The sequence below is a fragment of the Alligator mississippiensis genome, chromosome 3 (assembly GCF_030867095.1).
Source record: "Alligator mississippiensis isolate rAllMis1 chromosome 3, rAllMis1, whole genome shotgun sequence".
In the NCBI taxonomy this organism is placed as follows: Eukaryota; Metazoa; Chordata; order Crocodylia; family Alligatoridae; genus Alligator; species Alligator mississippiensis.
In genome coordinates, this window is record NC_081826.1 from 174244968 (window position 1) to 174317056 (window position 72089).

The 72089-nt window shown below is 45.2% G+C and overlaps 2 long non-coding RNA genes across 2 annotated transcripts; one reads left to right on the forward strand and one right to left on the reverse strand.

The window, feature by feature from the left end:
* The first annotated feature begins 22847 nt into the window (after positions 1 to 22847).
* On the forward strand, positions 22848 to 41468 carry LOC109281573 (uncharacterized). Its single transcript, XR_009460944.1, has 3 exons — positions 22848 to 23056; positions 23968 to 24048; positions 40321 to 41468. It is a non-coding gene; the product is annotated as an uncharacterized LOC109281573 (long non-coding RNA).
* On the reverse strand, positions 37581 to 51255 carry LOC132249466 (uncharacterized). The gene is made up of 3 exons (XR_009460943.1): positions 51149 to 51255; positions 50248 to 50351; positions 37581 to 39519 (listed from the first exon to the last, which is right to left on the reverse strand). It is a non-coding gene; the product is annotated as an uncharacterized LOC132249466 (long non-coding RNA).
* Positions 51256 to 72089: the final 20834 nt, after the last annotated feature.

Genomic DNA, 72089 nt, shown 5'->3' on the forward strand with positions numbered 1-72089 from the left:
CGGAGTTATGGAAGACCCGGCGGGGATTCCCTTGGTGACTCCACCTCCTGAGGTGACGTCATTCCCTGCAACCACGCCTCTTTACCACAGGGAGGGGGCAATGGGAGGAGGGATGTACCCAATGCTCCCAGACGCAGAATTTAACCCTCTCTCTGCCGCAGCTTACCCGATAGCTGTGACGAAGCATGTTGAGGATGAAGATGGTGCTACACGTACCACCACTATCTCTCGTACACGCACCAGACCAGAGATTCAAGAGCTTTGCAAAGACTCTAAAATCAGGCCGGAAGAAACCTTGGCCATATGGTTAGGAAGAGCGATAGTGGAATTTGGATCCGACACTCTGGATAAAGAAGAAGCGAGTGCCCTGACGCGACAAGCAGCGTGGAGCGGAGGACGCGCTACTGATTTGAATGTGGTCACGGACAGTGCCCACTGGCCCATCCCGCTCCCGGCGCTTGTGGTAGGACAGGTAACCCACAAATTTCACACCTGGCATGAGGGTTGCCCGAAGAAGGCTACAGCAGAACAACTTCTCCTGGCTATAGTTGGAGTGTCGTATCTCTCATGGAGCCAAAGAACAAATCCAATGGGACTAACAGCAGTCCAGTGTAAAGAGAGATGGGCTCATTGTCACCTATCGGACCCCGGGGCAATTCCAATGCCCTTGGAAGCTATAGATGCCTGCGTGGAGGTGTACGGAGGAGCGAATGCTGTTACACTCCGACTCTTCTTGAACCCGATAGCAGGACAACCAGTGGGAAGTCTTTTAGGCCATCTGCCACAATTACAGGCACTTATGAAGCAAGGTGAGGAAGCTTCTAATGACATAAGGGATTGACCTTCATACTTGGCTGCAACATTGAGGCCTAGGCGTCCAGGATATACCCCTCAGCGAGAGCCATGGGGATCACCTCCAAGGACCCCAAAAGAAAGAACCTCAAAGGAAAGAACTCTGAAGGAAAGGACTTTGTTTGGATTTCTTCTTGCTCACTCCGGACTAACAAAGGCTCAATTGAGACTTTTGGGAGACAAGGCCCAGGCTAGTATGGCTGAAGCAATGGGATTTAATATTGAGGATCCGTCAAAAAACGAGTAATGGCCGTCAGCTCCACCGGCGGCCTTCCTCAACTCAGACCTGATCCTACTGATTCTCGACCATATTCTGAACTCACTGTTTACAACCCTACCGATCCGGATGACAAACAACAGGTATCCTTTCTTCTTGACACTGGAGCTCAGACCAATGTGATTACCTCGATGATACCTCATCAAAAGACCACCAAGACGATCAAGGTACAAGGGCTTAACGCTGTCACTGTCACAACGAAGGTCAAGTTTTGGGTTCAGGATCACCGATATCCCCTAGAAGCTGTTCTAGGGGGCATCAGTATTTTAGGAATCCCGGGGATAAAGACGCTTGACCTCAGGGAACAAGTGCTACAGGCATTACCTGTAATTATCCCAGAGCAGGACTGGCATTGACCAACGCTTCGTGACATTTCCACCTGGTGATATCGGCCAATCCCAACTAAGGATTCTCTGAAACAGTCCCTTACTAACCTTCTGCAGCGACTTGAGCGACGAGGCTGTATTAAGACCGTAACAGCCAGCACCTACCTATCATCAGGATGGGGAGTGGCGAAACCTGGGAAGCCTAATGAAGCTCAGTTGGTCGTGGACTATCGAGAAGTCAATAAAAGGTGCCAAGTACTGCAACAACCTAATCCGTCTACTCTGCCACAGTGTATGTTTGAGATGGCACAGTTCCAGCAAAGTCCGTGGGTCGGAGTTACATTAGATCTGAAAAATATGTTCTTTTCTATCCCAATAACTGACCCAGAAGGAATACTGAATATGTGTATTGATGGCATCATGTACAGGCGGACAGTTTGTCCGCAAGGATATCGCAACGCTCCATCATTAGCCACTGGTGCCATGAATAACACCCTGAAGAATTTTCGAGCCTTGCATTCTCTTCCCCCAGAAAAAGAATTAAAAATTTGGAGTTATGTGGATGATATTGCCATCATGAGTCGCGATAGCTCTGTAGTTGCTGGTGTAGTAAATCAACTGGTTGCTCACCTTCAAAGTGAGGGATGGACCATCAATGTGGAAAAGTCAAGCCTACATCCTGTAGATGACATTACGTTCCTTGGCACTCGATACACTGGTTCCATCCACCACGGAGTTTCGCATGAGGGTCCTAACATCGATCCGCTAAAAACATTCCACCCTGTCACTAAGAGGCATTTTCAACAGCTTTTGGGTCATTTAAATTGGTATCGACATTATATTGGACCTAGTGATCTGGCACTCCTCACTAAATTACAGCAACAGATTCGCGACAAGTCCCGAAAGTCCACGCCTTGGACGGAAAAGGATCAGCAGAATCTGCTTCGCCTGTTAACCACGGTTAAAGGTACACAACTCCATGCCATCGATCTGGGTGAGTCACTGACTGTAACCCTTGGATTCACCACCAATCACGTGTGGGCTGTCGTGCATAACTCCCGCGATGAGTTAGTATATACGGCCCACAAGACGCTTCAAGCAGTGCAACATCGATATGAAGCTATGGGAAAGATTCTCCTAGCTGAACAACTGGTGGAGCCGTTAGCAAGGAGGCATGGGACGTTACGCGCTCCTGGTGCCACATTGTTACCCTTGCTGGACGCGGGAAGAATCGACCCACACTTTCAAGGGGAGTCTAAGACCTGGAATACGCTAGTACTAACCCACCATTATAATTGGCATTGTTGGAGGTTGGAAGACACGGTACCTGATCCAAGCCCAGAAGATGAGGAAAAGGTTCCTACGCTGTATGGAACTTCTGCCCCAGCGTGGATGGCCTCGGACGGAACCTCCCGACATGAAGGAGCCTATGGATATTACTGTAAAGCTTGTCATGATAAGGGAATTTTTCAAGCCGACCCAGGTGATAATTCGTCCCAAAAATGTGAATTATTAGGATTCCTGAAGGTACTGGAACATTGTTTGATGTATCATAACAATACACTCCCAGTTCCGATCATCGTGATTGATTCGCAGTATATCTACAAAATTCTTACGTGCACAGCTTTTCCCACCGAAAACCTGGATGATTGGCGAGACATCTGGAGGACGTTAACTAGATTTGTACGCCTTCCATTGATTAGGCACACTAAGTCCCATCGTTCAGATAATGATCCAGCGCATGAGGTAATTGACAAGCTCTTGGAGGATCCACTCCAGACCGACATAGCTTTGCCTGTCACATCTACCACTGATCCTGAAGCAAATCCATTCTTTGCGTGGCTTCACGAAAATTGGGGTCACCCGGGACCACGGGCTTGTCATCAACGTTGGTGCCGAACCATTACAGAGCCGGCCTCATATGGAGCCAGGCGGGATTGGGAAAAGGTAGCTCAGGCCTGTGAAACGTGTGCTAAAGAAAAGTGTCATAAAACCAAGTATCAGATCAGAGCTTTCGATCCTTCTCAGTTTCAGGCAGGAAAAGTTTGGCAGGTAGATTTACTGGGGCCCCTCCCAGGGTCTAAACTGCCAAATAAAGGACTAGTTGTGGTTGATTTGGGGACCAGACAGTTGCAGGTTATTCCCTTATGAAAAAGCAATGCCACTGCTGTTATTACTGCCTTAACTGCTCTGTTTGCCACCTGGCAGCCTCCTCATGAAATTCAGTCTGATGGAGGACCTCCGTTCAACTCTAATGCTTTGGATAAGTTTGCTCGTCTTCACAATGTGGCATGGCATCTTCATCTGCCATACCATCCGCAGTCCAACGGCGTTGTGGAGAGACACATAGGTCTATACGAGGAGCTTTGCCTTAGAGGAGGAGGGACGTTTAAAAATTGGACTAAATTTAATCACGATGTCCTTATTTCACTAAACACTACTAAGCCGTTATGGGACAAAGCTAATGTCCAGAAACCCTCACCTTGGGAGCCCAAGTTCCAACCTGACGAGTTGGTGTGGATTTCAATACCTCACCCTCATCAGTCTCACCCACAAGTTCACAAAGGGACAGTTCAAAGGCCGGGACAATATCCCAATACCTATTCTGTCCAACTGGAAGAGAAGCCTGATTGTCCCCCTATTATTGTTCATCACAACTGGATGACTCGCCGTTCCGATGTTCACCCAGTATCCTTACAGTGAAACCAATTATGATTCTTTCTCTTTGTGTTTTGTCTTGTTATTCTGTTTTCTTCACAGGTTTGAGCCCAGCAAAAACGGTAATCCACAACCACCTGATTGTGAGACCAAACTGCAATCCATTCGAAGCTAGAAAGTGATAATTGTGAGGGAGGCACTGAGACGACAAAAAACCCATCTGCCCAGGACTTGTTGTGTTGACTGACATTGTCTGTTTTAGGAGAAGATGGACCGAAGCGGAATGTTCTCCAATCAGACGATGATCAGCAGTTGTTGTTATGTGTTCAAAGTTATTTGTTTATGTATTTATATATATATATATTGGTTGTGAAGGCTTTGCCAAGTCAGTGAATCCGTATAATGTGCTCGTGTGTCGAAAGTTCCAGTTGTGCCGTCGGCAAGGGGGCATGTCATAACCCAGTGAGTTTGGTGCCTCGGCACTATGGAATTTTCTTGACACACGAGAGCCTCTTGCACAGCGAGGGTTTTTGTTGCATAAAGAACCCGCGTGCAGGAGAGTGTTCCCGCCACTTTTTCAGCTGCTTTTGCAGGATGCATTGTCTCTTTGCAGCACAGAGGTGCACGGTGTGAAGAGTTCCCGCCATTCAGATGTAAATTCGTGCCCCACAATTGGCTAGTGCTAAATTATTCATACGTGGCAGCCGGTAATTGGCTTGCTGGCCGTTTAAAAACTAGCGCGACTTCCGCCCAAGTCGAAGAACCTTGAGCACGCTGCAGAGTGCCTCTTAGAGATCTGACTTGCGGCTAGCTGATCCATAGACTGATCACCTATCGATCCTTCTTCCCGTCGCCGAACGCAGTCCCAGACGTACCCTTTTCCCGCTGGCTTGAATTACGGACGAGTTTACTGGCATTGGCCTCGCCAGCTGGAGCAACTCACATTGTTGTCCAGACGACCGAACCGTTTCCGTCGCAGCCACCCGCGACGTAAGTAAAGTTTTTTACAACCATTAAGCTTGTCAGCCTCTCTATTCACCAGCCCGCCCTGATGAATGGATAAATTCTGAATCACCTCGAGTCGGTTCAGCCCGGCCGAGACAAGAACCCTTTAATCTCTCCAAATTGAAATGGAACCCTCCGAGTTGATTCGGAGAGATTGGGAAATATTCGACGATTTAGACATAGAGACAGCTTTAAATGTTTTTTCTACATACCTCTAGGTAGCAGGTGGCTTGTGAATGCTGCGAGGCTGGGGCAGATGGAGCGCCCCACAAAACTGTGGTGGGCTCCCCACTACACTTGGCAGCAGACCCAGAAGTGGACCAGAAGCACTTATGGTCCACTTCCAGGTCTACTGGGGAGCACATGAGGGGCCTTCCCCGGACCCCTCTGGATCAGCGACTGGTGCCTCCTGGGCCTGGGGGGGCACCTGGGGTCCTCCTGTGGCCTTTTGCGGAGCCAGGCGGGAATGGCGGGGGGCCCTCTGCATGCTCCCCAGCGGACCCAGAAGTGGACCACAAGTATTTCCGGTCTACTTCCAGGTTCTCTGCCGAGCACATGGATGGTCGCCCTGCATTCCTGTGGGATGCTCCATCCACCCCAGCATTGCAGCATTCATGAGCCACGCTGGTACTTCCAGGTATGTAGAAAAAAACATTTAAAGCTGTGTCTGTGTCCGAATCAGCATCAAATCTTCAGATTTTTATGGCATGGGCATGTCAACTAAGACAGTGATATAGCTGCCCATGGAAAATGTAAAATTGTTGGCTCACGTTCATTTATACTGATCCCAACACTTAGGCTTTGGTGGAGTTGTCCTGGTATAACTGGAAGAAGAATTTGGCCCAATTTAGTGAGAATTATGGCAGACTAGGACGGTAGTAAAGACATGAAGAAACATTGCACCATCTCTGTAAATGTTTTTCCTTTTGTTAGGAACAGCATGCGTTTCACAATCATTGTAATGCCTGAGTCCTTATCTTTCTGTCTTACGACACAATAAAGCCATTTTCATATTTTCAGACATTTCACATTTTTTTCCATGCAAACAAATCTCTAGTGGTCAGACAGAAGCCACGTTTCACAATGGTAATCTGTCTCAGTAAGGAGAGAAGATGCTAGTTGAATTAAAATACAGTGGAGGTGTTTGCATTTATACAGCATTTTGGTTGAACTGTTTGAGACAAACATGCATAAGCATTTGTGGCTTAAAAACCCAATCCAAAAGGGATGGCAGTTTACAATATATTGCATTTTATTATTGGTCATATCTCATATGCAACGTAAACATAATGCTGTAATTTGCTACATTCAGGGTTCTGTTATTAGTGTTTGTTTATATAATCGGAACTAAATGATATTACATGAAGTTTCTCTTGCCCTCCTGAGGAATCATCTAGATTCAACACTTTCAGTGCTGCTCAGTGCTGGAGACAGAAGAAAGTGTAACCATAGTGATGGAATGGAAATGATTTCCTTTGTTCCGAGGCTTCAATATCCAACAGACATTACCGTTTTCAAGGTCAAAAATATATTAGGAAGAGATAAAAATTAAAGAAAGATGTGCTGGCTTAGCTGCAAAAGCTAATTTAGTTTATGCATTATAAATTATGTTAAAAATGACTAAAATGAGATTTCTCAGCAAGAACTAAATGTGTGGTTTCACAAAACTAATTTCCAGAGATGAACACGATTACAGAATTTAGCTTTAAAAGCTTTTCAGGCCATCAGAGAAAACAGTAAAGCTATCAATTATCAGACTTTAGTGGTGCCTCTGTCAGAAACATAATGGTAATTTTAGCATTCTCCTCAGCATTTACTAAATTAAGAATGTCTGCAAACAAATCAATTAATTGGAACATTATTTAATTAAATAAAACATGTGATCTGTCAGGGAACCTTAACCAGGCTATAAAATAAAACATGCCAGTACCTTTCTCTGTTTGACAGATAAGAACCCAGGCATGATGGGGTAACAGCTGTATTTTCAAGGATTTAGAATATTGAACACTGATTGCAAACAACAATTGAACTGCTGAACAATGTTGGCTACACCAGGGGGTTGTTTTCAAACCCTTCCTAATGAAACAGCAAATGGTCACTCTGCCACCTAATTAGTCATTCCTGTTGCAGTTCTTCATTGTGTTTGGCATTTGCTTTTCCCATGACAATAGATGTGTGGCAGGCGACACTAAGGAATTTTTATGATTCCGGATCTTCAGGTTCTGGGCTTGCAGAGGCCAGAGTAGACAAACCACCTCTTCTCTCTCTCAGGAAAGCAGTGGAGTTACAAAGCTGATCCAGCATCAATGTATTTTGTAGCTCTACAGTAAGCTCAGCAGCAGGCAAGACTGCACTTCATGCAGATGGCATAATTTAGCAGTGCCTGTTGGCAAGTTTTCCAACCGGGGAATTGGAGGGGTTAAAATCAAATAATCTCTTTGAAGCTGAAGGCTAAAAGCATCCAGCTACATGATTCACATGATTTGACCAAAATGAGTCATAACAAAAACCCCATATTTCCCCCCACACACACTTAATAGTTGAGACCACTATAGAACAGATGTGTGGCTAGAGCTGCTGCTGTGATGGGTCAACAGAAAATCAGGTGAGGGAAGTGAAGTGCTCAAGAGTAGAGAAGCATGGGGGTTTTTGGAATGAAGAATCAAATAAACAGTTGGTGGTTCTATGAGCCACTTGTCACGATCCTCTCTCACCCACACCTCTTCTGCTGTAATCACAGTCTTCTGGTGATGAGCATCTGTCTGTATATGTTGGGGTGGAATTATATAGGCAAATCTAGTCAAAATAACCCAGCTCCTGGACAAAAATGATCTAAATACACTATGATACATGGCCAAATTGCTGGGCTCTATGACCTTTATTTTCAGTGAAGTGGACACTGCCTTATGCACTCATCTGAAAGAAAAATTCCTTCTAGCAAAGGAGCTGAAAATGAATTGAAAATGAAAATGAAGCTAAACCCAGATCATTTGCAGCTGGGTGATTCCTAGGCTTCATACAGACATTCAACTCCTCAAGTGTCCCAGGAGAAACGGTGAATATACAGATGTTCAGGCTTTTTCTCCCAGAGTAAAAATGGCTGCTCCAGGAGAAAATTAACCTGTGAACTTACTGGTTTGCATCATTCCTAGGAGAATTTCTCCTGAGAAAGTGAATGTCTGTATATGCGGTGGCTTTTCTCAGAAGAAAACAAAGCCCTCTAGCATTCCCTGTCCCCCCCCCCTCCCCCACCCCCATTTTCAACCTCCAGGGAAACAATATATCACTGGCTGGATTTCTCTGCTCCAGTAGGGAGCAGAACATTTCCCCTTCACAATCTGCATGTTGTACTGCAGGGAAACAGGCTGACCATGGGAAGTCTGGGTCAGCTAAACAGGGCTGCCTTGTGTACTGCTGCCATCTATCACCAAGCTGACTAAGGGAACCTGCAGAGTATGCTGAGATGTGTGCCAAGCCCTCCGCACTTCTGCCTCTCCCTCCTCACTGCAGTATCAGCATGCAAACTCTCCACTCTTCAGGGTCTCAGCAGTCAGTACACAAAGCTCTGCATATGTTTGGGGTTTTTTGTACCAGGAGAATGAACCTAAGAGAATTATCTCAGGTTATTTGAATGTTTGTGCAAAGCCTTAGTTTACAGCTCTTTGCTACAGCTTTTGGTTTAAAGGATGGGGCTTTCCTGATCCACTGCAGATCATCAATGTTCCCATGCAACTAATCCAAGAATTGGTAGACTTTCAAATAAAGGCTACAGCAAACAGGTGGAGGTCCTCAGTGGTCACACACACATGGCTATTTGCTGTGGCTGTTCCCTAGCTCCAAAGTCCCTGGCTAGTTTGCAAAACTTCACCTTCAGAGTGGAATAAGGAACTTAACTCTGCAAAGCATATGGATTCTATTGTATCTCATAGTAATGATCTTCATCTACTATGGCAGATGTTAATAGTATGGTCATTGCTTGTGACCCCTTCAATTTCACTGAACTATCATGGCCACCACATCTCTCTTGAGATCAAACTACAGTACAGAAAAAATGTTCATTTTCTTCCATGCTATTGTATTTCCCTCCATTATAATTGGTTTATTTACCCGAGTATTTTAACAGCTTACCTCTCTTTTACGTTTGTATTGACATAACATCTTTTTGTGCGTGCACATTTTTTTCTCTATTTGCTGTTGGTTTCACATGTCACATAAGTAGGATCAGAATGGTATGGGGGTGCATATTAAAATATATTTTATTTGTATGCAAGCTGATTCCTCCATGTTTGTTTGAGTAACAAGATTATATCTTAAGGTGAAATTCCAAATGATCATAGTTCTCAAAGCAGAGAGTAAAAGTGGCACTTATAAGATCGGAGGGGAGGTGGTATATCTTAGAAAGCAGTGACTCAAAAGGCCTTTGGGGTTAGGGCAGATAACCTGCTGAACATAAGGTCTCAGGGGGATGCTGGAACTCAGGGAGAACATTACTCTTGGCTATACCAGCAGATAAATACTAAGTAGTAGTAGAGTAGTGGTATTAACTGTACGTGTGATATTACTGAAATCATCACTGGAATACTGTCTACAGGTCTGGTGCCCATGCTTGGACAGCAACCACAACAACATTTAGAGAAAAATGGGCCTTTGACAGAGTTGCCATAGTTAGTTTATTCAAGAAAAAGAGTTAAGTGACTTAATTGATTTCTGCAAGTACTTAAACCGGGAGAAAACATTTCTGACGGGAAATGGCATTAGCCCTTTTTCTGCTAGATTCATTAGATGCAATGGTTGGAACCTGAAGTTACATATATTGAAACAAGGGGCAATTTTTTAACTGATGATATTAGCCATCAGAGTGTTTGGTGATATCTCTGTTACTTGAAATCTTTGTATTGAGAGAGAACACCTTTTTTAAAGGAATGGCTTAAATGGAAGTTATGGACTTAATGCAGAAATAAATGGCCTGTGTCATACAGGAGGTTAGACTAGAAAGTCACAATAATCTTCACTGGCCTTAAAATCTATGAACAATTAATATGAGCTCCAAAGTCCCTTCAGAGTTTTGAAAATTCCATCCATATTTTTTCTAAACGCTTCCTGTCAAAGGAGAACAAAATGACTCAAATTTTTTTTTCAGCAATTTTGAAGCTTGGTCTCCAAGAATCACTGACTATTCTGAAATCAGAATGATCAATACCAGTATATCATTTAAATCCCACTACAGTTGTTGAGAGCCTTCTTTAAAAGTGTCTATTTCCCATGTCATGGCTTTCAAAGAGGTTTGGAATTTCAGTAGCTGACACCAGCGTTTTCCTGTATCTGAGAGAGACCCTGTCAAAGCTGGTAGGCCTAAAATTAGATGTACTATAATAATAGTGTGGTTCATGGTCGTAAGTATGATACCAGCCTGCACATGTTGCTTACACTATTGTTCTTCAAATCAAGACATGAGGCTAACATCTATAAGTGACTAGCTCTGGAAGAATGATGGCTTCCATGGCTGACCAGAGAAATCCAGGGCAGCCTAAGGGCCAAAAGGGGAGCACATAAAAAGTGGAAACAGGGTGAGATCACTAAAGATGAATATACCTCCTCTGCTTGTGCTTGTAGGGAGGCAGTTAGGCAGGCCAAAGCTACCATGGAGCTGAGGATGGCAACCCAAGTAAAAGACAACAAGAAATTGTTTTTTAGATATATTGGGAGTAAAAGGAAGGCCCAGGGAGGAATAGGACCCCTGCTAAATGGGCAGAAACAATTGGTGACAGACAGGGGGGACAAGGCTGAACTCCTCAACGAGTTCTTTGCCTCAGTGTTCCTAAGTGAGGGGCACGACAAGTCTCTCACTGGGGTTGTAGAGAGGCAGCAGCAAGGCACCAGACTTCCATACGTAGTTCCTGAGGTGGTGCAGAGTCACTTGGAAGAACTGGATGCCTTTAAGTCGGCAGGCCCGGATGAGCTCCATCCGAGGGTGCTGAAGGCACTGGCCAACATCATTGAAGAGCCACTGACGGGAATATTCGAACGCTCGTGGCGCACGGGCCAAGTCCCGGAGGACTGGAAAAGGGCCAATGTGGTCCCCATTTTCAAAAAGGGGAGGAAGGAGGACCCGGGCAACTATAGGCCAGTCAGTCTCACCTCCATCCTTGGCAAAGTCTTTGAAAAAATTATCAAGGCTCACATTTGTGAGAGCCCAGCAGGGCAAATTATGCTGAGGGGAAACCAGCATGGGTTTGTGGCGGGCAGATTGTGCCTGACCAATCTAGTCTCTTTCTATGACCAGGTTACGAAACGCCTGGACACAGGAGGAGGGGTGGATGTCGTATACTTAGACTTCAGGAAGGCCTTCGATACGGTAACCCACCCCATACTGGTGAACAAGTTAAGAGGCTGTGATGTGGATGACTACACAGTCCAGTGGGTGGCAAATTGGCTAGAGGGTCGCACCCAAAGAGTCGTGGTGGATGGGTCGGTCTCGACCTGGAAGGGTGTGGGCAGTGGGGTCCCGCAGGGCTCAGTCCTTGGACTGATACTCTTTAATGTGTTCATCAGTGACTTGGATGAGGGAGTGAAATGTACTCTGTCCAAGTTTGCAGATGACACAAAGCTATGGGGAGAAGTGGACACGCCGGAGGGCAGGGAACAGCTGCAGGTGGACCTGGATAGGTTGGACAAGTGGGCAGAAAACAACAGGATGCAGTTCAACAAGGAGAAATGCAAAGTGCTGCACCTAGGGAGGAAAAATGTCCAGCACACCTACAGCCTAGGGAATGACCTGCTGGGTGGCACAGAGGTGGAAAGGGATCTTGGAGTCCTAGTGGACTCCAAGATGAACATGAGCCGGCAGTGTGACGAAGCCATCAGAAAAGCCAATGGCACTTTATCGTGCATCAGCAGATGCATGACGAATAGGTCCAAGGAGGTGATACTTCCTCTCTACAGGGCGCTGGTCAGACCGAAGTTGGAGTACTGCGTGCAATTCTGGGTGCCACACTTCAAGAAGGATGCGGATAACCTGGAGAGGGTCCAGAGAAGGGCAACTCGTATGGTCAAGGGCCTGCAGACCAAGCCCTACGAGGAGAGACTAGAGAAACTGGACCTTTTCAGCCTCCGCAAGAGAAGGTTGAGAGGTGACCTTGTGGCTGCCTATAAGTTCATCACGGGGGCACAGAAGGGAATTGGTGAGTATTTATTCACCAAGGCGCCCCCGGGGGTTACAAGAAACAATGGCCACAAGCTAGCAGACAGCAGATTTAGATTGGACATTAGGAAGAACTTCTTCACAGTTCGAGTGGCCAAGGTCTGGAACGGGCTCCCAAGGGAGGTGGTGCTCTCCCCTACCCTGGGGGTCTTCAAGAAGAGGTTAGATGAGCATCTAGCTGGGGTCATCTAGACCCAGCACTCTTTCCTGCTTATGCAGGGGGTCGGACTCGATGATCTATTGAGGTCCCTTCCGACCCTAACATCTATGAATCTATGATGTCTTGATTGATTTCATCTGCAGCTATTCTATTCCATATCATACTATCTCACCATCATACCTGGAAATCAGAAAAAAATTAAGTTTAATATAAATTGTAAATCAGTCAGCCTTGAGAGTGGACTATTTAAATGAAAGCTGCTTAGAATCTGTCATCTATTCAGGACTAGCAGCAGGTGACTTTCAGAAGGTTCAAAGGATCTAATATAAACAAAGTCACCTAAATTTTGTGTAGAATTCTTAGAACCTGCAATAGATTGAGAATCCTGTACTGAGAAGCCTGTTTATAACACTTCTAATGCTCCTTTTTCCACTCAGGTCAACATTATCATCAGACAAGGGTTTCTTAGCTCATTAGCTTGGCACTTTAACTTCTGGTTTCAGAAAACCCAAGATTTCAACATTGGGGTAGCAACTGTGTTGCTGGGCACTGCCTGAGGAGAGGGTCCTAAGAACCAGGCAGAAGTCCACAGGTGCAGGTTCCTATGGCAACAGGCCAATGAGTAAATTAGCCTGCACCTGCACCCAGTCAGCTCACCAGGAGAGGCAGGGCCCTGGGCAAATATAAACCCCAGGGCTGGGAGTAGGAGGGGAGTTCTCTGTCAGCAGCTGGGGGGAAGGAGCTCTTGGGGGGGAAAAAGCTCACGAGAGAGGCTTGGCTGCTTGTTCTACTCCGGGTAGAATTAAGGGGCTCCAGGAGCTCACCCGAGACTCTGGCTTACAAAGCACATAGTGCTGGGAGAAGGTGGATGTTTTAAAGGGACAGAGCAGACCCAGAACCTCTTATATTATGTTATATTATATTATAGCCCAGGGGCTCAGTTGCTGTTTGACCGGTGGATTGGGCTGAGGCTATTGGGGAAGGAGGAGGCCTTATTGGGGGCCCACGACAGTGTGGGGACCCCAGCACCAGAGAAGGGCATGGTGATCAGAGGGTGAGAAGACCCCAGCGCCAGAGAAGGGTGCAGAGACAGGGCTGCAGAGAAGCCAGCACCAGTGTGGGCACAGAGATAGGGCTGCGGAGATCCCAGTGAGGACAAGGGGCCGAGTTATAGCAAGGCCCAGGAGAGACAACATCAATATCATCTGTGAGGCTTGGGGCATGATAAAGGGGCAGTTTGGAGCCACGCATCTAGCCCATAAGGCTGTGAATCATCCGTTTTTGAAACGGGACGCAAAGGGGTCTAAGAACCCACAGGGTTCAGAGGGGTCCAGTAAGACCATGTCCAGACAGTAAGATCAAGGGCAGCCTCCCTATATTAAAAGTAACAGCAAGACATGGGGGGCGAGAAAGAGGGTGCCTGTTGGGCAAGATTGGCACGGTCAAGGAGCCCTAGGGGTATCACGGCCATCCCTGGGCGCCCCATCCTGTGACAACCTGAAACAAAGAAAAAAAAGTTAGATGAAGTTTGTTTATTTGCCATTGCAGACAAGTTAAGAGGTTCAGTCAAAGTTTTGGGTTGTTCATTTTGTATAGTTGCAGTAACTCATCTCTCATGATGCAGGCACTAATTCATATCTTATTTGATTTTGCAGTACCTTTCGTTGAATCAGAGGACACTAAAACACAGCAGTGAGATTCAAAGAGCTGTGAGTGTCATGCATTGTTGGGTATCTGAATTTTTCTGCTAATTATCTAAGACACTTTTTACTACAAACAAATATCTGACACTCCTCTCCCATCAAGTATGGACATTAGCTGTTTCTAAGTATGTGATACAGGTGGTGAGACAGCAAAACCTAAAACTGTGGGGAAGAAGACATGAGGGGAAAAAAGATTTTGGTGAACCAAGTGAGCTCTTCCTATAGTGCCCATGAGTAAATTAACTGTGCATTATAGCCAAAGTTAGTTTTACTTGCTAGACACAGTAATGACTCCATAGCTGCCTGAACTACTTCAGTGATTGTTAGCAGGAATAGAAACATCCTTATCTGCACCCAAAATATAAACTTCGTCTCCTTGGAGTAAAAGAGAAGTTCCCTTTTATGGAGCAGCATCTCGTGTATTTTGTTCTGTTTGGTCAACCAGCTCTTTGAGTGCATCACCGTGTTCTCAATGCACTGGTAACACAGGCACTATATTCTATGTTGTATCAGGAGATGTAGTACATGCAAAAAACAGTTTTTACATTATTTATTTATGCTCCAACCTATGGTCCAAGCCCTGTCTATAGCTTTAAAATCTACCCTTCATTTTTTATATTCCTAAAAGTTAAGCACTTGAGTAGGGGAGAATAGAAAAACTTTAATCTCTATATGTAATCTGTATATTATCCTTTTATAAACCAGTTTTTTCTTTAAAGCTCCTTTAGTAAATCCCCAGTTGCAAGACCATAAACATTACATCTCTCTCATAACAAAAAATTGTTGAATCCATTGTATAATCAGGAAAAACTCTCATATGGTTCAACAAAATTCCTGAACCCTCCTAATGGCTGATAGTTGTACTGGCAATAGAAGTAATACCCTAGGGGAGAGTGCAAGAGGTGGGGAGGGGGAGAAAGTTTTCTTTTTTTTTTCCTATTGACTGTACATTGAAGTAAATCAAGAGCCTTGTTCTGCCCAAATTATTCAGGTGAGCTTGCTTCTGTGTAAAGTGCATAGGAACAGTATCTAAAGCTTTAATTTATTGTCCTGAAAATAATCTACACTGTAAATTGGCTAACAAAGAAATACAAGAGTAGGTTCAAAAGCAAACTGTGAACCACCAGGGTAAAAGACTTTTCTAGGCCTAAAGAAAAGCTTCATTTGTTTTTTAGTACTAAAACTGCTGCCTGATTCTTTACAGTATTGATTTCCTAAATCAAAGTGATCCTTCTTCTCCTTTGTGTATTTAAGTGCTGTGATTCACTTAAATTATTTTGTTTGTACAGTATTTTGGAAGTACAAAAGATAGATATGTTTATTTTTATAATTGGCAGTGGAAGAATTTTGAAGCCGTTAGTCTTGCTTTTTCCTCATTCTATTTAAACCAAGCTATTGAAGAGAGTAAGGCTTTATTAAACAATGAAGTACATTGACCTGGGGAACTGAATGGCTCTGGAGTTTGGTGATGGGATATGGAATGTACACTTGTACATCAAATGTACACAATTATCGACTGATCAGCAATGGTTACTAACTTATGTCTGATTGTTCTGAAACAAGGGTGTGGTCTTATCTATGCTAGGCAGCTGGACTTCTGAACAACAACTAATAATTTTGGATGCTTTGAGGGGTTAGCTGTCCAATTTAAGTCATCCTAAAATGACCTGCTTTACTAAGCTTGAGAGTTCAACATTTTTAAAAACAGGCCGCATTAAGGAATGTCAAATAAGGGTGCTCTAATTTTGTTATCCATGTCAAAATCTGCCACAGTACTAGCAATCACCAAAATTATCAACATGTTTAAAAAACTGATTATCTGTGTTTTTACAGTTCACTTACTAAAATGTGCTGTGTGAGGTCCAAGTTTGTTTTCATGTGTAATCAGACATTGAAGTGTATGTACTATGTGACTTCCGTTATTGGGTCCTTATTGAGATAAATGCACCTATGCTCATTTCAAGGTGCTGAGTTACAAATGCACACATGCTTACATGGGTACCTTGGTGTTAATTGGCCATTATTTTTCTAGATAAGATGTTGGATAATATAGGGCTTTTAGCGTACTCTAAACATGGCTCATTTGGATGCTAAAACCTCAGTTCTTTTTCTCAGTAAGAGAGCTTGAAAATGTAAGTACATAATCCTTTCGCAATTTAATTAGAGTAACTCTCCTTCATTCAAATCATTTACCACCATTAAAATCAATTAATCCTTGGATGAATACAGAAACAGACAGTAGAAAAAAGAAAGAAAATGAAAACAATTAGATGAACTCCCTCTATGCCTCCTGCACTGGCTTCTTCGTTCTCCATCCCTCTTTTCTTCTTCTTATTTTCCTTGTATTATTTAAGGCTGCTCCTAGGGAACCCAGTCACATACTATTATCCCACGGTGCTAGCTGCTGTACAAAAACTCAACCAAAAGACTGTTTCTGCCCAAAGAGCTTGCAATCTATAGGACAGTAGGTGCCTACAAGACAGCCAGACTGGTACAGTAAAAGGAAATAATAAAACAAAAAGGATCAGAACAAAAAGAAGCACTTGTGGTATGATAGTTGCTGTTCAGATTTCTATAGGCATTGTGGCAAAAGAAAGTTTTAAGGGAGGATTGAAGGAGACCAATTAGTTTATTTTCTCCTTCTCTTTCTGCATTTAGCCATGTGTCATGTGACAGCTCAGAACTGTGAGCTTGCATGGTTATTTGGTAGATTTCTAAACATGCAAGGGGACATTGAGAGAGGTGTAGCAAGCCATTGCTATGTCTTGAGCAGCAGTAGCAGCTGTCACCAATCTTGTACCCCATTCAGGCTAGCGCCAAGGGCTGGGACCAACTCACCCACCCTAAGCTATGCTACTGATATAAGACAAAATGCAGCATACAAAGGTTAGGAGGACAGGGACAACATGTTACAATTGTTTTTAGTTTAACTAGTAATAGCTACTCCCAAGTGAACCTATTTTAGACATTGTCAGCTGGCAGTTTTCTGTAGGCATTGGATTGGATTTGGGTTTGGAGGAGGCATTTGAGAGAGGACAGAGGCAATGTCTTTATGGACAAATGTGGAATGGCAGTTTAGGTATGAGGGTCAGTGATGAAGAAAGTGCGAAGATGGGAGCAATTATTCCAGGGGAGAGGAAATGTGAACAGAAATAAGAAGAGAAGTAGGAAGACAGAGTTGCAAAGAACCTTGAAGCTGAGGACAAAGAGGTTTGAATTTGACAATATGGAAATGGGAAGCCAGTGGTGGATTTCAGAGGTACAGGGCAGGCATAGATGCTAAGATTTATGTGGAAGGCTGAGGGATGAGGTGGGTTGGAAGGCCAAGAAGCAGGAGATGATAGTAATTGAGGGATGACAAATCCCTGGACAGAAGTTTAGTTGTGTCGACAGAAAAATAAAGAGGTTAATTTAATGTTCAGAAGTCTCCTTAAGGAAGATGTGATGGAGTTGGACATATTCATCAATGGTAGTTGCAGCAGATATTTTTCCTGGATGGATCATTGGCAGAGGGGGGCTGAACATGTAACATCTGCAGCTTAAAGCCTCAGCCTGCATTGCCACAGCTCACAGACTTTGGTCTGTTAACAATTCTGCTGTCATGTCAATTCAACCTCCATATTTTGCTCAGCTATCACTAGATGGGGACAGAGCACTACACTCAGTGGGTGTGGGTTACATGTGACAAGGGATATGGTAAAGTTGGATGACCCTAATGTTTAGGGGACAGCTGTAGTGCTACTGTAAGCAGAGACAAGCAGGAGTAAGGGGGACAGGGGGCAGTTCAGTTTTGTCTTCAGCAAGTTCAGCTGATGACAAGACTTAGAAGAGGAGTGGTCAAGGAAAAAGGATGAGTTACAGGAGAGGTATAGATGAAGATAATGAAGGGCAGTCTTTCCTATCCTCTGACATTTATTGTCTGTTCAGCCACAACGGCAGGCAACTATAAATGATTTCAGTATTTTTGTAGCTCATGTTCTCTGAAAGTTGCATAAAGAATGACATTTAACTTGAAATTTGTTAAAAGCATCCAACAGAACATTTCAAATCCGTGTCTCCAAAAGAGTGTGTGATAAAGTGCTGCAAGCCTGGCTTCTTTCTCAAGAGGGAAGGGGTAAATGGAAAACTTAGAAGCAGAAACAAAAAAAGAAATGGAACTCAGGAATCAGAACAAGTTCCCATGCTTGCCATTGGCATGAGTTGCAATGGAGATGCAATGGCTCTTCAGAGCCCCATTGTGCTCTGTGGAGCACTTTGTCAGTGCTTCAGGCTAACTGGCCGACATGATGAAAGTGGCAAGACTTTATTGCAAGACTGGAGCCTAACTGATGGGGAAATGGAGGGAAATATGATTTAGTAACTTTAAAAAGATCTCTTGTTTCAAGGAAACAGTGTGGTCTTGTTTTCATGAAATTTTGTCCAAGCTAATACACAATTCTTTGGTTATATCTACACAGCAAAATGTAGTGCTGTGCAGAAATATTCTGAACAAGTTAAGCCAGGCATCAGAAGCAGTGTAACCAAGTTAGGGCAGCACTTTACCTGGGCTAATAAACCCTGCTAAAAAGTATTATGTATTAGCTTGGACAAAATTTCATGGAAACATGACCATACTGTTTCCACTAACCAAGCTATCTCGGTTACAGATAGCTTGGGTATCTCTACATAGCACTCACATTGTGCTGTGTACCCTTTGTCCCTTCACAGGAGAAATTGGACTTTTTTACAGATATCCTTTGGACCTTGCCTTTACAGGAAAAAAGGTTCTTCCCAAAAATCTGATTAATTGCATATTCTTCACAGATTTAATAGTGTGGAGACATTGCTTTTGTCACACTTCAATATACCATTAAAAAATAAATGGAAAAGCCACAGGACTACAGGAGACTTTCAAACATGTTTCAGGACTTTTTTATTTATAAACAAAATTCTTCAAGTACACTGGGGACCTGTCCCCGTTGTATTGAATTGGATGGCTAAGTTAGCCATTTACTTGGATTCAAAATCCATGTCAAAATGTGAAATGCACTTGTTTCTTCTTTCTAGTTCTAGACCGTTCATACTTGAGTCTTTTTTTTGTCCTGTTTATTTTTTAGTTTTCTGTCTATAGAGAAGGCTAGTGGTTTCATTGCCTAAAAAACTTATTTTGCTTGAGGATACACTTGATTGCTGGGGTATAGAATGTTTGTTCAGGCACTGCAGCAGGACTCAGGAGACCTGTGTTCATTTCTTGGCTCTGCTGAAAACTGACTGTGTGCAAGGTATTTAATCTCCATGTGCCTTTGTTCTCAGTTTTGCTTTAGATTGTGTCCTTTTTTTGCCCATGCTTTTGTCTTCCAAATTTATATTTCAAGAGCCTTGGGTCGGGGACTGTCTCCAGGTGTGTGTGTGTGTGCGCGTGTGCACGTTGTTTAAAACCCACTGCTTCAATTTAGGGCCCCCATTTCATCTACATATGCCTAATGGATACTAGATTTTTGATGTGGTCTTGCACAGAACCCTTGTAGTCCATTATTTTAATTGGTATGGATTTTTTTCCCCCCAAAGATATATGGGTTGGGTTTTGGTGACTGAATGTGTGAACCAGTTTCATTAAGAGGGAAGGAGGTTAGGATTTCTGAGACAACAGGAAGCATAGACCTTTAACAGATTCCAGAAATCTGTGGGTGAGATTACACCTTACAGTTAGCAAGTGCTAATTCTAAGGAATGTTAGTCTGTGTTAAGGTTAACTATGGCTAGTGAATGGTCACATGTTCTGGGGTAAAAATGTTTTGGGCTCCACAATTCAAAAAGGATGTGGAGAAGCTTGAGAGAGTCCAGAGAAGAGCCACGCGCATGATCAGAGGTCAGGGAAGCAGACCCTACGATGACAGGCTGAGCGCCCTGGGGCTCTTTAGCCTGGAAAAGCGCAGGCTCAGGGGTGATCTGATGGCCACCTATAACTTTATCAGGGGTGACCACCAGTATCTGGGGGAACATTTGTTCACCAGAGCGCCCCAAGGGATGACGACTAGGTCGAACGGTCATAAACTACTGCAAGACCGTTTCAGGCTGGACATAAGGAAGAATTTATTTACTGTCCGAGCCCCCAAGGTCTGGAACAGCCTGCCACCGGAGGTGGTTCAAGCGCCTACATTGAACACCTTCAAGAGCAAACTGGATGCTTATCTTGCTGGGATCCTATGACCCCAGCTGACTTCCTGCCCTTTGGGCAGGGGGCTAGACTCAATGATCTTCCGAGGTCCCTTCCAGCCCTAATGTCTATGAAATCTATGAAAAACCCTCTTTAATGCGCACTACTAAGACCTGCCACTAGGGGGATGATGAGCAAGGATATGGCTAGGGGCTGCCACTTTGCTCCATGCCTAGTGTTTGCTAGTTCTCTAGCCACAGTACAGGTCAGGGAGGAGAGGGGGTGGGGGAAAAGGGCTGACCCCCATGCCATTTGGATCTCTCCCCTACATTGGTCCTTCTACCTCCTTGTCACCCCAATCAGCCTGAAAGCAGCAGCAGTGGTGGCAGCAGGTATTCCCTCTCCCTGCCTGCTCCCAGGCTCCTTGAAGCTAGTGTCACCTCTGCACACCCAGATCCATCCTTTCCTGAGCCCCTCAGATGCCTGGCAGCTCTTTGCCTGCTCCTTCCTCCCTGCCTCTTCTGCAGTTGCAAAGCCTTGTGGGGGTTGGATCTGGATGTGCAGGGGCAGCAGGGAGGGGACCCCCCCCCTACCACTGGCACTTCTGTCACTCTCAGGCTGATTGGGGTGGCAAGGTAGTGATCTGGCAGTGGAGGGGGTGATTTAGGGGTCAGGGGGGAAATTTAAAGGGCAGATGAGGCTGCAGCCCAGCAACTCCTGACCCAGCCACTCCCCCTGGCTCCTCTACCTTTCTTCATCCCATTTCCTTCCCTTTTTACTCATTCCATCCCTACCCCCATATTTCCTGGTTGTTCCCAGTTGTCAGTCCATGGCTGTAGAGTCCTGGATGTTAGCTAGTCCACCTGGGAGCAGTGCCTCCTGGGATACTGGAGGACTGCAAATTGGTGGTGTTAACTTAGGTGAATACCCCAAATTTAACCTCAAGTTAGGTAGCACAGCTCTAAGATAATCCTGGCACAAAATGGCATAACTTTAAGACGTTTAAAGGGCACTTGGCATGAGTTAACAAGACTTAATGTGCGATCATTCAAGTTATAAGTTTGTTTTTTTTTAATATGATCTAATTATAATGGCTAATCTCACCCTGTGAGTACTGGGAGTTGAATCTTTGCCCATTCCATGTAAAATAAGGGGAGTAAAGTCTGACCACCTATTGAAAACTTTTGGGCTCCTTTACACATCCAGGGAGCCAGCTCCAACACGCTGGAAATCCAGTGCATCAGCGTAGACTCGATTAATCTACTGGAGCACAGAAATAAATGCGCTCCAGCAGATTCTGCCATTACATGTATTAGTGTCCCTGTGCTGAAAAATGGTGGCGGGGTGCTTCAAACTAAAGCTCGTTCAATGATCTTTAGTTCAAAGTGTCCCACCACCATTTTTCAGCACAGGGGACACTGATACACATGATACTTGGGTACTTTTAATCAAAAGCGCTCACTAATTAAAGCTCCCCCTCCCCCCACACTTCCTGGGGTACATGTAAAAATGCCCTTTCAGATTCCCACCTTGCTGGATCTTCTGTTGGGTTGCTCCAAAGGCAGAGAGTAGTCTTATCCAGTATCTTAACTGATCCATAGATCTGAAGACTGTATTACACAAAGAAAATAGAATTCCCATTGGTTTTACTGGTGAGTAAAGGAAAACTGGTTATTTTTAAAATAAATAGAAGGGATTTGAGCACCACTGAAGGAGTTCACCTTTCCCCTGTTCCTCAAAGTACAAATCCCTACATGATTAACCAGAAGAAAACAGAGCAGGCTTACTACTGTATTCACCTGAATTTAAGATGACCCCCATCAATAATTAGATTGTAGACATGGAGAATTTATAAATTTGTCTATAATTGCCATGTCTAGAATGTAATTTTTAGAAGGTCATCTTAAATTTGTCTCTCACCAGTGCAGCTGCAGCAGGGCAGTTAGTGGGAGGGGGGAGGGGCAGGCAATGGGGAGTTAAATAGCCTGCCCCTGCCCCTTGCCACCTGTCCCCTCAACTATTCGCCCCCATGCCTGTATGCCCAGTGTTTGCCCTACTCCTTATGGTGCCTGCACCCCACCCCATCCCTGCAACCCCTGACATCTGCCCCTCCCCATGGTACCTGCATCCCTTGGCACTTGACCCCCACCTACTCCCCCCCCCCCCCCCCGATCCCTGTGATCTACCCATTTTCACCCCACCACCTCTATTTATGTTCCCTTCGCAGCTCTGGCCTGGGGCAGGGAACAGATGCCCAGTCTCGCCCAGCCTCACAGAGTTGCAGTGATGGTAACTTTAGCACTGGCCCTCGAGCTGAAGCTGGAGCCAGAGTTGCTGTTGCCAACAGGGCCACAGGCAACATATGCTCCATGGTCCCTGCCCCAGGCTATGGCAGGGCCTCCTAAACCATGCTACTTAAGAGAGAGGAATCTAGTATTGCAGGGCTGCAATTTTGTATGTAGCTGAGCAGGGGGCAAACTGAAAAGTAATATGCAGCCGGGGAAACCCACAAGGGGTTAAAAGAGCCACAGGAAAGGAGGCAGTGACTGCAGCTCAGGCCTTAACTGCAACACCTGATAGCAGGCTGAGTGCTGAGCCATGTAACCTGGAAGGGCAAAGCCCAGCCTACTGAAAGCCTAGCTCCTGTGCTAAAAGAAGAGGCAGTATGGTCCTGACTCGCACTGTGGACAGAACTCCTTTTGGTCTGGATGGCAACAGAGAGGAACTGGGACAGCACTGGTACCTGGGGAAGCTGCAAGAGGTTGCAGCTACAAGATAGGAGTGGCTGGAACCCTGGGGAACCTCAGGGGGGATTTAACAGGGTGTTGTAGCAGGTGCAGAGTAACACCACAGGATTGGATGTGACTGAAAGGGTTGGATAGGAGGACATGAGCACCCATTTAGAGGCTTGAGATAGTAACCCCTGCAGAATCAGTGATGCTGGGAGCTGAGCCCAGTTAAAGGGCCAGGGGCTGGCATACAAAGAAAGCAGCTTTGCCCTGAGCACAGGCTGCCAGGAGAGGTGGGGCTGGGCTGAACTGAGAGCAGCCTTGCCTGGGCCAGGATTGCCAAGGGGGTTTGGGCAGATTGTGAGTATTCTTGCATGGGCCCAGGGATCCCAGGGGGTTAGGACAAAATGTGAGACGGGGATAAGGGGCTGATATTGAGAAAGCAGAGCCAAGGCAAGTGGGCCAGAGCTGAAGGCCTGCAGCCAAAATAAAGGTGGGCCAAAGCCAAGAGAACTGAGGCCCCTACAGAGGCAAAGAACATTGGCAAAATAACATCCATAAGGCATGGGCATTGCTGTAAGTGAGGACAGAGGCCACAAATTTAGCCCTTGAAGCAATTAGGACTAGCAGGGTCAGAGTCCCAAGGCAGAGAGCCTGTAGGTGGTGAGGTTAGAACCCAAATTAGGCAGGCCAAGGTGAGCCCAAGAGAAACACCGAGTCTAGACAGAGAGCACCCAAAGCTCGCTAGCCTCTAAGAGCAGCCACTTCCCTTCCCTTCACCCCTCTCCCCTGCAGCTCATTCTTGAATCTAAGATGAGGGGATTTTGTCCCATGTTGAATGAAGGGAAGGGGGCAGGAATCCTTGCCTTGGATTTGAGTAAATATTGTATTTTGTTTTTGTTTTTTCTTTTGTTTTTTAAGGAATAATTTGGTGAGTAGATGACCTTGAAGCCAGAGGTCCTTCCTATAAACCCTCCTTCATCCCTTCCAGGAACTGTAAGGGTAAGAACAGGAGTGAGGATGCTGTGGGAAATGTTTGCTGATTCTGATTCTTCTTGCAGTATAACATGTAGCAATCATTTTTTCCCTCCTTTTGGTCATATGTCTTGACACTTGTTCTTGTTGTAAGTGTTTCTCATGGGGGAATAATGCTTTAAGTAAATCTGGCACTCTTTCCCTTGAAATTTTGCAACATGGACCCTCATTTTTCTGCTGATAAGAGATCACTGCCTCAGAGAAGTGGCACACTTCACAACTCACAGTCATACACCACTGGGATAATGTGAGGCACTGTAAGTGCCATTGGAGGAGAACAATGATGTTTTTAAAATTAAATTTAGAGACAGACTGCAGGTGCATTAGACTCTGATCCTACAATGCAATCTCTTAGTGCAGCCACCTGGGTCTATGCGAAGCCCTAGAGAAGTCAAAGGCATGCCTCATGCATGCAGGTGCCCCCATTAGCATGTTGCGTTGCAGAACAGGAGCTTCAACCTTTAACCTGAAGCTCTGCTACTCTGTTTTCAATGCTTTTGTAGTGCCAGAATCTGCTATTGAATGACATGGACTAAGTTGATGCTCAGCATGATTAAGAGTGCTGCGGTCTGGCCTTAAGCAAGTCATATTCAGGAGCAGCTTTTAAACAGTGAAAAGTGAAAGCTATTTTTCTCAGCTGATGTCTTAGACCTGGTCATGTTCCACCTGCTGGGCTCTCACCAGGCTGCTAGATTCAGATGTTTCTGAAGAAAACAGGGGAGAATTCCACTTAGCACGGAGTTCCACAGTTCCAAGGCATGTGGAAACCCTGGAACTGTAATTTCCTGCTAAGTGGAACGTCCAGATCCTGCCTCATTTTATTTTGACGTGGAACAGCCATCCCTCTTCCCCCTACAAAAAAATCAAAATGTCCAATTAATTCCTAACACTTTATTTTGGATGGATGAATGCGGGTCATATTGCTGAAACAACACATTCTATTTCAGTTTCAACCTCTTAAGACTTTTAAATGTGCTTCTAGTTCAAAACACAGCACATTTCATTTTGAAAAGGGGTTTTTGAAATGATAAAAAATCCAAACACATGTCAAAATATGGATGTGGCTCTTGCATGCTCCCCCTGGGTGTAGACTTCCTTTCAGGTTCCACCCCCCTCCCTTTCCTTAATCACCAAGACAGTACTGAACCACCCTCCCAAATTTGCCTCATAGCTTACACAACAACTTGCTCCTTGTGGCCATTCTGGTTTTTGTTTCATCCTGCCAATTGAAGCCAAGAGGATCTGCAAATTAATATTTTAAACCTGCACATGGAATATTAATGGAAACATCATAGAGACTTACAGGCCAGTGAAGAGAAAAACTGCTAAATCTGTACACACACTTACTCTTCCTCCAGTGGCCTCACCTCAGAGAACCTTTCTGGAATTTTCATCAGTTCTTCCAGGAGACTTTTCTCCTTTCCTTGACACTTCTCTGTTATACTGAGTCCTTTCTTCCTTGTCAAGGCGCATGTATAGACATTACACTTAGACCAATCTAAGTGAATGGAAATCAATCTAAACCTGTAACTGTACATAAGTTTGGTGCACATAGCCTGGTCTAGAAATGGCACTAGCAGCGTAAGATAGACTTGGTGTGAGGTATGCTCAATTCGAATAGATTTAGGTTAGACCACTACATCGAACTTCTGTATTGTTTCACTATTGATTCAACTTGGATCTCTGTCCTCCAGCATCCCAACCTCCTTCGCAGCCCCTGCTACCCCTCTCTCACAGGGAGGCATCCTAGCACTCAGCACCTACTTGGCTGCTCTGGCCAAGCACCCAGCAGACCCTGCCCCTGGGCTCTCCTAGCATTAAGCAAGCACAGCCCCTCTTCCCAGTTCCACCTCCTGCCTTCAGCTATGAGTCAGCCATGGGCAGGATCCAAGGGGAAGGGAGACATCTGTGTCCTGTGCCTGAACCCCAGGAGCTGGGATACCTGAGTGTCCAGGCTGTGCCCCACGCACCCCCAACACCCTCTCGTGAACCACCCCACAGCATACTTGCAGACCCCAACACTGAGCCCAGAATTCCCATGCTTGGCATTCCCCACAGACCCCAACCCTGGTACTCACACATCCAGCCAGGGACTCCCATGCCTCTATACTTGGGAACAGCCCCTCAGGCCCCAACCATGGCACCTGCACACTGCACTATTAGCCAGGCACCCTGATAGCTGGATCCCACCTCCCAAGCAGGAGCTGGTATTGGGTGGCTTGCCTCTGATGGGTTGGGGAGGTGGAGAGGCAGAACATTTGGACTGGGCCTGCATGAAGTTGGTCCTGTGACTTCTACAGCTTATCCACTGTCTGCAGGTATCTGGGTCATGTGCACCTGGGATACTGTAAGGTTTCAACTGCATGGCCTAACAGATGCAAGTGCAGGGCCACAACAGGGACTGGATGCAATACAAGGCCAAGACAAATGCATGAAGATCCAGAACAAGCATATGGATGATGTGAACAAAAAATCTGGGGCCAGGAGAAAGGGCACGTTCTTCTACAAAGAGCTATCCTGCTTCCTCACTGTGGACAGGGCTGTCACCATCCTGCACACTTATGGAACCAAGGGGGGGCCAAGTAGAGTCACTGGCAGGGACTCCACTAGAGGAGGAGGTGCAGGAAAGCCACAGGTTTATGGGACAACCCAGGAGAATATCCTTGGGGGCCACAGGACATAAAGTCTGTTGATGACTTCTGAAGTGTTTGACCCATGGATACTGGTCTATGGATCATCACAGGATCTGGGAGTGGAATTGCAGCTGCAGCTGGACCTGACCTCCCTTGACATCTTCTTGGGCATTGTTGAGAGCACGGAGCATGGTGCACAGGAGTAGGGGGAAAGCTCTGATGCTATGGAAGTTGAGACGCAGGACCTGGAACCTGAGCCTGTGCCCTTGTGAAAACCCTCTCACAGTCCTCGACCCCATGGACACTAGACAAACTTGCAGTGCTTGGGACACTGTTCCCAACACAGCTTCCATGGATGTTCTGATTCCATTCCTCCAACAGCTCCTCACTGCCCCACTTCCAGATGCTCAGACTGCCTTCCAGCCTCCCATCTACCACCACAGCAACTGCTGCTGCACCACAACCCACAGGACCCATGGACAACCCTCTCTCCACTTCTGGTGAAGACATGGGCACCAAACAAGGATGCCATGCTGCTCATGATGGTATGTTTCTACCCTCCTCCACATGGATATAATGGGGACCCTGTCACTGGGGGAAACACGAAGCCTCTGGGAGGAATAGCAGAGGGAAAGGGAGCAGGTGGGTCATGCTCACAGCCAGTGGGGTGGGCAGATAGTGGCATAATGATTCCCTGCCAGTCCAAAGCCCTCTTTGCAAGCCTGTCTCCAGGAGGTGGTCACCGGACCTAACCTACTGGCCTCTGCCCCACCCATGGCATTCTCCCCAACTCTTGGGGGACCCACAACTACTACAGGCCATCCATGTGGTCATAGCCCTCTCTCAGGCCATCAGGACCAAGAAGCCAAGGGGAGGGAGGGAGGGTGGTACATGGATGGAGGGGCATGGGAGGACAGTAAATCATTGCCCTGACCACTCAAAGTGCAGAGTCCCAGGTTGCTAATTGCCTAAAAAGTTTATGCCACTCAGCACGGGACAGATCAATCATCCCCTCTCCCCTTCCCTTCCTCCCTTCCTGGACTGCAGTTGAGGCACCAAGGAGCACCCTCCCCTGGCCTTGGAAAGTTAGCAGCCCATCTCCCATTCTGTGGGAATATAAATCTGCCTCATTTACATCTCCCTGACCTCTCTCTCAGGGCCATGTCTAGAGCACTGGCACTAAACAGCCCCTCTCCCTTCTCCTTTCACTCATATAAAGGCGCTAAAAGAGTTTATTGCGCTCTGTGAGCAAAGTGTGAAAAACAGATACTAGTGCTTGGTTCCCCACCCCAATTGGTAGTGCCATGAAGCTGGGTGGCAGAGAGGACACTGACATCAGGGATGGGAGATAACACACAGCTGTCTATGAGAACCATGGGAGTTTCAGTACAGCAGGAATGACAGAAATTGCCCCTGGCCAAACAACCGCTCTTCCTCCCTCCCTCCCTCCCTCCCAGTTCAAAAAAAGAACAGATGTGATGGCTGGAGTCCTGCATGAGAACCACTGTCTCAGATAATCTAGTCCTACTGCCAGGGTGACTCCTGAACTGTACATCTGGAGAAGGGTTTTTGTTAAAGCAACAGCTTACTTTTATGTTTGAGTTAAATGGCAGACTGGAAGTGGCTATAAGGGATGAATGAGGAGACCACAGTGGGGTTAGAACCCTGTTGGGGAAGAACGTAAGGCAGAAATGACCTAGGATATGAGGGCCAGGGGCCATAGCACAAAAGGGCTGAACCCAGGGCCAAGGGTCCAGCACCTGAGTGGGGCTGGAGCTCAAAACCGAGGACCCAGTGCTGTGGGGTAAAGGAGCCTAGGCTAAAGGATCCAAACTAGAAAAAGGGGTTGGAAGCTGGGAAGGCCAAAACCCCAACAAGGGCTGAGGAGGCCAGACAGCATACTGAGGAAGAGTGTCTCATGAGAGTGATAACTGGTAACATCTGCAAGGCATGGACATAACTATGGTGGTGGCTGGAGGTCATGATTATTACCCCTAAGGCACAACTGTGGTTGTCTTAAAAAAGGAAGCACACAGAGGAGAAGCCTAGAGGATAGCACACCAAGAAAAGGTGGAAAGGCACCTGAGAAGAGGCTACCCTGACCTCTGGAGACAGCCTTCCCAGTTAAAAGACATAAACAATCTAGTCATGGCAGGTGAAAGAAGGTAAAGGGGACTGGGGAGTTTGGACAGGCTTGTTTGACCACCAGGGAGTGTCAGATGCTGGGCAGATAGCCTGAGCCTATTACAAACCCCTCCCCTCTCTCCTGCAATTGCAGCCCTGTCCTGGTCCTGGATAGTGCCCTCCACTTCCCCACCCCTACCCCCCTGCTGGTGTATTCAAAGCAGAATGGTGCTGGAAAGCCAAGGACAGCATAACACAGGACTCTTAGGAAGCTAGGATGTGGAGAACCTCTCCCTGAGTCAGGTCACAGATTTAGCATCATGTCAATAGTTGTGATGATCATGGACTCATTTGTGGGTGTCAGCTTATTATAGTGGAGCTGCAGGTAGCATGCAAGCCTGACTCTTAGATTGAATGGCAACCTGGGTTTCCCCTGTGAGCCTTCAAATCAGATGGCCACTTTCCAGCTGTCACACACCTCCCAGGGCAGCAGCAGAAGGAAGTTTTAAATGGTGTTCTCCCAGGCTTAGTGGTAAAGCTCATCCTTCTGGGCCTGCCCAACTTTAACCAGGGATATGTCAGGAATAAAGTACCACTCCTGCATGGACACAGTGCTGAAATGCCTCTTCTATAAGGGAAGGGGAGGGGGTGGTATAAAAGCTCCACCTGCATTCCCTAGAGTGGTTAGTCCCTGCCCACTCTGGGGATGGTCCAAGTCCCTATGGGACCCTGGGTCCCTGGATGTTCTAAGGGAGGGAGTTAGGTGCCCACTGTAGTTCCTGGAGAGAGACACAGCTCCTCCATCCCCGGCATCCTATCCCAATGCAACTGCTGGGCTTGCTGCCCACCCACAGGACAGCCATGACCCTCTTCTCTGCTGTATTAGGTGCAGAGCAGTGGCATAGCTCCCAGCCCTAGGGGCAGGAGAAGGGCTCAGACAAAGAACTTACCATAGCTACCTTGCCGTCTCTGTGTGAGCACCCAGGCAAGTGCTGGGAGGGTCTCAGACACTTGCCTTTATACTTTATTTTATTAGTAAAGGTTGTAACTTCGCACAAAGGCTCTGCGTCTCCCCTGTCAAATGGCAGAAACACCACCTGTATGAGGGAGGACAGCATGTGGAGAATGTGATGCTGACTCAAGGAAAAGGAGCGGCAGAGATGCATAGCGTGTGAGGGTTGCTTTTTGGTGGTGTCGAAGAAGTAAAGAGACATTGCAGGCCTTGGTCACTGCCTCTGAGTGCTGGGCATGCACAGTTGACTCCTGGCCCCAAGGACTGTGGGACTGGCATGAGAAGAGATTCCAGATGTGGAGGGGGGACATCCTCAGGCTGGGGGATATCTATACTTGGGCCGCCAAGTTGCAGGAATGGGTGCTCAAGTTGGCCACCAGCTGTTTTGAGGAGGCAACCATAGGGCTGTGCGAAGCTTTGGTCCCTGGTTCAATTTGGCAGAGATTTGGCCCGATTCGGTGGCCGAATCTCTGAATCAGAATAAAATCAGAGGATCCTTTAATCTCTCCAAATAGAATCAGAACCCTCCGAATTGATTCGGAAAGATTCAGCGATTAGGACATAGACACAGCTTTAAATATTTTTTCTATGTACCTCTAGGTACCAGCACATCTCGTGAATGTTGCAATGCTGGGGTGGATAGAGTATCCCACAGGAGTGGGGGGGACCCGAGGTCCCCCCTTGGCCGATCGCCAAGCCGGGGGAGGTGTGGGGGGCCCCCATGCACTCCCCAGCGCACCCAGATACTTCCAGTCCACTTCCAGGTTCACCGCCAAGCACATGGAGAGCATGTGGAACACTCCATCTGCCCCAGCATCACAGCGTTCACAAGCCACATTGGTACGTCAAGAAAACTTTTAAAGCTGTGTCTATGTCCAAATCGCTGATTCTTCGAATCATCGAATCTTCAGATTCAGGTTCAGCCAAATCGAATTGGGGACAGTGATCTGAATCAACTAATCAAGTCACTGTTCCTGATTCGGGCCAAATCCAAATTGAATAGGGCCCGCTTCGCACACCCCTAGCAACCCATGCCTTTGTAGAGCTGGCAGAGTCCCAACACCAGGGGAGGGAGTTAATAGATAGGGTCCTGGACCACTTTGCAGACATGTATGATACCCCTGGCTGGTGCCAGTACTGCCTCCCTCAGAACCCATAGCCCTTGAGCTCACCATGGCAGGTGAGGCTACTGTCGAGCTCCTGACAGCAGGCCACGCACCCTTCAGGGGCTCTTCCCAGGGGCAACAAGAATGGGGATCCCTTGGGAAGGACCCCTAAATGCTGGCCAGGGAAGGTCCCCACAATGGAGGTTGCTTCCAACAGCTGTTAGAAAACCATTACTCTGGAGGCTTTTGTTCCAGTAGACAAGATGGACAGATGTTACTCACCATAAAGGAATGGTCCCCACAGTGCTCTGACTGGGAACGACTGTAGTGGGAGGTGGATCCTGGGACAGGAGCGGCATGAGGGAGCTAGTGATCTGTGGTACGGGGAGGCGGTAAGGCCTCTGGCAGGGTCCACTCCTGTAGGCAGCAGTGTGCAAAGGGGAGCGGGATTGGGGTGCTTGGGCTCCAATGTCAGGGCGGTCCGTGATACTGGCCCCTTCCCTGAGCCAATCTGTGTGCCCCAGCCCTGGCAGTCTCCCCATTTATGCACCCCCTCCCTGATCCCCTTTAAACCCCTTCCAGATCTCACCTACTCGCACAGAACCTGGCTGCTGCCCTGATCCCTGCTCCTATCCCCTCACAGCCCCTGCCTGCCCCCCAACCCTCCCCATTGACCCTGCTTGCACCCCCTGATCTCCCCTTTGGACCCTGCCTTCCCACCTGATTTTCTCAAGGCCCTTCCCACTAGCCCCCTCATCCCAATTTACCTTAGGTTGGGTGGCCAACCCCAAATCTCTCTGAATCTCTGTACATACTCACAGTTGCCATACAGTGCTGCTTCTTAATCTTCTAGGTCTTCTGGAAATCTACTGCAATAGAGAGCAACATTATACTCAAAGTGCTGAGGTGGTTTTTCTCCTACAAATCCATACTTTCAGTTGTTTAACTCAGGAATAAAGATTTCTCTTGCACTTGAATTTGAAAAATCAGGCCTTATCCTGTGGGCAAATTTGGAATAAGCTGGTGTGTTTGTGTGGCAATAAAAATACTTATGAGGGTTTCCAGCTATTTTGCGCGCGCACGCACACACACGCGCATGCGCACAATCAGTGGGCAGAGCAGGGGAAGATTGATTGGTTTCAGTGGCATAAAAAGTTGCTTCCAACAGCTGTTAGAAAACCACTACTCTGGAGGCTTTCGTTCCAGTAGACAAGATGGACAGATGTTGCTCAGACTGCTTGCTGTGAAGGAGAGAATGCTCCACCAAAATAAAGTCATGATGGCATGGCAGAGGGTGCAACAGGCATTGAGGAGCAATGATCCTACCAGCAGATACCACAATGTCCCCCCACTGCTGAAAGCAGAAAGGTGAGAATGAAACAGAATGTAAAAACATAAAAATCCGTTTTTTCCAGGCTGAAATCATTTACCACTAAGCAGGAGCAAGGACAGAGCCCTATTTAAGCAGCCTTTTATAGAAGACTGAGTGGATGCAGCTGTGCTCTATCGAATAAAATTGAGGATTATTTACAAGGAGAATATACATATTTACCAAGGCAACAAGTTTTGCCTCTCACCTGCTGGAAAACAAATTCAAGCTGACAAGGAATTAGATTGGCTTTACTCATTTGACTAGGCCAGTAACAGTAACTCATCATGAGCACTGGTGGGCAGCAGCAGGTATTTCAGAGCTCCTCAATCTTGCTTTTTGTTTCATCTCTGGATCCAAAATAATCCCCAAATTGCTTAACGGTGATGGATCCTAAGTAGAACATTCATGTTTACCAGGAAATCAACCTGTGCTTGTATCCCTTTTTTCACTGAACTTGGAGACTGGGTAAACTAACCCAAATGTGATGTTTTGGTACCCGATTGTATTTGGAGAAGCAGATTAGGTTTGCTGGATAAACATGTACTCCGACTTTTTCTTTTCTTCTTGCACTTGCAGTGTTCTTTCCTTTCATCTGCTTTGGTGCATACCATTAAATCACACCATGTGTCTCCACCTCATCTAGCTAATCTGTCAAAATGTAATCTGTCATCTCATGCATTTATAATGCATTCATCATCAGGGTATGCAAGAAATACATACACAATTTTAAAGACAGAGACCACCAAAGCAGCTATGTTTTCTAGTCTCCCATTCATTTTGATGCTTTTTAAAATCAAGGGGTTTTTTTTCTTATTTGTTTCCTAGAGAAAGAATTACCGATGTTTCTGGAGTTGCTTATATACAAGTGAATCTCCTTTTCATTTTCAAGGAGGTAGCCCACATTCTGCTTATTTTGATCTCTGTTGGCAGAGACCCATAAATTAGACACTGAAATATTTACCCTTAGTTCTGTCAGCCTCCATGTTCCTCTCAGCCACACCTGTCTTGTAGACATGGGTATTTTGTGAGAGAGCTTGACTCTGGGCCAGCACAGGTGGCCAGACAGCATAGTGGCAACAAAAAAGTGCCGGGGCTGCCCTGCTCACTTCTGTACAAGCCCAGACTCTGAAGGTGGCCCCCAATGACCATCATGAGGTCTGTGTGCTACTTTTTTTGTTGCCACCTGTGCTGTCTGGCCACCTGCGCTGGCCCAGAGCCAAGCTCTCTCACTGACATCAGTGTGGCTGCCTGTGGGCAGTCCCCATTTGCCACCACCACATTGCAGCTGCTGTCTGCAGCTGGTTGACGTACCCCCCCCCCCCCCCCCCAAGGCATGCATCACCTATGGCTAGTACTGAGCAAGGGGAGGGATGGGAGGGGTTGGACTAGATAATCTCCTGAGGTCCCTTCCAACCCTAATTTTCTATGGTTCTATAAGGTTCCCCTATCCTATCTGTATTCCATTTAATGTGCTTGTTGCTTGCTAGAAGAACTGAAAGTGAGTATGTCTTCAACTGCAGGAGCTGCACATTGCTGTACCTCAGGCTGGAAGTGGGGGTTGTTGTTCTGTTGTCTATAAATGAAAGAAATGTGCTTAATCTCCTAGCCTGACAAAAATAGAATTTCTGGCAGCAGCTGCTGCTGCTGCTCTTTGACAGTTTAGGAACAATGGTAAACCCAGAAAGACCCCAAGACTGCAGAATTGCAGAGCAAAACAACTTCAGTGGAAGCAGAAGTCAGAGCTTCACCATGTCCTTAAACTACTTTCCACCTTTTTCCTAGTATTATTTCTATTAAATATGTATTATAACTGGAGCAAGCATGTATTAACACCTATAGTTAACCATCTTTATAAAGATCTTTTTTCCAAAGTGTTTTAACTTTGTAAATCTTCTGACCTTAAACTGGTTCAGATTAGTTTTTTTCTGTAGAAAGCTAATTTGTGCAGGTGTGTATTCATGCATAAAAACTAAAAAAAATGGGTTTAGCCATCTTGGAAAATGGATGGGAAGGAGAAACTGAGGGAGGAAAAATACTTTCCCATTAATTTGAAAAAAAGGCATTGCAAGAGTTTCTTATAACTGCTTTGACAAGGTTCCTTGTGTGAATCTGATATCTTGGTCTAATAAAAGATATCAGATTCACCCAAGGAACTTTGTCTGCCTGTGTCCTTAGACCAACACAGCTACAACCTACACCCTTATAACTGCTATTTTATTTATGTAGCTTTTGGCAAAAAGTTGAGAAGCAGCTTTGAATCTGATAATGTGCTTTTCAATGTTGTGTAGAAATTGTTGTTGATTTGGCTTAATTAAAGCAGCTGTAACTCATACATGGAGTGTAATTCTTGCATAAAATGGCACTTTTATAGTAATGATCAGTGTTTTTAAGAAAAGTGATTGCACTGCACAATCATCTGTATGGGATTTTGGTTTGTAATGAAAATGTGTTGGTCCTTTCCCTGAGTTCTGCCCATTCAATGAATGCCTTAAAAACCATTGGCCTAATTGGAGCTCAGTGAGTGAAGCATTTTGTTTTACACAGACTGAGGTGTGCGTGTGTGTGTGTTGGGGGAAGGGAGGCGGGGGGCAGGGTTCTCATTGTAAGATGCATAATTTTTGTTCAGAAACAATGAATTCCTATTTTCTCTCATTGGAATCCGGGCTGGTGACTTTTGCTTCTGAATTATCTTTATCATCCCAAAGCAAAATCTGAATTTGAATAGAATATTTCAACAAGTTTTATTTTCTTTTTCATATTGGAAAAAAAGGAAAAAAAGCAAACGAAGTCTGATTTTTCTGCGAACCACAAATGAATGTAGAGGTTCACATGAACAAGGGGATATGCTGTCGAAGCACTATAACCTTGCTATCAAAATGCCTTAGCCCCTTAACTGCTGTTCTCCAGTTGCTAGGGTTTTTTTGCTAGCATTTTAAATGTGTTAAATGATGTTTTAATTTGCTTCACTGTAATATTGGAACATGCCAGGTACATTTGACAATGCAGGATGTGTGCAGCTCCCAGGTGTCTTGCACACTTGCAAGAAGGGAAATGATTAATTAATTTCATATTTATGTTTCTATTTGACTCATAAGCTTGATTGGCTTACTCTGGTGACTGATTTACATAAATGTTCTTGGGATTGCATTACTGAATAATTAATCTGTATAGCCAAATGGCTGGCTTCCATATGGATGTTTCTAAGATTTTTCTGGTGCAATCTATGTTTTCTGTTTCAGTTGAGGTGCATGCAGTAGGATGGTATGGATTTTTCCACCTTCTTCCTGAACACGTAAACTTGAAGGATGCATTCATCAGTTTCCCTCTGAAGTGTAATGTCTATGGGAGTGTCTATATGTGCAGTTTATTGCTTTGAGTTAACATTGGTGCATATTGCTCCAGAATGTATTGCTCCCAGGCACACTGTGTCAACATGTTCCCAGGACTGCAGCACATTGAGTTAGGTTGGAGTAGCCCTGGCTGGCAGGGGACCTGGTGGGGGGAGGGAGAGGGGAAGGCAGATCAGCCTGCCATCCTGTAGCTGCTCTGACTCAGCTCAGTATGCTGCAGAGGGGCTGGCTGGGGCATGAGGGTGCTTCAGTGTGGGGCTAGCTGGCAGGCAGCCTCCACACTGAAGCACCCTCGTGCCCTAGCCAGCCCTGTTAGCATCTACACATGTGCTGCTACACTCAAAACCCCCCAACAACTCTGCACCAGGATAGAACTTATATTTGTAAGTGCTAACCTGCTGCAGGGTTTATTAGTCTTCTGCAGCCTAATAGGACTGTATGTGTAGATGCTGAGATGTTTACTGTGGAGCTAATTAGGCAACTTTACAGTAAACATTTCATGCCCGCAGGGTTACTTTTCCTGAGTAAACACAAGTCCTGTTTAGCTGAAACAGTTGGTGTCAAATGGGAACAAGGAAAACTTTCTCATGCAAAAACCTCAGTTGGCTACTTTGGTTCTGCAAAGAATAATCTCTCCTGGCGTGCAGTCTTTCTTTTTTAGCACACTTGTTTTATTTCCTGCTTCTGGGCTTGGGCTGTTCACATAGAAATATCTAGAAAATTATCCACCTCTGACCATGCAGTTTCAAAAAATGCCTGGCTGAGTATTAACTACTTGTCTTCAGAGTTGCCGTGTAATGCACAATAAGCTCAAAGTTTGTTTGCCAGCCACAAGAAAATGTTTTAACCTACTTAAGGTTAAAGATGCCCAGGTGCATCTTACTACATCAGGTAACTATAACTCTTTCTACGTAGGGTTTTGTCCTGGAAGTACATCCATGAAGACAGGGAAGATATGTACCACTTACACCAGGCAATTATTTGGGCTGGAAGGCCTCTTAAGGAGTTTTGGTGAGCAGTTGCAGGATGTGGGGAGGGCAAATGGAATTGATCTTATCTGGCCCGGGCCCATCCACCCTGCATCCACTGCTGGGGGCACTAGATGGGTGGGTGGGTGGGTAGGCAGGGTGTCCATGGAGTCTGGTCTGGGATCCGCACAAGCAAGGAGTGTTCAGCCTGGTGGATAGGATGGGGCTGGGGCAGGGAAGGGGGGGGGGGGGCAGGGACCAGCATCCAGGAGTGGGATGGGATGGGGCTGGGATGGTACCGGTTCCCTGGGCAAGGATGTGCAGGGAGTAGATTGTGGCTTTGTCCTCTGGGTCCTAGCCCCAGCGCCTCCTGTCCATCCTGCTCCCAGATGCCACACCCCACCCACCCACAACCCTATCCCATCCACGTGGCCACGCACAGCCTGCCCAAGGGGGTCCCCAGGCCAGTCCCTATGGAGACCCCGCCCACCTGCTCATTCACTCTGTCTAGTGCCCCTGGTGGCTGGTGTAGGGCAGATGGGCCAAGCTTCCCAGGCAGTGGGGCTGGAGTTGTGGTGGAGATATAGGCAGCAACAGCCGGGAGAAGCGAGCCACTGTCATGGGGGATGCTGGGAAGCTGAGCCTGCCTGTTGTGCTACCCCTGCCCTGCCTCACACCCAAAGCTGCACATGCCATGACCCAGGCAGCCCCCCATGCCTGGGTTGGGTGGGGCCAAGGGACCTACCGCAGACTGGATAGAATCTCTTGGCAGGCTGAATCCAGTCTGCGGCCTGTATTTTGCTCACCCCTGATATAGACTAACTAAGATGTATATAAAAATGAGCTTTCATGAACTTAAGTTCACTTCATCAAACATTCACAACATTAGAGTTGGTGACAATCAGATGTACAGAATGTATCAATGAATGTCTTTATTACATCTGGGATCATAAGTTTATAAAATCCTTTTACAATATATACTCCTCACCTTGTAGAAAACAAACTTCTTACAGAATAGCAGTATAGTATCCTTCATCACAGGTTCAATAAAATGATTTTTTTTTTTTTTTTTAGTAAAATTCATGAATAAGAGCAGATAGGTGGAAGATGCTGAAAATGTATGCAACCTTTACTGCATACATGTCTAGTCTGCTTGAAAATGTTACTACTACTTTGTTACTGCTACCTTGACTTCTTTCCTTCCACTCCTACATGATATTTTTCCCCTTCACCTGTTACATCTTATCAACAATCTAGATAGTCACTTTTTCGGGGGAAGGGATTCTCTCTCTCTCTACCTCTCTCTTTCTCTCTCACAGAAAAAGAAACATGAAATAGCTTGAATTTGATTAGCTTCAGGGAAAGTTGAAAGGCTCTTTTTCTTTCCCTGTCATTTGAAAGAGGTAGTTGTGGCTGAGAATTGTTCTTAATTGTAGGGGTGGAGAACTGTTACGAGGGAAAGGATTTGTGGCAGGATATCTTAAATTGCTGCACTTAAGATATATTTTAAGTTATATCAAAGCATCTCAAGTATGGCTACCCTTTTTAGTAGAGCAGGTACAAATTATTTAAATTTCAATTTTAGTGGAAAGATCTCATTTTGATATTAAAAAAAAAAAATCCCTTCTGAGGTTTGCTGCAATGAAACAATAGGCTGATCTGGATTTGCATAATCAGTGCTTGGTAATCAGAGCGGATTACAGTTTTTTCTGAATTTTGGATTTATGGTAGAATAATTCTTTGTAATTGTACACAAGTAACCTTAATGATGGACAACTTTTGAAGACTTCTTTAAGATAATATTTTCATGTAGTTATAGATATTGCTGTATTTTTAAATGTTAAAAATTGTGACTTTTGTAAAACTCCAAATTCTGATGAAGAGCAGCAACAACTGTAATATTTCCCTTGCATTTTCTGTCCAGTTCTATTTGTCACGTTTCCCTCATGCAGCATTAAGCCAGACTTAATGTGGGGCTGAGAATCTATGCCTTTGCCTTCTCAATCAGGTCCCAGTCAAATTTGGAGCTGCTTGTGTTCTGCTGAGAACAAAGACAAGTTTAGGGTTAATTCAAAAGCAGTGCTAACCCTCTAGAAAAGGGCCTGGAGCAGGGTAGGGTCCATTGCCCTACTCTCTGTGCCAGTCACAGAACTGTCCTGCAGCATAGAGAAGAGGTTGTCAATACCATTTTCCAGCCTTTTGGGTAGAAAGTACCTTATTTCATCTGAGGCACAGAATGGGTGCGCAAGGAAGCTAAGTAAAGGCTGCATGAATAATTGTGAAGCTGGTATTTCCTAGCCATATTCTGTCATTTTTGCATATAGCAGTGGTTTTCAATCAGGGATATGCGTGCCCCTGGGGGTACTTTGGAAGACCCTAGGGGGTACATGGTAGCAATGCAGAGAAGCCAGTGGCATTCCCCCCCCACCCCCAACTCATTGACCAGTTGCCAGGGGACTTGCCCCTGCTTGTCAATCAGCCACTGGGGATCTCCTTGCTTCTCAACTGGTTGCCGGAGGTACCCCAACCAAAAAAGGTTGAAACCCCCTGGCATATAGTATCTATATTATGATTTATATGGACATACACAATTACTTAAAATGACCAAAAATTATAGCCCCACTAATTGCCTGGGGTTAGAATGAAACTTCCCTTGTGCACAAGTTATCTCATAACAATCATTTTCAGGGTTTCTTGCACTTCCTTCTAGAACATCTGCTAGTGGTAGTTCTACTATTGGAGATGGGTACTGGACTAGATGAGTCACTGGTCCAGTACAATATGGCAGTTCCTGTGTGTAACCGTTAAAAAATATCATCAAAGAAAGCTGTCACCTGGCACTTTAGTTCGTATGAGTTGTCAGCTCTAGGACCCTAATAAAACAAAATGGCATATTTAAAATGTATTTTTAGTTACCAGCTAAACCAGTGAAATAAAAACTGTACTGAAAAATGAAATGCAACATAGCATGCCTAAGGCAACATGAACCTGATGGATAAGGTGTCATATAAATCTTCTCCTCATTTCCATTCTCTACTCTGTGATGTCATCGCTATAATCACTGTCAATGTGATGGTGACTACGTGGAGGTTTTTCATATTTTTTTCTGATTCTTATCTAATTCCAACCCCCGACCCCATCACCCTGCTGCATACTTAACTTCTAATTATGAGAATCAAGACCAAGTGACCTAGCATGCTAGGCCTATGGCTTAACATGCTTACACTATGACTTTCAGCTTTCCCACTGTCATGATATATGAGAACAATTTGCCTTTTGCCAAGAAAAAGTCAAAATGATATGTGGCAAGCATATTTGTTGTTGAGCTGTCTCAAAAAATGCAATAGTCAACTCTGGCCATTTCCCCTTGTGGTTATTTTTTGGCACAGAAAAAGCAAGTGCTACCTTAACTGATATTTTAAGTTGAGGTCCTTTCTGATTATAGGGGCTGGCTGTCACTTGGGAGATTAAAGATCTGACTTTCAAGGGTTATCAATGCATCTTCTTATGGTACATACCCCAATTTATGCATCTACACACTACATATTTGTGATGGAATTCAGATCCATATAGACTTGTGCTGGTGGGTTTTACACTCATAAGCTTTTTCCATACTTGTACAGTTTTTGGGTGCTTCCAAAGTGCATATGCTGAATTTTTTTCTTGTTTTTCAGGCCTGAAGCGTCCCAGAGCACATTTGGAAAAGTGTACAGAATGACTGCGGTGCCTTGGTCGATATTCTGCACTGGGGGAAAAGCCTTCCACAAGTCCAAGGACATTTAACAACTACCCCAGGATTAATGCAATGTGATCCTTGATTATGACATTTTCCTTATGTTTGTCAATCTGCCAGGAATCAAATGACAAAATTTTCAGACATGTACAGCATATCTGACTTTGAAATGTTCCAGTGCAGAGGACCTGAGCAAAGGCCAATGGAACTGTGCATTGTCTAGAAACCTGCAGTGATAGATATTCAAAGTGAAATCCTGGCCCCATGAAGTCAATGAAACAGGTTTTAGTGGTGCTATGAATTTCATCCATTATGTTTTTTGGAAAAGATCCAGATGTGATCAAGGAATTGCAGCAGTTGCATCATTTAAATGGGGTCATTTCCTGAATCTCATATTTGAGCCAATTTTGTCTCATAATACAATAGTGCAAATACAATCCACAAACTGAAAGGGACCTGCCTGTTGTATAAAGCAGTCTTTATACACTCCCTAAAATGCATAGCAATGACCTCCTTCATTAATTCCTACATTCAAGCTAAGTTAGGAAATTTCCAGCTTCCATTAAATAGGGATAATTATCACTAATTCCATGCACAATAACTTATCTGTTCGATGGGAGTGGGAAGCACTGTCAGAGAAGCAGAAAATTCAAATTAATTTTACCATAATGTTCTTCCATAATTGCTCAGAGTTTCTTGGACAATCAAAAGCCATACTACATTGAAAAGGAAAGGAGTGTATTTTCTTTCTTCTTTTGTTTTGTCTTTTGCATTTTCTATCCTTCACAAACCTTGCAATTGGGATTTTACTTTTTAGCTTAATGAAAAGCCAAGTGATTTCTGTACAGTTGGATATGTGGGTGATAATTTAACTAGTTGGATTATTTAAAAACATAGCCTTCTTTTCTAGACACAACTTCAACAAATCCTATTGAAAAGACTGATGCAGCACATAAATATTTATGATGCCCTAAAAAACTGTAACTAGAAAGTGATATTATAATGGACCAAGGATCAATGCTCAAAGGTTTTTTATTAATTAAGGGACTAATGAAAAGTTAAATAAATACATGAAAATTTGTTGTTTAAGGCAAAGTTTACTGTGTATATTGCATTGTTGCTGAGTGGAGTGCCCAATTATAAGAATGAAGCATTCCATTACACACTGCCATTTGTTGGGTGTTTTTATGGCAGATTTCAGAGCTGTCTCTATGCTTCACATCAATTTGACCTAGAAAGGAAAGAAAGCCGAGTCAGCCCAGGTCATCATCAGAGCTGTAACCCTCACTGAGATCTCCTGTTTCCCTGAGGTTGTCCTAAATATAAATTCCACTTTCTTGAGCAAAGTGCATCAGGCTTTATTTTCTTCTTCTTTTGTCAAAACCTATTATTGTAAACTTTGTCCACAGCTGCACCACAAAGTTCATAATGATGGGCCAACAAGAAGTGGGTCCTAGGATCAGTTGGGTTGAAGGTTGATCCTATGTAGTGTTGGAAAATTGTATCATTTTGATTAGCGATTGCTGGAGAAGGCTGTGAGCGGGTGGGTGATCCTAGCTGCATCTCCCTCCTATACTCGCCTGCCATGACTTAGATCAAAAGGAAAAGAAGATCAGTGGTCCTTTATGGCTAAGGATCGAATAAAACTGCCCAGATGATACATACTCTATGCAGGTTTATTTCCCAAAGAAAAATGGCACAGAAACAGTAGTCTTGCCAATTACCTCTTTAGCGAGACATGTCTGAGTTGCCGAGCAGATCTTACAACACCGGATGATTCTCCAGTTACAATGTAGTGCTGAATGTTCTAAGTGCTCCTTGTCTTATTAGCAAGGTGCATTCCCTACACCTCTAGCTTCTATTGAGTGCCGGGAGCAGTCTCAGTTATCCTTCTGCTCCCTGCACCGCCGCACGTGGCAAAGCTGTGGATCTGGGTTTGGGGTTTGTTCCAGTCTGGCATCTTCTTGCCCGCCTGTCGTCCCAGGATATCACTACTCCCAGGTATCAATACTTGGGATTCCCCCGCCGAGCCGATATGCCATGTCTGAACTCTCCTCACACTCACTGGGTTCGCCAGAGTAGGAAGATAAGCAGCCTGCCTGGCATCTTTTCATCTTAGGTCCCGTAGTCCTGACATTTTTCTGGGTTGTCAGATGGGCTCCTTGTCTCTCTCGCCTTTTCTTGTGCCCAAAGGCAATCAGTCAATGCCCTGCTGCTGGCTTTATGCCAGTTTTGGTGGGCTAATCACCCAATCCTGGCTCAGGTGTGTAATTTCCTCCACCTGGCAGGGTTCATCAACAGGTCAGTCCTGTCTGACCTTGTCTAAGTAACAGGGCTCCTGCCTGAGTCCCTGTTAGAAAGCAATTCAGATTTAAAACCAGAAATCACTAATTAACAGTTCTTCCCAACTCATAAGGTTACAAATAATGTGAATTTGGGTATCCAGAATCAGTGGGTGCTGTTACGTCCTTGCTTTCCTTTTCACCTTGGAGAGAGAACAATTCCATTTCATCTTATATAACAATGATGGGACTGATCTGTTGCAATGAGTGTGTGCTTCTTTATTCTGTGCAAGACACTTAAATAATGTTTCCTCTTGGAAAAATAGTACTTGCTCCTTAACACATTGGGTTAATATGACTATACAGGAAACATAAGAGAGACAGTGGGTTTTGTGGGTTTATTGGACCAGCTTTAGTGTTGAGAGGGATCCAATAAAAGATATTACCCACAAAAGTCATTGCATACTATACAAGAAAGTATAAAATATGTTGAATGAACTGAATGTTTGATTCCAAATGTTGTTTGTTCCAAATGTTGATATGTTTATATCAGATTTGATTTTGCTGAACAGAATATTTTTCTTCTATCCCTCACGCTCCTGAAAGCAACTTCAACCTCACTTTCTTTATAAGCTTTCCTGAAGAAATGTGTCTGAAATACTGGGACTTGATGTGCTTTGGCATCTAATTCTCTCCAAAATGTGAAAAAAAGTTAAGAAAGCTGGTGAGCCTCTTACATTCTCATTGACTGCACTCTTAAGCAAGGATTTCTTCCTTTTGGTCTGATGATCATTCCTTCTTCAAGTTTTACAATAATTCAGTAGTGTAAGTAAAAGGAAAGGTGACATGGACAGCAGCCTTCAGTAGCATCTTCAGGGAGGGTACAAAAAAAACTGCAGCACATGGCTGCTTGTGCTACTGTCACTGACAGTGTGGCAGCCAGAACTGGCCCATGTGGAGCTGCTGCTCTGCTATGAGTCTGCACTGTTGCCAAGATTTTCAAAAGAATTAGTTTTGCTTGTCCAGCTTGAAATGTATGCATGTCCCCCTAAAAGAGGACTTTTATTCAGAAACTGCAGAAAGTGCCCTATTAAATCTGAACCACATTCAAGTGACTCTTTACAAATCTGTCTTCTCAGATATCTGCTTGAACAGTGCACTTCTAAGGACTATTAAATGCAGTTGCTTCTTTATGGATAAAGTTTATAGTTACTTGTTCGCTGTTTGGGGCAGTTCTTTGTCCAAGAGCATAAGCTCCAGGCAATGATGAGTTAGATAGGTTGCTGGCAGAAGCTACCAGTTCAATAACTTTTATAACTAGCCTTGCCTTTGAGCTGTCTCTGAAGTATGCCACGTAGTGCTTTATAGTTCACTGTAGCTATACACTGATATAGTATTATATATTCCAAACAATTACCTCCAAAACTTTAGTAGATTGGAAGTGGCAGACTTGCACACTCTGTTATGGTAAACAACATAATAGGCTCTCTTACAAAGGGTTCGTAGAAAGTGAGTGAAAATCATCTGAGATTTCACAAATCCATGCAAGAGAGCACTTGAGCACCCTCTACAAAGGATATACCATGACAGACAATGAACAGTGTTGGAGTGAATACTCTGAACAATGTAGGAATGAATCCAGCTTGAACCCAAGATGTGTATTGTTTTGTGGTTCCTGACTGCTTTTCAACTCCAGTGGTAGAAATACAATCAGCAGTGAAATGTGCTATAAAGGGTTACATAGGACACCATTTATTGTAGCACCTTCCCTGGAGTTTTAAAGACAATGTCTCTCAGAGACAGGAACCATTATAGAAAAACTATTTAACAGGTTATATTACAGTAATATCAGCACACAGCTTCCTTTTGAGCTATTTTTTGTGAGTAAAATAAATGTGATCCTCATTTCTACCTTATCAGTGAATGCTACCAATGATACTGCTTAATATGTGACGAATGAAATAAAGTAAGTTTTGAACACAGTATATCATGTGTTAATTAGGGGTGAAAATTTGGTTTTGCAGAGAGTGGGTGTTATGTCTTCTATTCATAATAACCGATGAAAAATAAGTAGAGACTGGGTGCATCTACATGAGATGCATTATTGCACATTAGCCTAATTTTCTGCACAGTACGGGTGAACATCTATACATGCATGCCCTTACTGCACAGTAAATTCCCTTAATCATGCTTAGATTTTCTACCTCCAAATGCAAATTGAGGAAGCAAATTTAAGCACGAATAGTTTATGCACAGTAACGTAAGTGTAGATGAGACCTGGCACTAAGTTTGCTGCTGGGTCTGCTCTGCCACTAAGGGGTTGGCCTGAGGCCAGCCCCAGGGCACCTGGCTGGGAGCTGCTTCTGCTCCAGAGCTGGTCTGCCTCACTGGCAGCCCCTGTCTGGAGGCTATAAAAGCCACCAGCCATTTTCTGCCCTGGAGCACACACCACAGGAGCCTGAGGGCACTGCAGGCCCTGTGTGTCCCTCTGGGCAGGCCACAGCCCTGAAGTTCCTGCCTGTCAGTACAAGAGCACTGCTGCTCAGCCTGTAGCTGCTGGCTTGAAGGGCTTTTAGCTGCTGACTGGTGAGCCTTTGGCTACTGGCTGTGGGGCTTCTGGCTGCTGAGCCTTTGCTTCCCAGCACCCAGGGCTACCTGTAGGCAGCTGAGTGCAGCAGGGGCAGCACCACCTCCCTGCTGCATCCCCCAGCAGCCTGTTCTGTGATGGCAGGTGCAGTCAGCACCCAGCAGGCCACCAGCCCTAGGGAAATGCATGGGGATGGGGGCCTCAACCGGCAGCTGCCTGGGCCCGGGCCTGCCCAGCTGATTTACCATGGTTCCTGGGCACCCGTGCATGGTTGACCCCTGATCTGAGGCTGGGCAGTGCACGACCCTTCTCTGAAATGTTGCAAACTCTCACAAAAGGCTTCAGTCTCTTACCTATGCAGGACCAGCATCTGCTTGCTGGGGAGAGGCCACTGGCCCCAGCAGGGATGCCAGGTCAGGGTTGCTGCCACTCACTGCTGAAGCCCTGCAGATGCACTGGCTGTGGCAGCAATGCACACAGGACTGGACCCTCCTGTTCAGCAGCTGATGGTGGTAACCAAGGAGTGGGAGGAATGAGCTAATGCCCAGTGGGAGGAGGACCTGGCCCACCAGGACAGGTAGTGGGCAGAGGATATGGTCCAGGAGACTGCCCAGGTGGAGGCTCAGGACTGGGCGGAGTGGGAGTGCCGGGCTGAGCTCCTGGCTCTGGAGTGGGAGCACCTCCAGCTCCTGAGGGACCAAAATGCCATCCAGGTCTGGGTGGTGGTGGCCATGGACGATGACTGCTGCACCCTGGATACCATCCTGGTCATGGCAGTCTTGTGTGTGCCTGTTACTGGGGTCTCCCAGACATAGCTGAACAGGCCTCCTGGCAGCTGCCCACTGCCCTACAGCAGGCCTCTGCCTGGGCCTGGGAGGAGGTCCTCTGCTGCCTCCCACCTGCAGAAGCCACTGGCCCAGCCCCCAATCTGGGCCCGTTGTAACCCATCTGGACCTGGCCCTGCCACTCACCTTGGCTCCACACAGGTATGAAGATGGAGGTGCTTGGAGTGGCACCAGACCTGGATGCTGGCCTTGCTGGGCTTGGACTCTGGCAGTCAGAGAGGGTCTGCCTGCCCTGGAGGAGCACCAGCTGCTGTCACCCCTGGGTGAGCCCCCCAACCCCTGTGGTTGCTGCAGACCCTGCATCTGTGGGGAATTGCCTCAAGGCGGGGTGCTGGCTGCATGCCCCTGGGCTCTGACCCCAAGGCACCCCCAGCCCGTGGGCCCCCACTCCAGGACACAAACATATGGACTCTTTTGTAAATAGTTTTGAAACCAGGAAGAAGGGTTCTTAGTGTGGGAGGGTTGTGGAGGGGCTCTGCTTCTTGGAGAGGGAGGGGGGGGCTCTGTGTGTTGGGGAGGGTAAGGGAAAAGATGGGGGGGGGGTGTTGTGAGGGGAATAAAGATTTTTTGTTTGAACATGTGCCTGGTATGAATGGTGCTTAGGGTGGGCAGGTGGTAGGGGGTCTATGGCAGCAGGGCAGGTGAGAGAGAGGCGGGGAGTGCTCCATGAGGTGGCCCACCAAAGCCTCCCTCACCCAGTGTCCTGACTTCCACTGACAGGTGTGCAGCTCACTGGAGACGACCACTGCTGCTGCTGACGTTCCTGTTCCCATTGCCAGGCTAGCTCTGTCCATGCACCTGCTCTGCCCAGACCTTGTGGAACAGCTCTCCCTGCACCTCACAGAGATTGTGCAGCACAAGCTGTGATGTTAACCAGGGGGAGGTTGTTCTTATCCATTTTGAGGCAGGCAGTGAGGGAGTGCCAGTGGCATTTGAGGTGGCTGAAGGTGTACTTGACAAAGGTGTGAATCCAGCCCAGGTACTGATTAAAGTGGATCTGGCAGGGATCCAGGTGGCCAGTGTACGGCCTCATCAGCCATAGGAGGATTGGGTATGCTAGGTCCCCAGTGAGCAGTGGTGGGATGATAATGGAGCCTAACTGCAGGCCCTTCACTTCTGGTGTGAAACACCCACTCTACACCAGTGTGGCCAGTCCAGAGTTTCTGAACATGTGGGTGTCCTGTGCACTGTCCGCCCAAATGGCAGTTGTTAGACCCTGACTCCATGCGGCACCCAATGACTAGGAAGACAACGATCCAATTGCTCATGGGTCTTGTTAGTCATTAGCCAGAGCAAGCAGGGAGCAAAGACTAGCACACATTGCTCGCAACAGCTTTATTCAGAATGGAGACAGCTTCAGACAAAGGTCCTAAAAAACCCAACAAACTGGGGACCTGCCCCAAACAATAGTTCTTTCCACATTTATACACCTTGGCTTATGCTCATTAACATCTATTTCAGCCTTGCTCCTCCTTTGTTCTGCCCATCTCTCCTCCTATTTCAAGCTCTGCCTCTGGTTATTGTTTACGTCATTAGCATGGGATTCCTATGCATTTCATTCATTTACATGCCTTTTTGCTATGAGCATGTGTCTAAGGCCTTCACCCTACTGCTTTGGTCACTGGGTGGACTTTGACCAAAACCTGGAAGCTTCTTCACCAATCGCCATTCATCTTTTTGCATATGTTTATTTTGGATTCTGTTACCAATTACGTGTTGTCTTTTACATTCCAGTCTGTGTTTCAGTCCCACGTTGTACCATTTCCACATTCCTTAGGCCCCTGTATCTTGTCTCATTCCTTATTGTAGCTGGTTTACATCACACAGACTTACTTGCTGCTTCTTCCAGAAAATGGTTGACACAATTAAGATGGTTACCTAGCATAAGCACTCATAAGCAAAATATGCTTGCCTGAGAGTCTTGCAATATACTTTTAATATATCATTCTGACTTGTGGTCAGCAGCTTTTGGTAGGCCACAGGTTACAGCCTTGTTTCAGCTGCAAATCCAGTCCTCCCCAAGATCCAAATATTGTCACCCTAACAGCACTGATGTGCAGAAATGTGCTCCAGTGGTCCACAACCACCTGCAGGAGTCCTTTGTAAGTCCAGCAAGCTGGGTGCTAGGGCTCACTCAGGAACACAGACCTAACAGGTAACACGTTAGTGCACAGAACCCTGCCATCACCATCTGGGGGTTGTGGAAGATGATGTCTGCCAGCATGTCTTGGAGAGCACCACACACCTCCAGAAATACCTCTCCAGCAGTGGCCTTGCCCACACCAGCTTGAGCAGCACCAGGGCTAGGCAGGTGTTGGTGGGGAGGTTTGGGCACATGCCAGTCTCCTGGCACTCCAGGTGGGGCCAGAGCTAGCAGAGCAGGGTTGTGAAGGTGGCACAGTTCAGCTGAAAGCCATTGACCCACTGCTTGTTGTCCCTTTCATATTGTACCAGGCACTGCCGCTAGTCCTGGCTGGTGCAGTAGGCCCAGAGGTGGGGTGGGGCTGGAGTCCCAGGAGGGTGACAGCAGCCCTGATGATGACCTCCTGGAGCCCCTCATCAGTGTCACTGTTGACAGTAGCTGATGAGTGTCGGGAGTCCTGGGAGGGTGTGCAGCAGGCAGACAGGTGGTTGCTGCAGGTGGGGAAATTGGGCAGAGCGAGACAACTGTGGGTCAGGCAATGATGACCACAGTGGGCCAGCAGTGCAAGCAAGGTGGCCAGCAGGATTGGGGGGACCCTGTTCCTCACTGCCAGGGTCAGGAGCTGGAGCAGCCATAGCTCAGAAGCACAGAGGGGACACAAACACAGCTGCCACATCTGCCTCTATACATGCCACGCTGCTCCTCTGAGCTCAGGAACTGGCTGCCCAGACAGTACAGAGTGGAGCTGAGTTTTAAAGATGGCTGCCAAGTGCTGGAAGCTGGTCCTGGCTTCAAACATAGCTGCCAAGTGCTGGCAGCTGGGGTTGGAGGCTGGCGCTCCCCCCAGAGGCCACAGGGGCACATGGCAGGTCCTTGCAAATGTAGACACTAGGGCCGTGTAAAGCTTCGGGTGCTGATTCAATTTGGAGGAGATACAGCCTGATTCACTGGCCAAATTTCCAAATCTGAATTGAATCAGGTGACCAATAAAAAGTTCTGAATGGATTCGAAACAGATTTGGAGAGCTTTGACGATTTGGGCAGTCCCCTCCCACTAGAGCAGGGAGCTGGAGCTGGACTTGGAGCTGGTAAGTAGGGGCCAGTGGAGGGGAGGCTGGAGGAGGGGAAGGGGACCATGGTCTTGTGTTTTGTTTGATTTTTTTTGTTGGAAATTGTGTATCCTTGAGAATGGACTAGCTAACAGAGAAGAAGGAAGAGGGGATATTTCAGGGGAGGGCATAATGAGAAGGACAGAATATTAGATAAAGATGAAGGACAGGTTGGAGGTTTGGTAGATTGAGGCAAAGAGCTTTGAAGAAGAGAAGGAACGAGGTTGTTTGTTCTAACAATTAACACAGCAAGAGACTGTCCAGGGTAAAATGTGTAGAAAAGAAAAACTTTACACCTATTGCGTCTGGTGGCCTGTTTCTGCTAGCTTAAGCTTCTCATACATCTCCTGTCTATGTTTAACAATAGCTGTGCTAGTGATAGTTAGTAGCAAGCAGTGTTTGGTTACTTGAGACACAACTTCACCTGAGTTTGATCCAACTAGAAAATCCCTTGTCCAATTCCATCTGACAATCCTACTTGTTAAGCAAACCATTTTAGGTCTTTGGCTTCCTTTGGTCATATTTCAATATTTCTGCATACTTGTTCCCCAGAGCTGCTTCTTTTGAATTCCACTTGCCATTTTTAGAAAGGAAAAGGGGTGGAAAAATGTAAAATGAAATTGTGTTGATCACCTTGAGGCAATTTTAATAATAGATGACTTAGGATGCTGTGATTCATATAAAATTATAATAAAGTTACCAAAAAGAATTAAGCAGTATAAACTCTGACAGGCAATTAAGGTAATGGGATACAGTGTTTTATAAATGTCTTTTTACATACATTATCGAATAAGTATAAGATATTTAAATAATAAAGTTATTTCAATGTTGCACCTTCCACCACCAATTTGAGAAATCTAAATTGACAGCACACTTATATTCAGCACTCTGTTATTAACTTACCTCACTGGGGAATGGGGACCAGGTTTTGGATGGGAACGGATGTATACATATGTTAAGAGTGGATTTCCATTTTCTCCAGAAAGAGATTCTAGGTGAGGTCCGGTCTGTAGAAATTAGATGAACAGTTTTATTCTTTTGTCATGCAACTTAGGTACAGTTATTTATACTAGTGCAAAATAGGTTGTAATAGTTTGTTATTCTGATATTCATTTGCACAGATGGAAGTGACTATGAGGTGAACACCACTAGTGAATCAGCTCCAGATTTTATAGTGTCAATATCAAATTTTAATTTCCTGGCTTTTGGCACTACGTTAACATTATGTTAATGTTTGTTTTTTCTATTTATTTTCTTTCTTATTTTTCATGCACAGATACAAATTGCATCTGATTTATGAGTTCAGATTGCCAGATGTAGGCAATGTGAAAGCCCTGACTTCTGTTAGTGATCCTCAGCTAATTGGGAGATACCTCCATGGATGAGGAAATTGTGATTAACTGAATTCAACCATATAACCTACTATATGACTCAAAGTTGTGTGTACGTGTCCTGCCACCCACATTTTCCTTGGAGGAATGACTATGCCTCCAGCAAGGAAGAGACCATTTTGGTAAATAAATATGCAAGTAGATAGTTTTGTAAAATGGATATTAGTGATTTAGTTAAATATGTAATTAGACATATTTTAAAGACAGTCTCTGCCACAGAGATTAAACAGCTCTTTCAAAGTCTGTTAAGTAAATGTACAGTCAGAGCATTACAAATTCTTACTGTTTTTCCAAAAAGGCTATACTGACCTACCAGCTAATATTTCATTAATCTTTAGGCATTTTAATAATTTATTTTGTTATACAATCTCCTGAGCCATTACCAAGCCCCTAATCTGTCAGTCATTACCTACCTGGCACTCAGTTTTGGCTCTACTTTTTTATATCTGCACTGTGCTTTGTGGCTATATCGAGGCCTTCAGTTTTGGGGCATCATTCAGATTCTTCAAGAAGTCCAATAAAAACAAGAACTGGCTCAAACTGTCATCAGAATCCTGAAGAGAATCTAGAACCATTGCTCAGGTTCAAAAAGGATACACAATATGTGTGCATGCATACATTTATTCTTTCACTCAAGCGTTTCTGTACTTTGTTGTTTCTTCCAGCAGTGGAGGTAAGAGAATTTGAGTTAGCATGGGAAAAAAGTTGCTCTTTCTTTATTGTTTGGTTGAAATCAGAAGATAAAGGAAATCTTAGGACAGACTCTGGTGTCACCTCATTTCTAGCTCATTTCCTAATAAACTTCCCAGCCACTATGAGTTTTGGTCATACAAGTTATTTGAGACATCCTGATAAATAAAAACCTCAAAAGATAAGTATTTGCAGATAGGTTTGGATTGGTACCACTCTGAACTTTTAAGGGATTAAATTATGTTTCCCCACTTAGCATAAATTATTTTGAGATGAAGAGGATTGTGTATCCATTCTGTCCTACAGCCTGTTGAGCTAACAAAATATTACAGCTAGCTTGGCTATCTTTACCTACAGTGTAATCTGCAGTGCATGAATCTGAAGTGCTAACAGCAGGGGTGGGCAATTATTTGGGCTGGAGGGGCACTTAAAGAGTTTTGGTGAGCTGTTGTGGGACATGGGGAGCAGGGGGTGCTGACCCGGCCTGACACAGCTGGGGGGGGGGCTGACTCAGCCTTTCTTGGTGGGAAGGGGTGTTGACCTGGCCCAGCACAGTGGGGTGGGTGGGTGGGCAATTGATCATATCCAGCTTAGGCTCATCTGCCCTGCACCTACCACCAGCTGTACCAGATGGAGCTGGGTGTGGGGGGAGGGTGCTCCATGGACAGATCTGCAGGACTTCTATCTAAAAATTGGAGAATTTTCATTAGAATAAGAATCCCCGCCGCCTTATGTTAGAAAGGGCATAAGAGGAGATAGTGCATCATTGCAGTTCAAGTTTTTGTCTCGTTCAAGGAGGACTTATGTATTTTGACACGTAAGGATCATATGACCCTAACCTCTAACCTAACTGCAGGCCTATGAAACTTTGCTTCATTGTAGTGCTGCTTCTTAATAGCAGCAAATGTGGAATAAGTTGTAGAGCAGATCTGTCTAGGAGCTGTTGCCTTGCTTTGTTTCTACATGAGAGAGACCGTACAATGTCAGGGTGACCCTGAACAGCATTACTAGCAGGTGTTTGTGTAAGACTGCATGAAATGAACATAAATGCTGTGAAATTTCTGAATAATTACTGCCTGAATGAGTAAAACTGCTTGCCTGAGTTGTTTCTGACTGAGAAACAGGCAAAATAATTTCAGATAGTGTTAAGAGATAGAAGTGGCTCCTTAAAGCTTCTTAAAGTTGATGTACAACTTTTTACCTAGATTATTCAAGACCATACAGACTATAAAACACCTTGCAAACATTCCTATACAACAGCCTCCCTCCTAACAGGCCTGACAAGATTTCCTGGACAGATGCAACTTCTCTGGTCAGAAGTGGTATCAATAGGTAGTTTGTACCTTCATGAACAAATTAAAAAAATGCGCTTCCTTCATCTAATGTTTTTAATCTGGGACTCTTTATGGTCCTGCTTTTTCCTGTTTGCAATCTTTTTTTTTGTTTGGAAAACTACTTTGGGATTTTATTATATGCCATTTCCTTCTCCTTTCTTTTTCCTCAGGGTGCAGTCAGGTGTGCCCAATTTCTTTGCAACCTTTTATAGGGAACAGTGATAAGGGTAAGGATCATAAGAGCACCCTCATTCTTCCTCCTCCTCATTCTTCTTCCTGTTGTCTTCATGGCTGGAGGTTGGTTGACCTTAGTCAAACATTCAAGAACCTCAAGAAAAGGTTCCATTTATGATACCTTCTGAAACCCTGTCCTATTTTATCTGAACTAATTGTAATGTTTGATAGACCTCCGAACAAATTAAGCTAGAAATAGCAGTGTAAGCCTCTCCAAAGGGCCTTCACAATATGCCTTGTTCTTGTAATGGTCTAAGGCACACCATCTCTAGGAATGAAAAATTAGTTCAGTCTTCTTCCATTAGCTGTTCAGTGGCAACTACCACCTAACAACAATTGAAATGGTTACTTTAAAGAGGTGGATGTGGGTCTTTGTCCACAAAGGACTGCTCTGATTCCATCAGACTCTTCACATAGACAATTTAGGAGCTATTAGATTGTAGGAAGTTTTCGTTGTTATTGGTATAAACCGGCAACAATTTTGCCAGTCTGAATCTTGTTACTGGTCCCTTAGCCTATCCACTGTTTGTAACAGATGGATTTGGATGTGTTTTTTACACTACATTGATTGTTATACGTTATTTCTTTATGTAAGACGTAGGATCAATTTGACACATTCCTTTGCTTTCTTACTACTCAGTTTCAGGAGAAAGAAATTAATAGGCCAGCAGGGTAGGGTATGATTATTACTTGTGATGCCTAACTCTGGTTTGTAGAACAGGGTTACCCTAATTAAATAATAATAATATAATGGCATGTGAGAAGTTTGTCAAATTCTACACCAGAAAATGCCTTCTTGGACTGAATGGAAGGATTACAATTGTATAGCATGGTCAAAGGATAAGAACAACAAATATTCATGAAGGATCAGCATATAAGCATCTACACATCTATAGAAGACCACCAATGTTTTTGATAATCACACAAATTGATCTGGAAAAATCCACCAATGTTTTCAGGCATTTTTAATTTGTTGCTGAAAAATGAGGACAGGTAAAGTTCTATGGATCTTAAAGGCTTTTATTAAGTGCACTTATTTTTTATTCAAGTGTAAAATTTCCCACAACCCAAGACCCTCTCCTCTAAATTCCAGCAGAACCCAGTACTTTTCAATTGTGGGGCAAGTATCAACCAATAGCATCTGCCAAAAGGCATATAGGAATCAACAACTGATGATGTAGGGCAAATAGAACAGCAACAAAGGGCCCTTTAAGGCTGTTATTAACCTAGAGCTGGTGACTGGATAGTTATTATATAAACTGTATATGAAAGTGGAATGTATAGAGAGTGTTAGTTTTATATTTCTTTATTTAAAAAAATGGAGTGATTTTTTTTTTTTTTTTGTATACTGTTGGAAATGACCATACAATAGTAGCTTCTTAAGCCAGGTATATGATCTCATCTAAAAACTATTGAAGTCAATAATAGTCTTTCCTTTGATATAACTGGGTGATAGATAGGAAGCCCTACTGATGCCCATGAAATTGCTGTGCAGGCTTTCAAAGCCCACTGTGAAGGAGAAACCAAGGCAGTAATTATGTCCCATGTTAAAACTTCTTTCTGGCCTCACAAGTTTTGACCTATTTGAAATTCTGGGTTTGCATGTTGTCTAGCAAGATGTATTCTGATTATTGTTGTATGCTATTTGTGGAAGAACTGCATTGTCTCGGCCGGGTAGAACCGACCGAGGGAAATGCTGGTTAATTAAGCGAACGTCAGGTGGGCTGGTGGATGGAGAGGCGAGACAGTGTATTGGTTGCAAAATAGTTTTTACTTACATCGCTGGTGGCCACAACGCAGGCTGTAAATGCCGCTTACGTAGTTGCAACGAGTTGCTCCAACTGGCAAGAAACCGAGCCAGTGAGTCCATAGACGAACCGGGCATGCAGGGGAAGGGTATGTCAAGGATAAGCGCTCGGCGACGTGGAGAAAAATCGGTAGTTGATCAGGCTACTGATTCGCTCTGCCACGAGTCAGGAATTCTTTTAAGTCATTCTGCAGCGTGCTCAAAGTTCTCCAACTTGGGCGGAAGTTGCGTGGATTTTTATACGGCTAGCGAGCCAATTACTAGCTGTTAAGTAGGAATAATTTAGAATCAGCCAATAACGGGGTGTGAATTTACATACAAATGGCGGGAACCTTTTTGCACTGGAGTTTACTCTCTGCAGCAGAAAATTCCACCATGCAAAAAAGCTCCAACGTGGCAGGAAAATTCCACTGTGCCGAAGCACTAAAATCATTGGGTTATGACATGCCCCCTTGCCGACGGCACAGCTGGAATTATAAACACATGTACCTGTTATAAGTAATTTTCGTCTAAGGACTCATCGGCTTTACAAAGCTTAAATAATTAACAAATACATATAAACAAACAATTCTATAGACCGGTCTTCAACAAACTATAAAATACAATAACTTAAACATATAACAACAATTATTGGTCATCATCTGACTGGAGAACATCTATTTGGGACTTCCCTTTTTTATTAGTTAGTGAAATGTGGTTAATAACGAAGTAGTTGCCACGGAGCGTCCGTCTGTTTCCATAGCAGACAATGCCAACTAAAATACTTACAAGAATTAGAAAGACAGTTCCACCCACTGCTCTACCCATAATGGTACCCCAATTGCCTTCCTGCATTACTGTTAAGGTTAATGTTGACGCTAAACCTGTAATGCTATTAGTTGAAGAATACCATGAAACCGTGGGAGGTCGTGTGGTAGAAAGATCTAATATGTAAATAGTCTTTTGATCGCTTCTTTGACCAAGGGAATTTGTCACTCTACAAATGTAAGTCCCAGAATAATTGTGGGTTAGTGGGCTATTGAAATGCAGAGTATTGTTTATAGACAGTAAGCCTTTAGGCCATTGTCCATCTAATCTGGCCCAGGTAAATTTTGTAGGTGGTGGATTAGAATTAGCATTGCACTTAAGCTGAATATTTTTTCGTCTAATAAACCAATTTTCATCATAGCCAGTTATTGACACTTCAGGAGCATAGTGAATGTCTAGTAAATAAGAATACCTCATCTCCTTGTCCAAAGCTGGGTGACTTACAACACAAGTTATGCATCTTCCGTTTGCAAATCTAGTAGGAATGATTTTATATTGATTTACAACTGTCACTGTTTCATTTGGAAAGGAAGTTGAACTAAATTCTATTTTACCAAGGTCTCCCTCCCAATCAATATCTGCAGCAGGTTTTCCTGTGGCTGCTATACACATGGCTGCTACTGTCCAATCTTTACCATCTATTAAGGGAGTTGGTCCCTTTGTAAAGCTCACAGAGGGTTCAGCAATTACAGTTATAGTTGTTATTGACTCTGCATTTCCTAATGGGAATGTAAGTGCTTTGCATACATACTTTTCTGCATCAGAGAAGCTCACATTGTTTAGGTTGACTGTTATATCACTGGACGAAGAGTTTTTAAATGCCACTCTTTCATGGTATTTTCCTTGAACAGAAAACCCATATTCAGGATGATGTACAACAATAGTTTGTGCACTTTTACCATACAATTTTTACCATGAAATTTGTATTATGGTATCATTTATATTAATTATGCACTTTAATGTGACATTCTTTCCCCAAACTGCTGTTACATGTGGATCAACAACTGGTTTAACTAAAGCACCACAGCAGAAACGGGAAAGAAGCAGTGTAAGAACAAGTTCTAACCCAGCGAACATTTGCCTTCTCGGTGCCCCCGCGGCAGCCATTGCTGCGTCGACTTGAAGGTGCTGCGAATTGGTGCTTGGTAGATCTAGCGATCGAGCAGCTGTAGATTGCCGCTTCATTACGGTCGGACCTGTAAGGAAACAACAAAAAAAACAAGAGAACACCGTAATCGGGTTCACTATAAGGAAAATGGGTGAACTTCAGAACGGCGAGTCATCTAGTTGTGGTGAGCGATAATAGAGGGACGATCGGGCTTTTCTTCTAGTAAGACAGAATAGGTGTTAGGATACTGTTCCGACCGTTGAACTATTCCCTTGTAGACCTGTGGATGAGATTGACGAGGGTGCGGTACTGAAACCCATACTAACTCATTTGGTTGGAATTTAGGTTCCCAAGGTAGAGGTTTTTTGGTATTAGCCTCGTCCCATAGTGGCTTTGAGATGTTCAGTGAAATGAGGACGTCATGATTATGCTTAGTCCAATTTTTAAACGTCCCTCCTCCCTTGAGAAGAAGTTGTTCCTTGTATAAGCCGATGTGTCTCTCCAAGACGCCATTAGACTGCGGGTGGTATGGCAGATGAAGATGCCATGTGACGTTATGAAGACGAGCGAATTTGTCCAGAGTGTTAGAGTTGAAAGAGGGTCCTCCATCGGACTGAATTTCATGAGGAGGTTGCCAGGTGGCAAATGCAGCGGTTAAGGCAGAGACAACAGCAGTGGCGTTGCTCTTTCGTAAGGGGATGACCTGTAACTGACGCGTTCCCAGATCAACAATGACTAACTGCTTATTTGGCGGTTTAGACCCTGGGAGGGGCCCAAGCAGATCTACTTGCCAGACCTTTCCCACTTGAAACTACGAAGTGTCGAAAGCTCCAAGTTGATGTTTGGTTCGATGGAATTTCTCCTTGGCACATACCTCACAGGCTTGTGCTACCTTTTCCCAATCGCGTCGAACTCCATATGAGGTTGTCTCGGTAGTGGCTTGGCGCCAGCATCGATGGCTGCCTCGCGGTCCCGGGTGACCCCAATTTTCATGAAGCCACGCGAGGAATGGGTTTACTTCAGGACCGAAGGTAGAGGTGATGGGCAAAACTATGTCGGTCCAGAGTGGGTCTTCTAGGAGTTTATCGATGACCTCATGCACTGGGTCAGTATCCGGACGGTGTGACTTGGTATGCTTAATCAATGGGAGTTGTGTAAATATAGTTGGAGTTTTCCAGATGTCTTCCCACTCACCTAAATTTTCGCTGGGAAGGGCTGTACCGGTAAGAATCTTATAAATGTACTGTGAGTCAATTGCAATAATTGGAACTGGGAGTGTATCATCGTGGTGTGCTAGACAGTGTTGTAATACTTCAAAGAATCCCAACAATTCACATTTTTGGACAGAGGTGTCATTCAGGTGGACCCAGGATATTTTCACATCGTGGCACGCCTTACAATAATACCCATAGCCTCCACCGTGTCGGGAGGTTCCATCTGAAGCCATCCAGGCCGGGGCGGATGTCCCATATAGCATTGGGAGCTTTTCTTCATCCTCTGGACTAGGACTAGGTTTTGTGTCCTCAAATTTCCAGCAGCACCAGTTGTAGTGGTGGGTAAGCACCAGCGTGTTCCATGTCTTAGGTTCCCCCTGAAAATGCGGGTCAACTTTCTCTGCATCTAGCAAGGGCAGCAACGTGGCAACGGGAGTGCAAAGTGTCCTGTGCCCCCTTGCTAATGGCTCCACTAACTGTCCAGCTAGGAGGATTTTTCCTATAGCTCCATACCGATGTTGTGCTGCTTGAAGAGTCTTATGGGCAGTGTGTACCAGTTCATCACGAGGGTTGTGCACAACAGCCCACACGTAGTTTGTGGTGAACCCAAGGGTTATGATCAATGGTTCACCAAGATTGATTGCGTGGAGCTGCGTACTCTTGACAGTGGCTAACAGGTGAAGCAGATTCTGCTGGTCCCCTTCCGTCCAAGGTGTGGATTTTCGGGACTTGTTACGGATCTGTCACTGTAATTTAGTAAGGAGTGCTAGATGACTAGGGTTAACATAATGCCGATACCAATTTAGGTGACCTAAGAGCTGCTGAAAATGTCTTTTAGTCACGGGCAGGGATTTCTTTAATGGGTCGATGTCAGGACCATCATGTGAGATTCCGCGGCGGATGGAGCCAATAAATCGGGTGCCAAGGAATGTGATGTCATCTACGGAATGTAGGCATGACTTTTCCTCGTTAATCGTCCATCCCTCACTCTGAAGGTGGGAGACCAGTTGGTTGACTATGCTGGTAACGATGGAACTGTCATGACCCATAATAGCGATGTTGTCAATATAACTCCAGATTCTCAATTCCTCTTCTGGTGGAAGGGTATGTGAGGCGCGAAAGTTCTTCAGGGTATCATTCATGGCACCGGTGGCTAGTGACGGGGCATTGCAGTATCCCTGAGGGCAGACCGTCCATCTGTACATGGTGCCCTCAATGCACATATTCAATACTCCTTCGGGGTCAACTATCAGAATTGAAAAGAACATGTTCTTCAGGTCCAGTGTGACCCCGACCCATTCGTTTCGCTGAAATTGAGCCATTTCGAACATACATTGTGGTAGGGTAGAAGGGTTGGGTTGCTGAAGCACTCGACACCTTTTGTTGGCCTCCCTGTAATCAACGACTAGCCGGGCTTCGTTGGGTTTCCCAGGCTTTGCAACTCACCACACCGGTGACAAGTAGGTACTGGCAGTTACTGGTTTGATGCAACCTTGTTGCTCCAGTTGTTGCAGGAGATCAATGAGGGATTTTTTGACGGGGCCCTTGGTTGGAATTGGTCGGTATCGCCAGGTGGAGGTGTTGTAAAGCGTCGGTTGATGCCAATCCGTCTTCGGGATAGTGATGGGTAGCGCTTGTAACACTTGCTCCTTGAGGTTAAGCGCTTTGATTCCCGGGATTCCCGAATGTTGATGCCCCCTAACACTGCCCCTAGAGCGCGTTGATGGCCTTGGACAGTAAATTTGACTTTCGTTTTAACTGCAACAGCGTTAAGTCCCTGTACCCTAATTGTTTTTGTGGTTTTCGGGTGGGGTATCAATGAAGTAATTACATTAACTTGAGCCCCGGTGTCGAGGAGGAAGAACACTTGTTGTTGATTACTTGGATCAGTGGGATCATAGACTGTAAGTTCGGCGTAGGGACTGAGATCAGTGGGGTCAGGCTTGAGTTGAAGAAGGCCGCTGGCGGAGCCGCCCGCCGTTATTCGTTTTTTGGCTTGTCCCTGAATTTGAATCCCAGTGCATTGGCTAGTCGACTTTGGCCCTCATTCCCAAGGATACACAGCTGCTACTTTGTAAGCCCAGAGTGGCTGAGGAGGAATCCGAACATAACTCTTTCCTCCGCTGATCTTTGGGGCAACCACCATGGCTCTCGCCGTAAGTCAAATTCCTGACGCCTCGGTCTTGGTGCTCCAACCAGATGCGCCAAAGGTTGATCTTTTGTATCAATAGGAGTTTCCTCACTTTGCTTCATGAGCCCCTGTAATCATGGGAGATGACCCAAGAGGTTTCCTCCTGGTTGACCTGCTACTGAATTAAGAAAGAGTCGGAGTGTGACAGCGTTCGTCCCTCCGTACACCTCTACACAGGCTTCTATAGCTTCCAGAGGCATTGGAATCGCTCCGGGGTTTGGTAAGTGGCGATGAGCCCATTTTTCCCTACGCTGGGCAGCTGTTAGTCCCAGTGGATGCATTCTTGGGTTCCACGTAAGGTATGACACTCCAATTATGGCCAAGAGAAGTTGGTTCCGCGCTGGTCTTTTGTGGGTGGCACTCATGCCAGATGTGGGATTTATGGGCTACCTGTCCCACCACGAGCGCCGGGAGAGGAATGGGCCAATGTGTGTTTTCCGAGACCACGTTCAGATCAGTGGCACATCCTCCACTCCACACCGCTTGTCAGGTCAAGGCACTTGCCTCTTCTAGGTCTAGTATGTCGGATGCAAATTCCACAATCAGTCATCCCAGCCATATGGCCAGAGTTTCCTCAGGTTTCATTTTTGAATCCCTTCAAAGTTCTTGTATCTCTGGTCTAGTACGCATGCGAGATGTATTGATGGTACGTGTGGTACCTCCCTCATCTGCGACATGCTTCATTAATGCTACTGGGTGAGCCGCAACCGAGAAAAGGTTAAATTCATCAGGTGGGAGCACTGGATACATCTTCCCTCCCATTGCCCCCTCCTCGTGACGAGGAGGCGGGGCCGTTGGGAGCGACGTCACTTCCGGGGGCGGGCTTGCTGGGCGGATCTCCGCCTGTTTTTCTGAGGCCCTGCCCCTCTTTTCCGGGTTCTCCGGACAGCTTGGGTTTCTCTCAGCGCCATTTTCTGGCGGTGAGGCCATGCAACTGGCACTATTTTTAAGCATTGGTTTGGAGTCCTCTACTGTCCTCTCCATTGACTCCTTGCCCACTGTGTATAACTGAGCCTCTAAGTTTGCATTTTCCCATAGTAGACCCACTACTGAATGGAATAACACATTTATTATTTTTCCCTTTTTCCACCTTGTTATCCCCCATCTTGCCACGTGGCAACCCTCGGTCTCCAAGTCTTCTTGGAGTTGAATGAGGAGTTTGTGACCACACGACCCAGGCACTAAAGCCAGACAATTAAACCAGTCCGTTGGGGTGGGTTCCCCTCCTTCCCTCAGGTACCGGGTGCACTGGGCAAACTCCTGAGTGGAGGTCAGCTTTTCTGCCTTCCTCACCTTCACCCCGGCTAGGGATAGGGTCGGTGTTTCCTCTGGAGGTCGATAGTAAACCTGCTAGCTGCCCATTATACACCCGAACTCCCCGACAGACAACTTTGTTCTCCACTCCTTTATGACTGCTCCTTCCCTTTTTACTGAGAAGTAGCCGTCAATGTTTCTTCTATCCCCTCCTTCCACCTGGTGGTAGGCGATATGCGCCCAGAGCTCGTTTGCGCTTTCCACGCGGTGGATCCCAGTGCGCCAAGGGCAGCACTCAATTAGATTCATCTCCACCACCGTGCCCTTAGATCCTGTTCGTGACGCCATGTCTCAGATGGGTAGAACCGACTGAGGGAAATGCTGGTTAATTAAGCAAATGTCAGGTGGGCTGGTGGATGGAGAGGCGAGACAGCGTATTGGTTGCAAAATAGTTTTTACTTACGTCGCTGGTGGCCACGACGCAGGCTGTAAATGCTGCTTACGTAGTTGCAACGAGTTGCTCCAACTGGCAAGAAACCGAGCCAGTGAGTCCACAGACGAACCGGGCATGCAGGGGAAGGGTATGTCGGGGATAAACGCTCGGCGATGGGGAGGAAAAATCGGTAGTTGATCAGGCTACTGATTTGCTCTGCCACGAGTCAGGAATTCTTTTAAGTCACTCTGCAGCGTGCTCAAAGTTCTCTAACTTGGGCGGAAGTTGCGCGGATTTTTATACGGCTAGCAAGCCAATTACTAGCCGTTAAGTAGGAATAATTTAGAATCAGCCAATAATGGGGTGTAAATTTACATACAAATGGTGGGAACCTTTTTGCACCGGAGTTTACTCTCTGCAGCAGAAAATTCCACCGTGCAAAAAAGCTCCAACGTGGCAGGAAAATTCCACTGTGCCGAGGCACTAAAATCATTGGGTTATGACATGCATGTGCTAAAATAATAGAATACAAGTATCTGAAAATGCAGGGTGTATATATTTAATTAAATGGTGACTTAAAACTGAAAAACTATTTCACTTATCTGAAGAAACTCATTTGGTTCTAGAATTCCTCCTTCTGGTTAGTGAATGTTATGACAGAAAACATTTTGTTCATTATTTTAACAGAGGGATCTGGAAAGGAGTGACTCCACTTACTGTTGATAGTATTGTGAAAAGGACTATTAGTTAAGTATTTGCTTTAATCAGTATAAATCTGCTATTGTCCATATACATTGGGAAAGCCACCCTCCTAAATTTTTAGCTGTGTGATTCATGTTTCCTTTGGCATTCCACATTGTTAAATATTACAAGTCTTTGGCAACTCTTAATCTGACTTTGCTTTTCTTTTTTGTTGTAAGTAACTACTACTTATTCTTCTTATTGCAATTGGTTTCCTTTATTTGACATTGTCTGTGGTGGCCTCTTCCCCCTCTTTCTCTGCTACTTGAAACCTGAGGTATCTGTTAATAACAGATACATTTCTGACTTCTGAACAGTGTAAAGGGTGCTTGTAGTCCTGTGATCTAATATGACTATAGTCTGGCCCTGGACCTGCTAAGCAAGATAATTACAATGCAACATAATTACAATAGATATGTGATATCTATTAAAAATATTAAAAAGGGGTACATGCCACTTTGGGTGCATACAAATATTTAGGCAGCCTGTTTGGCAGGTGCTGTAACTATGGGTGTTTATACATGTGGTTTGGGAGTGCGGGGAGGGAGGGCACTCCAAGAGCTACTCTAATTAAAATGCCTGGAGCATCACTTGTATCAGTGTCCCCACACTGAAAAATGGTGGCGGGGGCACTTTAAGTATAGCTTGTCAAGCGAGTTTTAAAGCACCCCCACTGCCATTTTTTAGCACGGGGATGCTGATGCACTTAACTCTAGAGTCTGCTGGAGCACAGTAATTACCACACTGCGCAGACTTGATTAATCGAGTCTGCTCCAATGTGCTGTAATTATAGAGCGTTGGAGGAGCCTTGCTGGATGTGTATAGGCGCCCTATGGCTCTTTACACAAAAGATCCATTAAGCACCATTGAATCCCTGTTGGGTGTGGGGGCTCAGAGTCTGCCTGCACCATCATTGGCCATCAAGCAGGGCTGTTCCAGCAGCCTCCCAGGAAGCTGCCAGACCACTCTTCTCCCCAGCCTCCTCTGCTGGCAACTGTCAGCATGGTTGGGGAGAGGGCTGTGCTTCTGTACACACCTTTCTATTAGGGCTGTGCAAAACAGCACTGTTCTGTTTCAACTTTCATTTTGGTTTCAGCAGAACAGTGTTTCATTTCGAGTTTTGTTTCATTTCAAAGCCACTGTTCTATTTTGTTTAGTCGCAACTGTTTGTCTGTTTCGATGCCGTTTCGACGTTTTGCCCATAGGCTGTAATGGGGAAGCATGAACCTGCCTATAATTTTGTCATTTCTCGCCTGATTCAGATGAAACCTGCAGAGGTAGTAGCCCCTTCTGAGGCCATGAAGTCTGAAAAGTTTCAAGGAGATAGGTGCAGGTGTTTCTGGGAAACTTTACCTCAAGCTGCTGACAAGCAAAACTCCTGTCGTGTGTGTGTTAACGCATAGCAGGGTGAAAACTACGGGAATGGTAGCCCCTGCTGAGGCCACAAAGTCTGCCATGTTTCAAGGAGATAGGTGTAGGGGTTTCTGGGAAACCGCACCTGAAGCTGCTGACAAGCAAAACTTGTGACATGGGTGAAACTGTGCATGTGTTAAGGCGCACCCTCACTGGTTCTGGGGCCTCTACATGACACAGTACTGTGCCCTAATGAGGCCTTCTCCTCCCCTGCAGCCTGAGCCTGTTCCACCACTTTAAATGACAACAGGTAATAAAGGCAGACAAGGTTCTTTGGGTGAATCTGATATCTTTTATTGGACCAACTTAAATAGTTGGAAAACAATTATTAAGCAAGCTTTTGGGTTCAAAAACCCGTCGTCAGGCTAAGGAAGTTTCTGCAGTTGGTGTGTGCTCTTCCTGGATGGAATGAAAAGTAAAGAAGCCAGAGGCTAGTTTGCTATGCATACAAGACAGGTGGTCAGTGAAAATGTAGATTGAGGAGTCAAGGGCGAGAGACAGGCTGGGGAGGGAGGGGAAGAGAGAGAAGGGGGGTAAATAGTGGAAAGAAACCTGGGGAGTCATATGTCAGGCAGGTTATAATGTGTCATAAATCCAATGCCTATATTTAGTCCATGATTTTTAGTATCCAGGAGGTTGATGAAGTGGAGTTCATAGGCTCGTCTCTGGGAAGTGTTGTGTAAGTTTCCTTTGAGGATCAGGACTGAGAGATTGGAGAGAGAGTGGTTTTCTTGTGAGAAATGTGCCAGGTTTCATTGAATCAATCCTAAAACCGCTCGTCACCCACAGAGCAAGTTTTGTACAAGACACTACAGATTTTCTACGGAAACTTAAAAACATAGACCACCTTCCCAGCAACACCATCCTAGCCACCATGGACGTTACCAGCCTATATACCAACAGTTTCTGTACCTAGGAGGCTGATGAAGTGAAGTTCATAGGCCCAGCTCTGAAAAGTAGTTTGTAAATTCAAGCAAGCACCAAACTCTGCTAACCTAACCTCATCACCAGAAGACAACTTCCAACAGCTCAAGATACAAAACCTGCCAACAATCTGTAGCGCCCCCACAAACTGAACACCAAAATGTATCAAAGACAAGAATACCCAACTACCTGTGGGGGCACATTGCTTACAAAAAAACATTCTTGTCTCCAGTTTCTCAGGCCTGATCCTGAAAGGGAATTTACAAACCACTTTTCATAGCTCGGCCTATGAACTTTACTTCATCAGCCTCCTAGGTAGCAAGGGGGAACTTACACCTCTCTCTCTACCTCCTCTTCTGCCCCTCCCTGAAGGCTTGCCACCTGCCTTTCCACCATACTTCATGGTGTATTTCATAGTGTCTTGTTTTTATACAAATATATAAATGTATCTGTGTTCTTATATAAATTCTCTAAGGTGTGTAGTGTATGCTGCAAGGTAAATGTATTCACGTTCCTATATAAATTCTCTAAGGTGTGTAGTCTTCTATGCCGCAAGGTATAAATGTATAGAAATAAAATATAAATGTATCTCCCTTCCTATATAAATTAAATTCTGTAGCGTAATATCCTATCCAATATAATTATACAATTGAAAAGAATAAATCAATGAATATAATAATAAAATAAAAGCATCTAGAAGAAAGAAAAAGGTATTCTGGAATCCCTCTTGCTAAGCTAGCAAGTAGGAAATCATTCAGATCAATGCTACTTTGTTTCCCTGAAGGCACGGCCAGCTTGAGCTTCGCAACTCAAGAAGTTTTGAAACTTTTGAAATGTTTCGACTGCCCTTGTTTCATTTTGAGGATGTTTTAAAGCCCTCTGTTTCATTTCGATTTCACTGTTTCAAGCTCAAAATGAGTCAGAACAGTGTCAAAATGAAACAGCCAGTGAAATTTCACACAGCCCTACTTTCTATGCACTTAACCAGATATACAAGTCAGATTAATTGATTTTATCATCATTATTCTACAGGATGATATGTGTGATGTAAGGATATAATTTTCTCTAATGATACAAAGATACAACTTTCTCATCTCTTTTTCTTCTGTCTTCATTCAGTATAGTTTTATTTGCACTTTTTACTTTCTCATCAATTTAATGTTTAAAACTAACCTTTCAAAGAAAGTTATCTGGATCAAGATTATGCTGTAACATTACAGTAGCTACTTACCTTACCACCTTGTAATCACTTTATATTGATACTTTGATCAGTTACAAGAAATTTAATAACATTTTATTTATAAAAAGCTGCTATGTGGACTAGAGAGGCTGTTAGTTCAGAGAGGATGTGATGTATGCTGATGGCAGCCTTTCCTGTTGTGAATGGTGTCCAGCATAATATTGTTTAACTAAAAGTTTCACTCGAGTAGAGTCAAAAAGTATTTGTGACTTGAATGTCTAAGCATATAGTATATACAGAAAATGGTGTGGTAAAAAGAAGACAGGAGAGAGACTGGTAAGGATTCTGAGTGGGTTGCTGCTGGGTGAAGATTTTGAGTGGGTGGATGTGTGGAGTGAAATCACACAGAATTATTAATACCTTAGCACATCATTCTAATAATTGCAGAAGACAGTAATTCAGAGAGGGACTTCCCAAGACAAGCTGGAAGTAGGCTTACTCGTTTGAAATCTTACCTGCTTTGGTGGCTCAGAGTGAAAATCCTATCCAAAATGAATCTGAAACTCCAGAGAGGCAAACTGTTATGATGAGAATGCAAAATATTTTTTGCTTGAAGAACCCGAAAGGAAGCAGAATATTAAGAAACAGACAAGATCAGTGAACAATTTGTGGCATGGACTCTGAGAAATTTTTCTCCAATCCAAATATTGTGCCTAATCTCTCAAGACTGAAAGCTCAGATGGAATTGGAAAACACCCACTTTCCATGACCACTGTCCCCAAGCATAGGAGAGGAAAGATTCTGGGGTACAGGTGTCTGTAAGTCTTAAGTCCTATGGCATTAAAACCTGACCACAGTCCAAGTATTTAATATACTGAAATTGCTGGGGGGGGGGGGGGGGGTTGCTTTTTCACTCTTTTTATGCCCCCTTAGTTGATTGCTTCATTTTAATAAATTCTATTTTTTTTCCTGGCATCTTAAAATTCTGAAAATATTTGGATAATTAGCTTTTTGGCATTTGTAGATTGTTATTGTTATCTAGTTGGTGTCCATGCAATTGATTTTTATAGACTGTCTTAAACTTTCAGTTAATTTAATTTTGCTTAAGAATGAACAGAAAAGAAATATATTGTCAGGGTAACTGCAGCAAGGTATGTGCAAAGCAATAATTCCCGTTATTAATAAGCAGGGTAAAATAATAATCACAGATACTACCATACTGTAATACTGTTCATTAGGGCTTATCATTTATAATGAAGACAGCTGTGATCAAGGTTCCCTGTAAAGTACGTGCGTGCGCAGCTGCACACAAGTAAAAGGCTGGCCACGCACAAACTTTTTTAGTCTGTGCATCCGCCAGGACAGGAAGTGGGATGTGGCATGGGACACTTATATTATAAGTTCCTGCAAGAGGCGAGGCGGAGGAGGAAGCGGGAGCCTGGTGTGGGCTCCACGGGCTCCAGGGAACTGCTCTGTTCCCCTGCTTCACCTTGGGGAGCGAGGAGGCATGTGGCATCAGGTCTGGGGAGTCGAGCACTTCCCTGGAGCTGGCAGCACCCACACAGCAGAGCCTCACTCGGGGCAGGCAGCAGCTCCTGCCTGAGGTGAGACGAGGCTGGGGCTGGGGGCTGGCGCAGGCTCCACCAGCTCCGGGGAACTGCTCTGCAGGCTTTGCCGGCTCCGGGGAAGAGCTCCACTCCCCAGCCCTGGTGCCACATGCCTCCTCGCTCCCTGAGGTGAAGCAGGGGAGCAGAGCAGTGTCGCGGAGCCTGGTCCAGCCCCAAAGCCCCCAGGCTCCCAGCCCTGAAACCCCCTAGCCCCACAGCCTCCAGGCCCCAGCCCCCGCTGCCTGCTTCGGATGAGAAGTGAGGAGCTTACCTTCAGTAAGTGTCCCACACCGCACTGAAGCAGTGCACTCATGGACTGCTACTCCTTAGAGGGAACATTGGCTGTGATGATGTAAAATTTTGGAGCTGAGATAAATATAAGGTTTTAACAGACTTGTGAAACCAGCTATTTCATAATGTCTAATTTTGAGGTATGGAAAAGTGTTGTTGTTGTTTTTTCTTACATGTGTTCTGAAGTGCCATCAGTATCGAGCTTAGGTGCTCTGCAGGCAAGATGTGCACTGCCACCTCATCTGAAGTAGTACATCAATTTTTTGGATGCACTTATTGGGGACATAAGGGACTTACAATCTGATATGCTATCCTCTGAAAATAGTAGTGTTGTCAGACATTATGATTACTATATCTGTATAGGAAATATGTCTTTGCTTTGATGAGTAAAGGCATCCAGGAGGGCCTGAGGGCAAAAAAGGGTGGCATACAATTAGTGGAAGCAAGGGGCAACCACCAAGGAGAATTACACTTCCGTTGCTCGTGATTGCGGGGAGGCAGTTAGGAAGGCCAAGGCAGAGCTGGAACTAGGGCTGGTGACCAGAATTAAGGATAACAAAAAGTCCTTTTTCAAATACATAGGGAGTAAGAAGGCGGCACCAGGTAACGTGGGGCCCCTACAGGACAGGCTTGACAATTTGGTGATTGCAGCAAAGGAAAAAGCTGACTTCTTCAATGAGTTCTTTGCCTCCATATTTCTGAGCAGCGACCAGGACAGCTCCATCACTAGGATTACGGACAGACTCAGGGGACATGACACCATTTCTAGGGTCAGGGATGATCTACTTAGGGAACTCTTGGAGGGACTGGACGTGTATAAATCAGCAGGTCCGGATGCTCTTCATCCAAGGGTACTGAGGGAATTGACGGTCGTAGCAGGGCCCCTGGCACTATGAGCACTCATGGTGCTCTGGCCAGGTCACAGAGCCTGGTCCAGCCCCAAAGCCCCCAGGCTCCCATTTCATTATTATTTTATGTTGTAAAAGATAGAACAGTTATGTTGGGCATGCTGTATGTAAAGTGACATGCTTAGGAATGGTGACCGTGGCCCTGAGCTATTACCAGGGATCCAGGGTTTCTGTTCACAATGGAAAAACACGGATTTTCTCCTTTAACAGGGAAATGTGTGGATTTTTTCCTTTTAAGGAGAAAAATGTGAGAATTCATGGGGTTTTCCCTTGAAGGTAGCCAGAGTTCCAGCCTGAAAAGGGCTGCTTGAGGCTGGAGGGAATGGGGAGGGGGATCAGAGGCAGGAGGGGTGCACATGCACGTGGCAGCCAAGCAGCGGTGGAGAGCAACTCCCACAGCTCCCTTCAGGTAAGTCTATGGGGGCAGGAGGAAGGGGTCATAGGCTGTGTCAGAGGGGTGGGGGGAACAGGTGACGCATCGGGGATGTGGGAGCACAGTCAATGTTGTGGACAAGGGCAGGGGGGCCAAAGCAATGTAGCAGAGGTTCATGTGCTCCCTGAGATTTCTGCACCCACGGTGAGGTGCAGGGCTGCAGTTGAGTCAGATCAGCTCTGGGCAGGAGCCACCTCTGTGGCCCAATGGGCAGGACCTGGTGCAAGGGGGAGTGCTGCTCCAGGGCGGCCACCAAGGTGAGGTGCAGCAGTGGCGGCAGCATGGAGTTATACCCCTGCTGCTGCCAGGCAGGCAAGAGGTGCCTCACCTTGGCCAATTGCAAATATCCACATTCTGATTACCAGTTATCTTAGTTGTGAGAAAAATTATTTAACAAAACAGCGCCATAGAAGTGAGATCAGATTCACTTTCAATATTTGTGCTGTGGCCAAATTATGACTTGAGAGACATAGAACTTGGAAAACATTTACCAATATGAAACTGCAGCAAAAATCAGCACCTATGTATACAGTGATTAGGGAGAATCCAAAAATGTGCTTGCATTGGAAAGGAGCCTTTCCGTATTCCATTACATTTTCATCTCCAAATGACCTTAAGCTGTCTTTGTGTCATTCTTCCTGCTGCTGAACTGAACCCACTAGTTCCTGCTGCTGAACTGGGTCAGAGGTATGTTGTACGGTGCGTCTGAAGGTGAGCATATGGCAGCAGATGACAGTAATTCCAAAGTGGAATTTGATGAAGATATTACAGTATATAAGAGGTGATGGTATATGAAATAATTTAAATATTTGATGCTTATGGCAAGATGATCATATATTAAGGGGAAGAATTATGGAAATTAGGGTTGGAAGGCATGTCTGGAGGTCATTTAGTCCAACCCCCTGCTCAAAGTAGGAACATCCCCAACTAAATCATCCCAGCGAAAACTTTGTCTAGCTGGGTCTTGAAAACCTCCAAGGTTGGAGATAAAGCAACCTGTCTGTGTAACCTGTTTCAGTGTTTTACTACCATTCTAGTGAGAAAATTCTTCCTAACATCTAACCTAAGCTTCCTTTGCTGCAACTTGAGACCATTTCTCCTTGTTCTGCCATCTGTCACCACTGAGAACCTCCCTTCAGGTAGTTAAAGGCTGCTATTAAATTCCCTCTCAGTCTTCTCTTCCCAGACTAAATAAACCCAGTTCCCTCAGCCTCTCATCATAAGTAATGTGTCCCAGCCATCTAACCATTTTTGTTGCCCTCCGCTGGACTCTTTTCAGTATGTCTGCATCCTTTCTGTAGTGGGGGCCCAAAATTGAACACATTATTTCATATGTGGCCTCACCAGTGCTGAATAGAGGGGAATAATAACTTCCCTTGACTTGTTGGCAGCACACCTACTTTCTTGGCAACAAGGGCACACTCTTGGTTCATATTCAGCTTATTGTTCACAGTAACCCTCAGGTCCTTTTTTTTGCAGAGCTGCTGCCCAGCCAGTCAGCTCCCAGCCTGTAGTGGTGCATCAGTTTGTTCTGTCATAAGTGCAGGACTTTGCACTTGTTTTGTTGAACCTTATGAGATTTCTTTTGGCCTGATCCTCCAATTTGTCTAGGTCACTGAATCCTAGCCCTACCCTCCAGCATATCTACTACTCCCTCCAGCTTGGTGTCATCTGCAAACTTGCTGAGGGTGCACTCTGTGCCATCTTCTAGGTTATTGATGAAGACATTGAACAAATCTAATCCCAAGTCCTACCCCTGGGGCACTCCACTTGATATCAGTTGCCAACTAGACATCAAGCCATTGATTACTACCCTCTGAGCCTGATGATCCAGGCAGATTTCTATCTACCTTACAGCCCATTCATCCAGCCCATACTTCCTTAGCTTGCCTTTAAGAATGTTGTGGTAGACCATAGCAAATGCCTTGCTAAAGTCAAGGTATACCACATCCATTGTTTTCCTCACATCCACAGAGTCAGCCATCTCATCATAGAAGGCAATCATGTTGGTGAGGCTTGACTTTGTGAATCCATGCTGACTGTTCCTAATCACATTTTTCTCCTCCAAGTGCTTAGAAATGGATTCCTTGAGGACCTGTCTCATGTTTTTTCCAGGGACTTAGGTAAGGCTGACTGGTCTGTAGTTCCCTGGATCATCCCTCTTCCCTTTCTTAAATATAGGCTCTATGTTTGCCATTTTTCCAATCATTTGGGACCTCTCCTGATGGCTATGAGTTTTCAAAGATGATGATGACCAGTGGCTCTGCAATCTCACCAACTCCTTCAGTACCCTCAGGTGCTCTTCAGTCTCCTCAGCCAACTCCTTCAGTACCCTCATCTGGCCCCATGCACTTGCATATATCCAGCTTTTCTAAATAGTCCATAACCTGTTCTTTACCACAGTCGGCTGCTCACCTCCTCCCCAACCTGTGCTGCTTGGTGCTGTAGTCTGGGAACTGACCTTGCCTGTGAAGATGGAGGCAAAAAAGGGTATTGAACACTTCAGCCTTTTCTGCATTCTCTGTCACAGGGTTACCTCCCCCATTCAGTAAGGAACCCACACTTTCTCGGATCCTCCTCTTGCTACCAACATACTTGTAGAAATCCTTCTTGTTACCTTTCACATCCATTACTAGCTGCAACTCCAATTGCACTTTGGCCTTCCTGACTTTGTTACTGTGTGTCTGAGCAATGCTCTTATACTCCTTCCTAGTTATTCGTTCAAGTTTCCACCTCTTATAAGCTTCCTTTTTGTGATTTAGTTTACTGAGGAGTTCCCTGCTAA